This window comes from Coffea arabica, chromosome 10c, assembly GCF_036785885.1.
Source record: "Coffea arabica cultivar ET-39 chromosome 10c, Coffea Arabica ET-39 HiFi, whole genome shotgun sequence".
Classification (NCBI taxonomy): domain Eukaryota; kingdom Viridiplantae; phylum Streptophyta; class Magnoliopsida; order Gentianales; family Rubiaceae; genus Coffea; species Coffea arabica.
This window is the reverse complement of record NC_092329.1, coordinates 12,687,787-12,759,875: the sequence shown is the minus strand read 5'-3', so window position 1 is coordinate 12,759,875 and position 72,089 is coordinate 12,687,787. Positions and strand designations below refer to the sequence as shown.

The following is a 72,089-nucleotide window of genomic DNA, read 5'->3' as shown; positions in this document are numbered from 1 at the left end:
ACACATAATACTTATAAACTAAAATAATGACAAACTATAGAAAACTACTCCAAACCAAAGAAGGGATCCGGATTTGTTGACCTTCAATGGATCGGCCACTCTTTTATCTCGAATCATCTTTAGAATTTGACGTCATTGATCACATGTTCGTATCACAAAAACTACCCAGCAAGCAAGTAATTGGAGTACAAAACAAAACATGGTGGACAAAAGACAATGCTCAATAGTATTAGTAGTATATTCTCTTCTTTGAAATCCTCAAGGACTTAAAAAAAAACAAAAGAGTGCTCTACTTTGATCAAAGAAAATTCAAAAGGGAAATAGCATACCTCAATTAGTCAAACTTTCTGATGCAGATTAGTTTGAAAAAATCCAATAGCATACCTCTGTTCCTGAAGCTGCTTTCGACTTTGCTGAAGATGAGGTGTGAATGGCTGCTGTTGCTACTCCTGAAGCTAGCTAATAAATGGGGATGAAATGGTGATATTGGTGGTTGTGGGTTGGGAACCTAAGGAAGAGTCTTGGTAACAGTGGTGGAGGTGGCTGGTGGTTGCAGACCATGTGGCTGTGACGGCTAGGTTTAAAATGTTTTTTATTTGGGGAAAGAGTGATGGCTGATGATGAGAAATGAGAAATGGAAATTGAATTGTGTGGAAATGGAAGGTATTATCTAAATTCTACATTAATAATTAGTTATACAAATAGGGGTATATATGTAATTTTGCATGGCTCATCAAGTGGCTCGACGAGCTTGCTTGTGTCTAGCTAGCTTGGGTTCGACTCAAATTCGATGCTGATCCAACTTGAGTCGAACTTTGATTCAAATTACTCGAGTCTTGAGTAGCCCTACAAGGTGAAAAATGTGATGAGTATATTCATCTCCTAAATTGAGCAACCTTGTTAAATTGAGACTATGCCTCCCTAATGTGAAAAATGTGATGAGTATATTCATCTCATAAGGAAAATATTATAATGAGAGGAGTAGAATGGATATGTGGTACCATAAGAAATTTTAAATGGATGAAATACTATATTTATAATTTAAAGGTTTATTAAAACTCAAATAGGCATAACAAAATGAAAGAATTGTACATGCTCTTTCGTTCAAATTTAAAATTAATAATTTCTTTCTTAAAACCTTGTCCCTAACATTAACATAGATATAAATCTAAGCCAAATGTGAAATATTTAAGTTAACAGTTTTTTATATTTTACATGAAATTTACATATGGCATAGGAAAGTATTTAGTAATTTATTGTTGTTTCTTTTGCATGCATGCATGTATATTTACATACATACATGCATGCATACATACACATACACACGAGGCTGGCTCGTGGAGGAATTAGCCTAGATAGCATGGGAGCTCCTTCTGTTCGGAGGGTGCGAACCCCCTAATACAAGAAACATTGTAATTGGGCTTCTTTTGTACTTTGAGATTTATGAATAAAAGCGGAGGTGGCGTCCCTCCCCGTGGACGGGGTTAGCCAAAAAAAAAATACACACATACACACATATGTGTGTGTGTGTGTTGATGCGTGTGTGTATTGGTACATGTTTTCTCTAGTATTGGTACTTGTTTTCTCTATATATATTGGTATTCATTTTCAAAGTAACAAATGTTGCAACTAATAGAAATTTGTGTACTAAATTTTTGTAAATGATTTGAAATTGTCATGCATATATTATAGGATTGATATCCTTAATAAAAAAAATTGGTGGAGAGCAAATATTAATAGTAAAAAAGAGTTTCATTAATAAAATAAGTAATGAAAGGTTTCAATATGTATCATTAGTTTATCATCATCACATAAGAAAGAAAATTAAGAATATTGAAGGTAAAATTTGTAATTAGATGATAAAATCTATTGGTGGAATCTGAAAACTACAACCACTAATTGGAAGTCATTATATTTGCTTCTTAATATATTAAAAATTATCTTAAAGTTACTATTAAACTAATAAATTTTAAAATTATATATTCAATGTTCGAAATTAGATAATATAGGGCATGTTACTAAGTTTACTACCTAAGAGGAGTTTTCAAAGTAATACAAATTTCTCTTTTGAACAAAAATTTTCTATATACAAATGAATGTATAGTTAAATTTTATCATTTATGGATAGATTTACATATGTGCAATTAGAGAAAGTATTATGTTATGAAAATTCACAGCCATATATACATTTATAATTTATTGTTTAGAATAGTTGTTGTTGATAGTATTCCAAATAATTGGATGAAAACTTAGTCACTGTATTTTGACTTTTGATTGTCAGATTAAGTTTACCTCCATTAAATCTCTACTTTAAAACAAAGATAAAATTAAATACTTTGTAAATGCTAACTATCTAAGTTAAAAACTGTTTGATTAATTGTCACTAATTAGAATAGAAATACACACAAATATACATGAATGTATATAACATATATATAATACATAAATATGCAAGTATACGTATATGTGCGTCTATATATGTGCATATACAAATTTATCCATGTTTATGAGTGTGCACGTTAGATGTGTGCACATGCGCATATTTTGCAAAAAACATCTATACTAACATAGCTATATACATAAATAGAAATATTCTATTAGTATCTTAGTGAGTCTTTGAAAAACTAAATTTAGGTCTAGGCATGACATCAAGAAAGATAATATACACTAAATCTAAATAATAGAAAACAAAGAAAAAGTTTACTAAAGCATAACTATCAACATTTTAAATGTAGAAGCTCGAGGTGTTAACACTTGATCAGTATAAACTCTTCTCTTTTACATGTGTTTGGCCAATCTTTTAAATGTGAAATTACTTTTTCATTTGTACTATTACCTTTTAGATAGCTTCAAATTCAAATCAAGGATCAATTATCTCATGAAGCAAAATGAAGTAATGAACATTCAGATCCAACTGCCTTATCTTGTCTTCTTCTTGGATTTACTCTGATTTAGAATAGTTCTCACGACACTTCATACCCAACAAATCCACTATAATGACACGTTAGCTCTTACTCTCCTCATGTTATATTTGTTTCAAGAGATTTTTGGTTTGAAATTTGCACAGCAAGATGGGCAAGACAAGAAAGAGAATACAGAGACATTGACTGATGAGTATGATGAGTTTATGCATTTGAATGTGAGTATAGGTTCATTTTTTTCTATTAATTGTTATCATCGTGTTTGTCATGCTGTTTTACTACTCAATCATTTTTTTTTTGTTTTTATGTATAGGGTTTAGGTTTTAAGTATAGTATGAAATTCTTCTAGTTCAATTTCAGATGGAAGACAATTTTTTGACCATTTCGCATGAAACAAGTAAAATAAAAAAAAGCAATAAATAAAGAAAAAAGGCTATTATGCTATTATGCTAGTTTGCCTATTTCATTACTAAGTCAAATATATAAGAATTATTTATTAAAGTGTATTGTAGTTTAATAATGTTAGAAATCTTCCAAATGTGCAATTCCATTTTCTTCAGTTTATGTTATGTATAAAGAAAGGTCCTTTTATTTACTCATGTATCTATGTGTTTTGGTTGTTTAATTTTTCATTTTATAGGACCTATTCATTGGACCTATAAAGAAAGGACCTATTCATGAGGTTGGGTAGAATATGCAACGCCTTTTTGTAGGGCAAAGCGGATGGCTCGAAGGGCATTCATTGGACATGTTGGGACAGAGTTTGCTTCCCAACATCAGAGGGGGGGTCTGGGGTTAAGGTCATTTAGGGACATGAGTGCGGCCTTCGCTTACAAACTGTGGTGGCAGTTACGTCAAAATAGGTCGAAGTGGGCGGAGTTCATGCGTGTGAAATACATTAAGGGGGGGCACCCGGCTAAGGTGCAAGTGAGTAGGCCCACGGGGATCTGGCGTCGGCTAGTGCAAGTCCGGGATTTTATGGAGGAGAGGATTCGATGGTACTTGGGTAAAGGGTTTGTCGACTTTTGGCATGACAAGTGGTTGCTAGAGGTGCCCCTGGCCGAGATGCTAGGTAGGGTTGACCCGCCACACATACTTGTGGCGGAATTCTTTGGAGAGGGGGGATAGAACACTGGATTGCTGCAGGCGTGGCTACTACTGGGTTTGGTGCGCCAGGTTCAGGAGATTACCTTGTATCCGGATCAGGAAGATGAGTTGGTATGGTTGGGCTCTCAATTGGGACACTTCACAGTGAAAGATGGGTGGGAAGCTCTGCGACAAAGAAGTAACCTATCTTTGGTGGATAGGTTCGTATGGAATAGAATACTTTTGCTCAAAATCTCCGTCCTATTTTGGAAAGTGCTGCGTAAATTGGTCTCGGTGGATGTGAGTCTGCAAAGGCAGGGCATCACGCTGGCATCTCGGTGTAACTGTTGCTCTTTGCAGGAGGAGTCCTCGAAGCATATTTTTCTGGATGGGCCGGTAGCGGGGCAAGTGTGGGGCTTCTTTCGTGGACGGTTCGGTATCCTTCGTACTAGTTCGCAATCGGTCTCGGCGGAGTGTTTAGCTTCGTTCTTGTCTACATCATCGGTCTCGGTGAATCATATACGGGCGGTTACATCATATTTAGTGTTATGGTGCATATGGCAGGCCCGAAATAAGGCACGATTTGAGAGAGTTAGGATGGATCCACTGGAGATAATTTGGGCAGTGGAAAGTGTGGTGGAGCAATTAGGGAGGACGAAAGTCTTTTCCATAGCGCATTTCAAGGGTGACTCGGAGGACCCATGAGCTCGTCTAGCTATCTGGAAGCCGTAGTGGCGAGGCGCTTGGTGACCTCGTGGTTGGCACCACCAGAGGGTGCGGTCAAGCTAAATACGGATGCCAGTGTGACACGAGAGAAGGTATCAGGGGGAAGTTTGCTGCGGGATTATAAAGGTAGGTTGATCTTTGCGTTCTATAAAGAGTTCGGGGAGGTCGATGTACTGACTGCTGAGAGTAGGCATTGTTGCAGGGTTTACTCTTCTGTACCAGAGTTCGGGTTCCACGGTTATTGGTGGAGGTGGATTCGGCGGGACTCGTTCATTTGCTGGACTCAGGGGTCTTGGCAAAATGGCCATTATGTAACGTGTTACGGCAGATTCGAGCCTTGCTTCAGAACTTCAATGCCACAGTTAGGCACATATTCAGAGAGGCAAATGCCGCAGCGGATAAGTTGGCAACGATGGCTCTCCAGAATGATTTTTACAACACGTCGATCCAGTAACTCCCACGGGAGGTTAGAGCTGCTATGCTTTTGGATAGTAGGGGAACCCTTTCTATTCATTCCTAAGGTGGGAGGGTGTAGCCCTCTTGGAGATATATGTAGCTTGTAACTCTTTGTTCTCTGCCTTTTAGCAATGCAATAAAACAACGTTTAAAATAAAAAACTGGCAGAAAGGTCCATCTGCACAAGTTATGCAAAACCTTGTCTTGTTAGAATTTGGATGAATGTTGCACCTTGTATTATTTCTTTCAAAGAATTGAACTTCACAAAGTCGCTTTAGCCATCTTTGCTGATTCGAAGTAGAAGCTGCAGTAGAAGTAGACATTGTGATGAAGTATGAGAAAATAACAACCAATCGTGCACCCAAAATAAAAACAAAATTGATTTTGAAGGATAAAAAAAAAAGTATTGATGTTATAGCACCGCTATCTCTTCTCTCTCCACCATCCATCAAAAAAGAAAAAAAAATTAAACACAATGGATGCACATTTATTGCATCCACAAAACATAATCATGAGATCCAATAGTATCATTTGTGATATAATTCTAGCTTCCAATATTGATCTTTTTCCATTCATAGTTTAATATTAATTTCTACATACATGTTGGTTCAAACAGAATTCAAAACCCTCGATATGTTGACATCGTTGTTGTCATTGCCTCCGCATCCACAAAGATCCGGAAGGCCAGTTTACTATATTGATTTGCCTTCTAATCTCAAATGGTCAATTGGGTCAACTGGGGTACAAAATACCAACAATTAAACTCGTCAACATGAAGTACAAAAAGTTTCAAAATCTCGAATGCCTCTTCACTACTTTGACTTGCCTTCTAATCTTAAATGGTCAACTAGAAAGCAAAACACCATCAAGTTTACTCATGGGCATGGAGTACAAAAAGATTCAAGATCTCAAAGGCATCTCTACTAATTTGACTTGCCTTCTATTCTTAAATGGCCAATCAAGAGGCAAAGCACCAGCAATCGTACTCGCAGTCAAAGAGTGCAAAAAGCGATATCCTCTAATTTTGTTGTTGCTGCTTCAAGTCCATCAATTTTAAAGAAATCTTTTGTTCATGATTGGTGGGGTAAAAGTATCTCAAAATTCTCTTATTCGATTTTAGGAGGAACATCATCTCAAGAGCCTCATACTACCACCTTTCATGATCTTGGTTCTAATTTGTCTCTTGGATTGCCTCCTTTGCAGTGCAAAAATATCTCTGGTTCTTCTTTGCGAAGAAAACCATTTCTCGAGCCATTCAAAATCTTGGCATCTAGTTCTACCACTCAAATAAAATCTTATATGTATCCTTGGCTTGTACACAAGTCCAGTTTTTCTTTATAAGAATTGTCTTAGTTGTTTGGCTTGCATTTCGAAATGATGGAGTGAAATTGAATTCACTTATGGCTTTGAACACCGTCCTTTTCTAAGATTCATTTGTCAATTGAACATCCTCCTTTTCAGTCCATAGATATTTTTGGCCCAAAATTTCAAAATCTTAACATATGTATGGTCTTTTCTACAAAGGAGGGAATATATCTTGCATTTAACTTAAATTGGAATTTATATGACTACACAATTACTATCCTAATGTTTTTTCCTTTTTTTTCACAAAAACTAGGAATATTTGATTGTTGATATCCCTACTCCTCTTTCTTTAACTAATTAATGTTGTTATAAGGTTTGGATATCTTAGTTAACTTTTGACACTTAATTTTTAGATTTTAATTACTAATAATCATGGCTTTTACTATAAAACTAAACTGAGATCGTTTTTCTTTCCTTTCAATGCCTCCTACTTTTGAGTTGCAGAGCTTTATACTAAAATGATGCCTTGAACCATATCTATCACTTTTAAGTGTGGGCAGCAATTACAATTAAATACTACACTTCCAACACCTCCTATCATTCCAATCACACGAAGGTCACGATAATCATAAGCTTATGGGGTTTTACATAGTGACGATGTGTTTATTACCGTATATATTTTTTGCATTATTCATCCTATTCTCAAATTGATCTGGAAAATTTACATAAAAATTCTTTTTTTTAAAAAAAATTTGGTGTGGTTTCTTTTTATTTCATTTATTGTTCATGTATATCTATTGTGTACTTTCTAGCTGGCTCTTATAGATATTATTGGAAGAATTGATTGTCAAACATTTCAGTTTGAGATAATTGTTAAAGAATTTTTCTAATGGGTGCTCAATTGGCACAAGCTAACATAGCTAAATTATAGCTAACTTACCATTTGAATATACATAATCACAATTATTACATCTCCCTACATGCAGACATTTTTCGAATTAACTGTGGTTCTATACAGATTATGTATTTTTGGAAATATTTTTTAGAAACTTTGTTATAACAGTGCATGTGAAAAACTTTTACTCTAAATGGCCATTTGGATTAGGTGTTTTTTGACAGGTGCCGAACCTGTGCAATAATAATTACTAAAAAATCCTAATTACCATCTCAATTAAATAATTATAAAACGAATCCAAGTACTGGAGTAGGGACCCTAGGTGTGCAATGGGTTACTCGATTCACCCGGTTCCCGAAGAGTTTGCTTGATCCGATATACCGGATTTGTCTATAAAAATATTAATTTTGCATACAACGGCAAGTAGGGTCGATTCCACAGGGAGCAGGTAGGAAATTATTTCTTTCCAAATCAGTAGAACAAAATTTGGGGGATTTTCAATGGGAGAGAAATAAATAAAATAAAAGTAAAATAAAAATAAAGCGAACTCACTTCAAAACTAACTCACAAGGCACAATTCACTAAAAATAGCAATTAACAAAAGTTCTACCCAAAGGATTAACTGTTCAGGCACGGTCCAAATAAATGCTCATCGATGCAAAGATATTTCACCCATTCATCACTAGGTTGGTTATAGTTATCAATAAGCTCTGACAACCAGTTCTTCCTTACCTTTTCGACAGTCAAGGTACGACCATTGACTGCTTCCCTAACCAGATAATAACCCTAGGTACGACCATAGGAATTTAATTATCCAATTGCATTAAAGCTAGAAGAACCCAACACTAACCAATAAACACGCTAAGAGGGTTTATTTAAATTAGATATTGCATTCCCCCATCATAAAGCCAATTATGGTGGTTGCCACGGGGTGTCAACTAAATGAACAATTACGGATTCTATTTAATTAACGTGGCAGTAGGCTATTAAATTAAATCAAATACCCGGCCGTTGATATTCAATTAATAAAATACCCATGAACAATTAATTCAGGAAACACACGAATAGCAATAAATTGAAAGAAATAATAAAGATTCGATTAGATCTCACAGATATTATGGACCGCGCCCTTGCGTCACCCTTTGGGTAGAGGAGGAAATTAGCCGCTCCTCATCGTGTCAATCCCGCGTAAATTAATTGAATACATTCAATTGATTGCCGAAGAATTGGAAAAGCACAAGAGTAATCTCGTGAAATTTTGAAGAGTCAAAGGCAAAAAGTAAAAAGGGTCTCCGTTCTACGGAGCCCAGATGCAATCCGCCAGAATATTCAATGCCTGGCCGCTAGCCGCAGGCGAACAAAAGTAAAAGAAAAAGAACAGGAGAAAGCGTCTCGCACAAAAAAGCAGAAAGAGAGAATTCAAAGGCTAAGGCTAAAAAGTTGATTCCTTTCCAATCTTGCTTCGTCCTCTTTATATAGCCGCCGCAATTCAAGTCTAAAAGCAGAGACGTCTGGAGCAATTTCAGCTAATAGAAGCTATTTCCTTTGGAGTTTTAATCCAATGCTTCGGGTTCACGTGGACCACGGTCCGGCTTTCGGTTTCGTCCTCCTTCTAAGGCGTGGCCACGCTCTGAAATGAAAAGTCTTTTGGAAATTTTCCCCGCGATATCTTTTTAATGCTAACCACCTACAATTCACACAAATGTCAAATATGAGTGAAATCCCCTTTCTTAACACCATGAATAGCCAAAATTAGGACAAGATGACAGTGCAAAACGTGCCAAATAACGGCTCTATCAAATCCCCCCACACCTAGACAATGCTTGCCCTCAAGCATTTCGAAGCTCAGACGTGCAACCAAGAGAGCGGAGGTCATGCAGTAGTCTATACTAACACAAGCATCTAGTGTCCCTGACAATATCGCCAAAATTAGAACACACCGGACAGGCTGTAATTCAAAGAAGATATATGAATACTAGAAACGCTCAAATCAACATCATGAAATGTCATTACCATAGGCTTGCACATTCATCACATTTCCACCACTTGAAAGTGAACTAAACACATAAATCAAAGGGACTTTAATAGGGTTGTAATGGGGCTCAGGTGAAAGGCAGGTTAAGAAGGTATGGATAGGGGATAAAGTGTCAAGCGAATGTCCGAAACTCCCCAGTAACCACAGTGCTTTATCGAAGGAGTTTAACTAATAAGGCAGTTTCCATTTGCTGTACACCCTGTACAAGTGCCCAAAAATTTTTTTTTTTTTGAAAGGGAACTGCTTGCAAGGTGTGGGCACGCCTTGTAGCTCATAGTCCTCTGGTCACGAGGGCTTCTTCAGGTTTTTTTTTTTTGAAAGGGAGAGTCCTGTAAGGCGTGGGCACGCCCTGTAAGCCAGAGCCCTCTGGTCAGTGGCTTTTTCCAATTTCCCCTCCTTTATACAAGGATATCATCATATAACTCCTAATCTAACAGCACTTGCAACCCCAATTTTTGTTTGCTTTGCACACATGATGGAATTCAGGCATCCCTTGACAACACAGGGGTAAACAAGAAAGTTTAAAGAGGTCTTGGGTTAACGAACGCGGATAGCAACCAGAAACGAAGGACAAAAGCTCAAATTGGCTCACTATTGGGAGATAAGATGAGGGCTTGATTTTTTTAGATAGCTAAAGAGGGTTAAATCCTAAATGCCCTTATCATTTCAAATGCACCCAATTCAACAAAAATGTGGCCTCGACATGCATAAACTAGCAAGTTCTAGAATGCCAATACCATGTGTGATACCCACTCAATCAAACGAAATAGAGCAAACATGAATAATATGCTCAAGCAAGGCTCAAAAGCTCCTCAAAAGTTACAAGAATGGGTCAATTCCAGCATATTCATCATTCAACAACATTGCCAAGAGAAACAAAATGCATAGCTAGCATACTTTAACCACATAACCACTTACGTTGATTGTGTCATTCATCACAGCAACATGCCCCAACACTAACAAGCATATAAATAACCAAAAAGCCGACTAACTACAATGTTTTTCATTTTTTTTTTTGAAAAAGCAAAAAAGAACTGATGAGACAAAGCGAAAAGGACTAGTGAAAACCACTCCCCCCACACCTAAGACCGACATTGTCCCCAATGTAGAAAAGATAAATGAAGTAGTAGGAAAATCGAGAGGAACTTCCCTGATCACCGGGGAGTGAAAGCGAGACACTAAGGTGGAGGGGGATGAGGCGGGGTGAATCCAATGTGAGCGTAGAAGGCCGCCTGATTCTCTGCCTGAATGCGGGCGAAAACCTGGAGCGCCATAAGACGGCCATCTATCTGCGATAGCTGGGTGTTGAGCTCATGAACACCCTCTTGGAGGTCCGGGTAGCGGGGGTCTCTAGCAGGAGGAGGATGCGAGGAAGACGGTCCCGCCTGATCCGGATGGGGCGGCAAGTCAGTGGAGGGTGCAATGGTGGGCACCCGAGGCCGTGGGCCGTCTTCACCAGGAAGCATAAACTGGTAGACATCGCCCACCTTGCGAATAACACCCATTCGCTCTAAGCTGCGCAAATCCAGTGGCTCAATCTCTCGAGTTAGGGCGAAGTTGTGCTCCTTGTCGAGGTCTAGCAATCCCAATCGGATGGCCAAATAGGTAATGAGCGAGCCCAGGATAATCGATTTATTGGGCTTATGAATGACGGACTCCATTTGAGTGGCTATCCAACACCCAAAATTAACCTTGACATTGTTGCGCATGCACCAAAGGAAGTAGAATTCTGCTTTGGTAAGGGTGCCGGAGGAATCCTTCCGCCCCGAGAAATTGTAAGCCAAGAACCTGTGGATGACTTTTAAAACCGGATCCTTCAGTTCAGAGGCTTTGGACTGACTCGGATTATATACTAGCCGATCCGTGGACCACTCCCTCCAGATGTCAATATATTCAGTTCTGAACGGTCTGGTGTAGTCAATAGTACTATTAATATACTCTCCGGAGGCAATGGTGTCCTCACTTACAAACCCCAAAGTCAGATTAAACTCATTGATTGAAAAATCAAAATGTTTGCCTTTTAATCTGAACCGAATAATCTCCGGCTCATCCAAAGTGATGTACTGATTCCTGATAAACTCAAAAGAGCAGTAGAATTCACAACAAAGCTCCTCAAACGTGGGGTAGTTAATGCTCAGATACCTTTCCCAGCCTATCGCCGATAACAACTGCCCAACCTCCCGAGCAATTCGCAGATGGTCCAGGGTTGGGGCATGGAAGCACTTACAAGGGGCAACAGGTCGATTCACCAAAGTGTTAAACCGGTCCTGTTGGGCCTCCGTAAGATTAGTTATCGGTTCCCCCCACTCCCCAGGGGACATGGTACTCTTATTCAGGCCCAAACGGGACCGAATGGGGGGTTGGATCGGGGCTCGTCTCTTCCGAGGTTGGGACCCAGACGGCCCAGCAGTAGTTGCCTTCTTCGGAGGCATTTAGGGACCAAAGGAATAATAAATCAGCTCAGAGACAGCCAACCAACTACTAAAAGCAGATATGGGACCACAGTCAACACAAATTATCGAATATTCCAGCAGCTTCGCAACAAAAGGGACACAATTACCCCACCAAACAACAACCAGACAACACACACCAACCAACGCCCCACTATCGCCAATTAGCCGACAACAATAAAGAAAACCGAACTAACTCCCTTCAAATCAAGATATTGGTCAATGAAAGGCAACAATCAGAGGGCTACCAACCACGTGTTCCAAATAATAAACTCACTAGAGCCCACAGATATCTCAAGTATATAATCACAGGGAAGCAGATATAAGGTTTTTCCCTTCAGATAATCAAATAACTGGTCCCCCGACAATACCAACAATTATAGCAACCCAACCGGAGGCAAAAATTCAGCAATTAAAATTCCCAATCGAAATCACCAGTTCTATCAGAAAAGCAAATAGGGGTACCCCAGTTTCTCTTTGTCCACGCTGGAGAGGAAAATGGCGAAGAGGGAGAACTGGTGTCGCGCGGCTGCGAGGAGCGCCGCGCGCTGCAGGCGCGCAGATCTGGTTGTAGCAGGCTGAGGTCGCGCGCTGAGTGGGGCAACCGTCGCGCGCAGGCTGGCGTGCTGGGCGGCGATCTGGCGCGCGCGGGCTGCTGCTGCTGGGTAGGGGCTTGCGCGCTGGGCTAAGGGGTTCGCGCACGGTCTGGCCTGACGCGCGCGCTGGTGCAGATCTGGAAGGCCGCACGCTGGAGTCGTGGTGGGTCGCACGAGCGGCGGCGACGGATTGCAATGGAAGGCGGCGGCGATGGCGGTGGGCTGTGGCTCTGGTCGTCACGCGCGGCAGCGCGCAGGCTGGGCCTTGGCGCGGGACGGCCTAGTAGAGCGGTGCAGGCGTGAGCAGGCGGCGGCGTACGGCGGCGGGCAACTGCGGCCGACGGGAGGGCTGGAGCGGCGGCGGCGGCGGACGGCAGCGGCGAGCTTCACAAGCAAGGGAAGAAAGTGAAATCAAGATTTTTAGAGAAATTGGAAGACCAATTGCTCAAGTCACGAACAGGGACAAGACTAGAAAAAGTAAAGACAAGTGAAAAGTGAAAAGGTATGGTCTTGGTCAAAGTTTTTTTTTTTTTTTTTTTTAACTTTCGCTATCGTAGGGGTTGGAAGGCGTGGGCACGCCTTGAAGGACCCAGTTCTCTGCCCAGCGCATCCAAATGATACTCAAGCGATTTTTTTTTCGCTATAAGAAGGATTGGAAGGCGTGGGCACGCCTTGGAGGATATAGTTCTCTGACCAACGTATCCGAATGATACTCAAGGGAATTTTTGTCCAAGCGCGGGCACGCCTTGAGACTGCTAGTCCCCAATTCGCTCAGGGCACCTGGCGCACCCTTCCCAAGGCGTGGGCACGCCTTGAAACCTCTAGTCTTCTGTCCAACACCACAAAAACAGTCAAAACATTAAGATGAAACTGAAAAATAGCAGAGTAAGTAAAAATGATCACAACTAATATTGTAATCCTTGGGTTGCCTCCCAAGCAGCGCCTTGCTTTAACGTCTTTGGCTAGACATGGCCTTCAATTGTTTAGACCTCACCACTTGGATTATCAAGGAATAGAACATCCACTTGCTCACTATTAAACCCTTCATAAAAAGGTTTCAAACGATGACCATTTACCACGAACTTCTTCTCTGTCTTCAGACTTTGGATTTCTACTGCACCATAATGGGAAATATTAGTAACAACAAATGGACCAATCCAACGGGAACGCAACTTACCAGGAAAAAGCTTAAGTCTCAAGTGATAAAGTTGGACTTTTTGCCCTACAACAAACGACTTCCTCGAAACTTGTTGATCATGGAAAACTTTGCTTTTCTCCTTATAAATTGCGGAATTCTCATAGGCTTCATTCCTTAGGTCTTCCAACTCTTGTAACTGGAGCTTCTTGTGTCCTCCAGCCTCCATGAGATCCATGTTGCACCGCTTGAGCGCCCAGAATGCCTTGTGTTCAAATTCTACTGGTAAGTGGCACGGCTTCCCAAAGACTAACCTGTAAGGAGACATTCCAATTGGCGTCTTATACGTAGTGCGGTAAGCCCAGTGAGCGTCTTCCAATTTCACACTCCAATCCTTTCTATCAGGCCTCACCATCTTCTCCATGATCGACTTAACCTCTCTATTCGATACTTCGGCCTGACCATTCGTTTGGGGATGGTAGGGAGTGGACACTTTGTGGAGCACACCATACTTACGAAACAAAGCGGTGATCGTTTTATTGCAAAAGTGGGTGCCCCTGTCACTCACTATGGCTCGCGGCATTTCAAAACGGACGAAAATGTTAGATCTTATAAAATCTGCAATCACTCTAGAATCATTAGTTCGGGTGGCTTTTGCCTCCACCCATTTAGAAACATAGTCAACAGCAAGTATAATGTACAAGCAACCAAAAGACGAGGGGAAGGGACCCATGAAATCTATACCCCAGACATCAAAAATCTCAACAAATAATATGGGGGTTTGACTCATTTGATCTCTTCGAGAGATATTCCCCACCTTTTGACACTTATCACAAGATTTGCAAAACAGATATGCATCCTTAAACAGAGTAGGCCAATAAAAACCACTTTCTAACACTTTACGAGCTGTCCGCTTTTGACCAAAATGCCCTCCACATGCAAACGAATGACAGAAAGTCAAAATAGAGTGAAACTCACCTGCACTTACACACCTTCTTATCACCTGGTCCGAGCACTGCCTCCACAGGTACGGGTCATCCCAAAGGTAATGTTTGGCATCACTCTTTAGCTTATCCCTTTTAGCTTTTGGCCAACCTGCAGGTAATTGATTCGTGACCAAAAAATTGACAATGTCCGCGTACCAAGGTATCGACGAATCAATGGCCAAAAGTTGCTCCTCAGGGAACGACTCTCTCAACGGTAGATCTTCTTGATTTGTGAGCAACCGGCTCAAATGATCAGCCACCAAGTTCTCAGCTCCACTCTTATCCTTGATTTCTAGGTCGAACTCCTGCAGGAGTAAAATCCATGATCAGTCTTGGTTTAGCACCCTTCTTTGCCAGCAAGTACCTCAAGACTGCATGATCAGAGAAAACTATTACTTTTGCACCCAATAGATATGACCTAAATTTTTCTAGTGCAAAAACAACAGCTAGTAATTCTTTCTCCGTCGTGGAGTAATTAAGTTGGGCTCCACTTAAGGCTCTCGACGCATAATAGATCGCGTGTGGTGCTTTTCCCATTCTTTGGCCCAACACGGCCCCCACGGCATAGTCACTCGCGTCGCACATAATTTCAAACGGAAGGCTCCAATCTGGAGGTTGAATGACAGGCGGTGATGTCAGTGACTCCATCAATTTATCAAACGCCACCTTACATTCACTTGTGAAATCAAATGGCACGTCTTTCTGTAGTAGTTTGAACAGGGGTGCTCCGATCTTCGAAAAGTCTTTGATAAATCTCCTATAAAAACATGCATGACCCAAAAACGAACGCACTCCCCGTACACATACGGGGTAAGGTAGAGCAGAAATAAGGTCTATTTTAGCTTTATCTACCTCTATGCCCTTAGCCGACACAACGTGCCCTAAGACAATGCCATGATCTACCATAAAGTGACACTTTTTCCAATTAAACACCAAATTCGTCTCTATACATCTTTTCAGAATTAAAGCCAGATTCTCAAGGCATTCATCAAAACTGTCCCCATATACACTAAAATCATCCATGAATACCTCGATTATTTTTTCCACATACTCAGAGAAAATACTTACCATACACCGTTGAAAGGTCGCTGGAGCATTGCAGAGGCCGAAAGGCATCCGGCGATAGGCAAACCTGCCAAATGGGCATGTGAAGGTGGTCTTTTCCTGGTCTTCTGGTGCGATTGCGATCTGAAAGTAACCTGAAAATCCATCCAAGAAACAATAGTAAACACGACCTGCCAATCTTTCTACCATCTGATCAATAAAGGGGAGGGGGAAATGGTCCTTTTTAGTTACAGAATTAAGCTTCCGGTAGTCGATGCACTGGCGCCAGCCAGTTGCTTTCCTGACCGGGACCATATCACCCTGCTGGTTCTCCTCCACGGTCACTCCTGCCTTTTTCGGGACTACCTGGACAGGACTCACCCATGGGCTATCCGAGATGGCAAAAATGATCCCCACCTCTAGGAGTTTGAGTATCTCCTTTTTCACAACTTCCATCATCAGGGGGTTCAATCTTCTTTGAGCCTGTCTTACCGGTTTCGCATCTTCCTCGAGCCGAATTCGGTGCATACATAAGGATGGACTTATTCCCTTGATATCTGCTATACTTCACCCAATTGCCTCCTTATACTCCCTCAGGATCCGCACTAGTTTGTCTTCTTGACTTGGAGACAAATGTGCAGAGATGATTACCGGCAGTGTCTCCCGGTCTCCTAGGAATGCGTACTTAAGGTGCTTTGACAGAGGCTTTAATTCTAACTCTAGTGCCTGCACAATTGAAGGAAGCAGCTTTGCTTTAGCCTCTGGCACAAAAAAAGAAGTAAGCTCATACCTTGGGGATACGGGTGGAAGTGAGTGTAAGGCTTCAACAGCGTGGAGTACATCTTCCCTTAGGTCCATATCAAGAGTTACACCCAACTCCAGATGTTTGATTAGAGCCACTTCCAATGCATCTTTGCCCTCTAATTCGAAAGTTTCCTGCACAAAAGGCTCAATAACACTCAAAGCAAAGACCGAGTTAGATTCTTCTGGATACTTCATCGCCTCAAAAATATTGAAATTCACAGTTTCACCATCAAATTCCATTGACAAAGTACCCTCATTCACATCTATTTTAGTCCTGGCAGTGCTAAGAAATGGTCTACCTAATAAGATAGGTGACGGGTTTAATGATTTCTCATCTCCCATGTCCAAGATATAAAAATCTGCAGGAAAAATCAGTTCATTTACCTGAACCAAGACATCCTTAACTAGCCCCTCTGGATATGCATTTGTGCGATCAGCTAGTTGGATTATGATGGCGGTTTCCTTAAGTGGCCCAAGATTTAGGAAAGCAAAAATGGTCTTTGGCATCACATTGATTGACGCCCCTAAATCTAACATTGCTTTCCTGATCGGTGTATTCCCTATCTTACAGGGGATCGTGAACATACCTGGATCTCCACACTTGGGTGGGAGATTCCTTTGGAGCATTGCTGACACATTCTCTCCCACCGCTACTCTTTCGTCCCCTCTTAGTTTCCTCTTATGGGTGCACAGATCCTTGAGAAATTTAGCATATTTTGGTATCTGGTTTATTGAATCCAGTAAAGGGATGTTAATGTCCACTTTTTTGAACACGTCCAGGATCTCTTTCTCCTTCTCTGCCTTTTTCGTCTTCGCTAACCTGCAAGGAAAAGAGGGTAAATTAGCTTTAACAGGTATTGATGGTGCGAGATTTACCCCAGGACCCCCACGAATGTGTCATTCTTCCTCTATCTCCTGCTCGATCTCGTCTTCACTTTTACTCTTTGAGTTCGTGACCTTCGGCCCCTCCACTTCCTTTCCACTCCTTAATGTGATGACACTCACATTTTTGGGATTTGCCTCAAGTTGTGATGGCAATTTCCCATATGCGTGGGATTCCAGGCGATGTATAGCAGTTGCCATTTGACTCATGCGAGTCTCCATGTCTTTCATGCCTACTTTGGTGTCCTGTTGGAACTGAGTGGTGGTCGTGACAAGTTGAGTGGTAGTGTTGGCCAAACTCTTGACAATTTCTTCCAAAGAACTCCCTGAGCTTGAGGACGAGGGTTGAGACTTATGTTGCCACGGTTGCTGAAATCCTGGAGGCCGATTGGAGAATGCATTTTGTGGCCTACTACCATAGCTGAGATTGGGGTGATCTCTCCAACCTGGATTGTACGTGTTGGAATACGGATCGTATTGCCTACGGGGCGTGGGCACGCCTCCGGCCATGTTCACCTGTTCTGCCCCGTCCTCTTGCAAAATGGGGCACGAGTCTGTGCAATGGTCCATGCTAGTGCAGATTCCACATACTTTCGCTCGCGGCGCGTCCCTCATGGCTAATTGCCTAACAATCGATGTCAATTCTGACAGTTGCTGCTGTAAGGATGAAGTCTCTACCTCGTTGACTCTACGGGGAGGGTTGCTCTCACGGAAGCCAAATTGCTGGGAGTTCTCTGCCATGGCTTCGATGACCTCCCACGCTTCCCTCGGTGTCTTGTTTGCAAGTGCTCCCCCACTGGCAGCGTCAATGATACTCCTGTCTGTTGATTGGAGCCCCCTCATAGAAGTATTGGATTAACAGTTGCTCACTAATTTGATGCTGCGGGCATCTAGTGCACAACTTATTAAACCTTTCCCAGTATTCATACAAGGACTCACCGGGATATTGTTTAATGCCGCAGATCTCCTTCCTCAAACTCGCAGCTCGGGATGCAGGGAAGAATTTTTCCAAGAATTTCTTTTTTAACTGTGCCCATGTGGTAATACTACCCGCTGGTAGGTAGTATAGCCAATCTTTTGCTGCATCCTTGAGAGAGAAGGGGAAAGCTTTAAGTCTTATCTGCTCCTCAGTGACCCCAGGAGGTTTCATGCTGGAGCAAACTATCTCGAATTTCTTGACATGTTTGTGGGGTTCTTTGCCAGAGAGACCATGGAAAGAAGGTAGAAGGTGAATCAACCCCGACTTCAATTCAAAAGCCGTATTCTCAGCCAAAGTGGGGAATGTGATGCACAAGGGCTGGTGAGTCGGTTCCGGGGCAGCCAGCTCCCTTAATGTTTGGGTGTTGGCCATACTTACTTCGTCTTCTACTGACTCGTTTGCGATAAATAAATGCCCTTCTTTTCGTCTCTTAGTCTCTTGCCTCAGCTTACGCGCTGCCTTCTCAATCTCCGCGTTGTATATCAATTCACCTGTGCGAGAAGAACGGGGCATAAACTAACAAAAATACCAAGAAAAATAAAAATAAAACAAAAACTGAATTTGAAAAGAAACAAATAATCCAGGCAACGGCGCAAAAAGTTGACAGGTGCCGAACCTGTGCAATAATAAATACTAAAAAGTCCTAATTACCACCTCAATTAAATAATTATAAAACGAATCCAAGTACTGGAGCAGGGACTCTAGGTGTGCAATGGGTTACTCGATTCACCCTGTTCCCGAAAAGTTTGCTTGATCCGATATACCGGATTTGTCTATAAAAATATTAATTTTGCATACAATGGCAAGTAGGGTCGATTCCACAGGGAGCAGGTAGGAAATTATTTCTTTCCAACTCAGTAGAACAAAATTTGGGGGATTTTCAATGGGAGAGAAATAAATAAAATAAAAGTAAAATAAAAATAAAGCGAACTCACTTCAAAACTAACTCACAAGGCACAATTCACTAAAAATAGCAATTAACAAAAGTTCTACCCAAAAGATTAACTGTTCAGGCACGGTCCAAATAAATGCTCATCGATACAAAGATATTTCACCTATTCATCACTAGGTTGGTTATTGTTATCAATAAGCTCTGACAACCAGTTCTTCCTTACCTTTTCGACAGTCAAGGTACGACCATTGACTGCTTCCCTAACCAGATAACAACCCTAAGTACGACCATAGGAATTTAATTATCCAATTGCATTAAAGCTAGAAGAACCCAACCCTAACCAATAAACACGCTAAGAGGGTTTATTTAAATTAGATCTTGCATTCCCCCATCATAAAGCCAATTATGGTGGTTGCCACGAGGTGTCAACTAAATGAACAATTACGGATTCTATTTAATTAACGTGGCAGTAGGCTATTAAATTAAATCAAATACCCGGCCGTTGATATTCAATTAATAAAATACCCATGAACAATTAATTCAGGAAACACACGAATAGCAATAAATTGAAAGAAATAATAAAGATTCGATTAGATCTCACAGATATTATGGACCGCGCCCTTGCGTCACCCTTTGGGTAGAGGAGGAAATTAGCCGCTCCTCATCGTGTTAATCCCGCGTAAATTAATTGAATACATTCAATTGATTGCCGAAGAATTGGAAAAGCACAAGAGTAATCTCGTGAAATTTTGAAGAGTCAAAGGCAAAAAGTAAAAAGGGTCTCCGTTCTACGGAGCCCAGATGCAATCCGCCAGAATATTCAATGCCTGGCCGCTAGCCGCAGGCGAACAAAAGTAAAAGAAAAAGAACAGGAGAAAGCGTCTCTCACAAAAAAGCAGAAAGAGAGAATTCAAAGGCTAAGGCTAAAAAGTTGATTCCTTTCCAATCTTGCTTCGTCCTCTTTATATAGCCGCCGCAATTCAAGTCCAAAAGCAGAGACGTCTGGAGCAATTTCAGCTAATAGAAGCTATTCCCTTTGAAGTTTTAATCCAATGCTTCGGGTTCACGTGGACCACGGTCCGGCTTTCGGTTTCGTTCTCCTTCTAAGGCGTGGCCACGCTCTAAAATAAAAAGTCTTCTGGAAATTTTTCCCGTGATATCTTTTTAATGCTAACCACCTACAATTTACACAAATGTCAAATATAAGTGAAATCCCCTTTCTTAGCGCCATGAATAGCCAAAATTAGGACAAGATGACAGTGCAAAACGTGCCAAATAACGGCTCTATCATTTTTGGAGATGTATTTTGGGATGTTTATAAAACTTAAAATTTAATTGAGATATTTTTTTAAAAATTTGTAATTTCCTACCACAATTACCCACCACTACCCACCACCACCACCTCTTTTCCCTCTCTTTTCACCTCTCTCTTCCCTTTCCTTCCTCATTTTTTTCGCTTCCTCCCTTTCCTTCCTTCTCCCCCTTCTCCCCCTTTTTTCCTCCTTTCTCTTTTCTCCCTTTTTCTCATCTTTCCTCTTCCACAACCCCCTCGTCTCCTGGGTCTAGCTACGACGAGATTAGGGGAAGAAAAAGAACAGGTTGTGAGGGAGAGGAGGGAATGAGAGGAGAGAGGAAAAGGAAGAGGGAGAAGGGATGAGAAAGAGAGGAAGGAGAGGAAGAATGAGGGGAAGGAAAATAGAGAAGAGAGAATGGGGAGAGGGGAGGGGTGGCGTTGGTGGTAGCGGTGATGGTAGACATGGAAGGGAAAGGATGGGGGAGGTGGTGGCGGTGGCGGTGGTGGTGTGTCAAGATTCAGTTTGATTAGCCCAAATTTCAACTCAACTCAATTTGTTTGCAATCCTAAAACCTACACTTTTTTGAAAAAAATTAAGAATCTATTTGGATTAGTTGTTTTTCCTTTAAACTATTTTTGTTTGTGGAGTTCATTGTAACAAACTCAAAAAATAATTTCAAAAACATGCAATCTCAAATACAACTTACAAAAGTAAAAATAAAAACAAATCTTACCACCTATTTTTCTTCCTCCCACTGACGAGTGTGGGTATACATATAACAATTAAAATCATTTTACAATCAAGTTTTACATTTATAAATTCTAAATACCTCACAAGCGATTTTTCGTAAGTATACGAGTCGTTTATTGAGTATAAGGGTATTAGGTGTCGATTCCACAGGAAAGATTGTCAATTACCGATATTTTTCGAATTCTTTTATTATTTAGACTATCGAATTTACTAGATATTGAATCTAAACTATAAATAATGAGATAAAAATAATAAAAATAACAATAGAAAGCTCTTAGAGATATGAAATTTCTTATTACTCTTGCAAATGAAATTACCGGTTACTATATGCACATCGATTATCCCAACCATAAGCATAAGAATTACCCCAATTAGATCCATATTGATCAAAACAAGAATTGTATTGCCCCAATTCATCATAATTATCCATATTTTGTGCTTGTCTACATGTATTAGTAGCATAATAACCTCCACACAAGTCACAAATCATATGATAAGAATTGAAGCATTGACATTCATCCTTTGCTCAATTTCATGCATAATGGTGTCTATTTGAACTTGTAACATTATAACATCAAGTTTTGCCTTTAAGCACCTTAAACCATTTTCAAACGACATACCGTCGGTAATTTTTTGGTTACCTCTATTGAAGGAACTTTGTACATAGTAACCATCCATTGCCGATCTTCCACTTCTCAAGTATTGTCACCCTATATATTCTACTCTCCCTGAATACCCAAACATGCTTTCAAAATAACTTAAAAACAAGTTTAGTCAAAGAGAATAGATGACTCGACATCTACTAGACTATCGAATGTACTAGATATCGAATCTAAACTATAAACAATGAGATGAAAATAATAAAAATAACAATAGAGAGCTCCTAGAGGTATGAAATTCCTTACTATTGCAAATGAAATTATCGGTTAACTGAATGCTATTATCTTGGTTAGTTATGGCGTAATTTCCTAATATACGTGATATCTGCTTTCGCTGTTGTATCAACTATACCTATAGTTAATTTATACATACTTTTCTGATTATGAAACTAACAACAAGTTCATTTTTTTTTTATGAAATTACATGAAACAAGTCACTAAAACCACAAAGGTGCACCTCTACTTTCGCGAGTGTATTCCCTAGGTTTATCAATTCCTTGAATTAGTGTTAAATTTCAATATTCATACGAACTTAACACCTTAAATTTATCACAATTAATGGCTGATTAATCATGATTAGAAAAGCAAAAGTGATAAATAACTTATTCAAAATAATATTATCAAATAACCAAGTAGACATTACTAACGAAATATAGAAAGTTTATCCATAACTTTACGCATAAACTTTAACAAAACATATAAAAACACAAATCCAAATCTTGCATACTAATCATATTTAAGAATCCAATACAAAAAATAAAGAGTTGGAGAAAAGATAACCTTTGTCACATGAGTTTCAACTCCTCATTCTTCATTTCCATCTTCATCCTAATCTAGCCAATATACAAGAGTGGATAACATACATAACTATCTAAACTATTCTACTCTAACTAATGAACTAAGAAAATTCTAGTAAAGGCTACATTTTTTGTTAGTTTCTCTAGCCTTCCAAAGTTATCAAAATGGTCTCCAAAGACTTCTATTTATAGAGGAATTCAAGGTCAAATGAGTTGTTTCTCCAACTTTCCACCCTTTTCTTGGTAAGATACAGTCAGAATTGCTAGTTCAAATTGAGTTAGAAAAGTTGTGTGAAAATAAGGCAAATTGATGAGCAAGTTGCAGAAATCATGTGAGAATACGCGACTTCTTCTCGTGTATTGAATAGTCGTGTATTGAGTTCTACGCACGTAAACTACTATTTTCTCAATGATGGAGGTTGAACTAGCTCTTGTACAAAACATGAAAGTTGTAGCACTTTGAGTTAGCTTTCCAATGCCTCAAGAATCATCCAATTTGGAGTTCTGTGAATCGAGATATGATCAAAATACTATCAACTATCCAGAGCTCTATTTCGGCTTACGACAGCAGAGTTGCATTTCTGTATTTCGATATTTTGACAATGAAAACGACTGAACTGGATTTCGATATTTTCATGCCAAATGTAGATCTATCTCTTATTTTCAAAATGGTTTAAGAATCATCTTAATCCAATACTTGTAACTTAAGATATAGCCGGAATACCATAATGTGTCAAAGTTGTGAAACTTGCTACCTTTGTTCTTGATTGCATTTCCTCTTTTGCACTTCATATACTCTTTTTATCATTTTAAATCATCATCAATCATCCAATTATCTTTTCAAGTTACTCCATTTGATGATTAAATCGTTAGACCTATAAAAACATTAAGTTTTCACCATCAAAATCCATAAAAATGCAATTTTTATCACTTAAATCACAAAATGCATATTTTCACTAAAATCTTAGTTAATTAGTTATAAAAGTAGTTAAAATATACCAAAATTAATTAATAAAACACATTAAAAACACGTAAAATATATACTTATCAAATACCCCCACACTTGAACCATTGCTTGTCCTCGAGTAATAAGAGATACAAACCAACAATGATCCAAAATTTTGAAAATAAATATATGTGCACCGTTCAATTTAATTTCCTAAAAAACAAGGTAAATAATCACTATGTAATCACTCATTTAAGCTCAAGTATTTATAATATCAAGTAAATGAGAGCCAATTATACCGTAATTATAACAAGTTCAATTCACTTTCTTATCTCTTACCCAATTTCACAAGCAAGTGACTTATATGGTCAATAAAAAGGCTATCTAATCTCATGATCATCTTCTTATTTAACTTGGAGAAGGATTTATTCATATAGCTAAATATTACTCAAGTTGTGAAAATGTCTTTTGACCGAAATTGATATTTTTAGATGAAAATCGCCGGTTACTCAACACTTCATATTCTCAAGCTGCCTTGCCTACTTTTAATTCAAGTACCGTTTTATGCGAAAGTCAACATTTGTAGACGAAGACTCCCCGTTACTAAGTACAAGAACCATTGGGGTAAAACAACTCTTATACTTTTTTTTTCTTTTTTCTTTTTTTTTTCAAAGCAAAGATAATAACATTTTCTCAAAAGAATCATCATGAGAAGAGTATTGCAATTATTGACCATATGAATCACTTAACTTATAAAATCAAATAAAGAGAAGAAATTTTATCAAATATGCAAAATGTAGGCATAATTTTCTCCACTTTACACGATACACTTTCCTATAAATACACAAATTGTAATCACACAATAATTATTTCAAGTTAAATGAGAAATGAAGTTTTCAAATCACATATATTTAGTTTAAAAGTAGAAGGAATTTGAATTACTAATGATGTGGAACTTGTTACCCCTTAAATAAAATTGCAAAAATTTGAAACTTTTTGGGACATTTTTGCAATTTTGCAACCAACAAGTCAATCACATACAATGTATATAAAATCTCAATTCTCCCCCCCCCCGGCACTTAACATGCACATTGTTCTCAATGTGTAACAGGGAAACCAAGATAAAAAAAGTAATATTCCCCTATTGTTGTGATTGAAGTATTTGAATATGAAACTTCAACATCCGTTGTCAGCTTATCTCCAACGTTTCATGAATTTCATTTGATAACTATTAGTAATAGAAACTTAAGAATGGAAAATGACAAACAAAGGTGGCATTAATAAATATAAAGGTGATTCGTAACTCGACGCCTTTGTGATGGTGAAATACCTATAGAAAGTACATAACAAATTGCTCAAGGTGCAAGAAAATACATGAGGCAAAGAAGAAGAATGAACAAAGAGCCTGCATTTTTTTTTCTCTGAAAATGCGAGGTTGAAGTCACGTTTTTGCAACTCACGTTTTCAATTGAAAAGTTGCCGGATCAAATACGCGGCTTCTAAAAATGCAATTGGAAGTCGTGTTTTCTTCTTTATTGTTGTAGAATGGAATACGCGGCTCATGAATATGCGACTTGAAGTCACGTATTTCTGAGCTTGTGTTTTCAATTTTTGCAGTTTTTCTGCAGAAATTTTGCAACTTTCTAAAAATTTGACTTTTACTCCAATTACTCAAAATGCATTTTAGATCATTCTTTTGCCAAAATAATCAATGCACGCACATGTAAAATGATCAAAACATGCATTTTATCCCTTTCTAATGAATAAAAAATAATAATTACTCAAATTGAGGGGTCAAGTTCCTTGATCAAATTTCGCCTTTTTCACGTCAAATGGTCACCTTTACTTCTATTTCCCAAACCTACAAAAGAAAAACAATAAAATAATTTAAACACATAATTTAAACATAAAATCACTCTAAAATAACATAGATAGCCAAAACATTGGGTTGCCTCCCAACAAGCGCTTTTGTTTATAGTCGTTGGCTCGACTATTGAACCTCATTTTTTAAGGAGGTTTTGTTAATGAATAATCCACCTTTATAGGTTGAGGTGGATTATTAAAAGGTGACTTTATAGCAAACGCCATGTTTTCTAATGTTATGAGAGATGGAAGTGACTTACCTATTTCAAGTGTTTCATAGATAGTAACTTGAATATGCATCACTTGAGAACTTACCAAAGGAGATGCCATGAGGGTTTCTTGGGCAACAATACCTTTGGAACCTATATTTTCAATATACTCCTTAAGAGGGGTGAAAAATGAGTCATTAACGCTCACCTTTTGAGGTTCAACGTCAGTTCTAAAAATACTATTATGTGAAATAGATATTTGCTCATTGAAACTCAAATTAGATTCATTATTTTGATCAAAATGCAATCCATTTTCACAAACAACACTGCCACCATTCATGCTAAGATCATTTTGCATATCATTAGAAGAAATAACATCACATAATGCATGCAATTGCTCTTGTATTCCATCAAGGTGAGAAGTTAATTCATCAAACCTTTCCTCGACCTTATCAAAACGGTCGGAAGTCACATTAGCTAGTTTTTTTAGAACTAACTCCCAAGATGGCTTAGAATTATTAGTTACCCTTTCTATTGCCAACTTTCAAGATGGTTTTGATTCATATTGGACATATTCGAGTAGGTAATCATAAAAATATGAAGAATCACTATATGCACATCGATTATCCCAACCATAAGTATAAGAATTACCCCAATTAGCTCCATATTGATCAAAACAAGGATTGTAATGCCCTAATTCATCATAATTATCCACATTTTGTGCTTATCTATATGTATTAGTAGCATGATAACCTCCACACAAGTCACAAATCATATGATAAGAATTGAACCATTGGCATTCCTCCTTTGCTCAATTTTATGCATAATGGTGTCTATTTGAACTTGTAACATTATAACATCAAGTTTTGCCTTTACCTTAAATCATTTTCAAACGACATACCATCTGTAATTTCTTGGTTACCTCTATTGAAGGAACTTTGTACATAGTAACCATCCATTGCCAATCTCCACTTCTCAAGCATTGCCACCCCATATATTCTACTTTCCTTGAATCTCTAAACATGTTTTCAAAATAACTTAAAAACAAGTTTAATCAAAGAGAATAGATGACTCGATATATACAAAAACAAGACACTAAACACAAAATAAAGAGTCAACAAGACTCTAAACATAACAAACAAGACACTTGCTATAACAACAACAACAAAAATAAGTAAAATTGTCTAAATTAATAAAGTAGCTCTTAGTACCGATATTGAACAAATCTTCCTCGGCAACAACGCCAAAAACTTGACGAGCGTGGGATATACATATAACAATTAATCTCATTTCACAGTCAAGTTTTACATTTACAAATCCTAAATACCCCACATACGATTTTTTGCAAGTATACGAGTCGTTTATTGAGTATAGGGGTATTAGGTGTCGATTCCACAGGGAAGATTGTCAATTACCGATATTTTTCGAACTCTTTTATTATTTAGACTATCAAATGTACTAGATATCGAATCTAAACTATAAACAATGAGATAAAAATAATAAAAATAACAATAGAAAACTTCTAGAGATATGGAATTCCTTACTACTCTTGCAAATGAAATTACCGGTTAAATGAATGTTATTATCTTGATTAGTTATAGCGTAATTTCGTAATATACGGGATATCCACTTTCGCTGGTGTATCAACTATACCTATAGTTAATTCATACCTACTTTTGTGGTTATGAAACTAACTACAAGTTCATTTCTTCTATGAAATTACATGAAACAAGTCACTAAAGTTACAAATGTGCACTTTTACTTTCGTGAGTGTACTCCCTAACTTTATCAATTTTTTGAATTAGTGTTAAATTTCAATTTTCATAGCAAACTTAACACCTTAAAATTATCACAATTAATGGTCGGTTAATTATTATTAGAAAAGCAAAAGTGATAAATAACTTGCTCAAAATAATATCATCAAATAACCAAGTAAACATCATTAACAAAATATAGAAAGTTTATCTATAACTTTAGGCAGAAACTTTAGCAAAATATATAAAAACACAAATCCAAAACTTGCATATTAACCATACTTAAGAGTCCAATACAAAAGATAAAGAGTTGGAGAAGAGATAATCCTTGTTACATGAACTTCAACCCCTCCTTCTTCATCTCCATTTTCATCCTAACCTAGCCAATACACAAGAGTGGATAACACACATAACTACCTAAACTATTCTACTTTAACTAATGAACTAAGGAAATTCTAGTAAAGACTACATCTTTTGTGAGTTTTTCTAACTTTCCAAAGTTATCAAAATAGTTTCCAAAGGCTTTTATTTATAGAAGAATTCAAGGTCAAATGAGTTATTTCTAGTTGTCATTTTTGACTCTTGAAATTCTCATGAGTTGTTTCTCCAACTTTCCACCCTTTTCTTAGTCAGCTATAACTGAAATTGCTAGCTAGAATTGAGCTAGAAAAGTTGTGTGAAAGTAAGGCAAGTTGATGAGCAAGTTGCAGGAATTAGGTGAGAATACGCGACTTCTTCTCGCGTATTGAATAGTCGTGTATTGAGTTCTATGCACTTCGACTGCTATTTTCTCAATGATGGAGGCCGAACTAACTCTTGTGCAAAACATAAAAGTTGTAACCCTTTGAGTTAGCTTTCCAATGCCTTAAGAATCATCCAATTTAGAGCTCTGTGGACCAGGATATGATCAAAATACCATCAACTATCCAAAGCTCTGTTTCAGCTTACAACAACAGAGTTGCACTTCTGTATTTGGACATTTTGACAATGAAAATGACTGAACTGGATTTTGATGTTTTCATACCAAATGTAGATCTATCTCTTAGTTTCAAAATGGTTTAAGAATTACTTCAATCCAATGCTTGTAGCTCAAGATGTAGCTGTAATACCATAATGTGTCAAAACTGTGTAACTTGCTTCCTTTGTTCTTGATTGCATTTCCTCTTTTGCACTTCATATACTCTTTTTATCACTTTAAATTATCATCAATCATCCAATTATCTTATCAAATTACTCCATTTGATGATTGAATCATTAGACCTACAAAAACATGAAGTTTTCACCATCAAAATTTATAGAAATGTAATTTTTATCACTTAAACCACAAAATGCATATTTTCACTAGAATCTTAGTTAATTAGTTATAAAAATAGTTAAAACACACCAAAACTAATTAATAAAACACACTGAAAATACGTAAAATATACACTTATCACCCACTACCACCACCCATCATCACCACCACCCCACCCCTTCTTCATCTTGCGCCACTATCACTACCATTGCCTCTCTCACCTCCTTCTCTCCCTTTTCTTCCCTCTCTATTCTTCTACTCCCTTTTCCTCTTCCTCCCATCCATTCCTCTTTCCCGCTATCCCCTCTTTTTCTTTCTTCCTTTTTTCGTGGCCAGAAAGAGGGATAGGGATTAGCTAGAGGTATGTGAAGGAAAAAAAGGGAGTGATGGGAGAAAGATGGGGAATGGAGAAGGGAGGAGGGAGGAGGAATGAGAGAAAGGAGGGAGAAGGAGAGGGTTGTGAGTTATTTTTAATAAATGTATTTAAAAATGCTAAAAAGTACCTCAAAATACATTCTAAAAAATATTGAATCTGAACGAACTGTTCGTAGTAAAATTTTTTCAGATACATTATTAAAATAGAGTTTTTGAAAAATGCTCTAAAAACACCTATTCATATAGAGCCTTAACTCTTGAGGCTCCTCTTAATGCTAGCCAAATCTTTTGTTAAACTTCGTAATATCCATATAACTTAAATTCATAAATTATTAAACCGAATGACAATTGACTCATCTAGGAAACACCAGCTATTTGGTGGTTCTTTAACTTAAGCCCTAGTGTAATCAGCCAATCAACCAGTGAACAAAAGGAAGTTCTAACAAGACTAGAACAAGTTTGACTTAGGACTAGAAATCTAAGAATTTTCGACTTTTCCTGGCTTTTCCCGGCTTTTCCCTCCTCAAGGGCTCACATCACAGTTGTTAGTAGAATAGGGCTAACAAATTACTTTTGCTTCATTATTATCATTTAACTTGTCATTACATAATGACTTTAAGTTAAACAACATGCCGTAAGAATCTATGACCAAAATATTCATAATTATCTGTTTAACATGCAAAATATATTTCATGTGGCAAAAGGACCTTAATGATCAAGCTAATATTGACGTGCTTAATTTCATGCAACTTCTAAAGGCTAAAATCTAAAGAATGTAGACATCATTGGTTGATATGAATAAATGTACACAAGGGTAAGAAAGAATATGTGGATGAACAATCTATCGCAAGGCTGATTGACTGATTGAGTTGCTACTTTTTTTTCCTTTTTTCTTTTTAAATTTGAGCAGAATAAGACCGCAATCTACTATTATAATTTTTCTATTGATTATCGTCTGATTTACCTTCCTTTATGTTCAGGATCGCCTTTCACAAGCCAAGGGCCTGCTCTCAATTGCTTCTGATTTTGTAAAAATTGATTTTGTAGAATTGATTCTTAAAATTTAGATTTTTCAAAATAACTCATGTGTTCTAATTTATTGTTAAAAAAAGTCATTTTAATAAATGCATTGGTGTTCTCAAAAAGTTAAAAAGCTAATTTTGAAAAAAAGAGACCATATTATCCTTATATGCTACACAATTGAATTTTTGTGCTAATTAAATAATTTTGATGTAATTAATAATTTTCTTATAAAGATTAAATGATGGATGAGAAAAACAAGCGATACATAGATCAATTTGGAAGTAAAATGAGAAAAGGAAAAAGATAGAAAGACCATTAAAATTTATCTAATCTTTAGGTAATTTAGTAATTATGCTGAAAATTAAAGGGTAATTTTGTTCACATGAAAAAGCAGGCCAAAATCAAAATCAAAAAGCACCTCAAGACCAGCTTCTAATTTTCAACTTTTTTTAGACCCAAAAAATATCTAAAATCAGTTTAAAACACCAAAAAATAGTTTTTCATAAATCTAAAGCTAAAGTTAGACTTCTAAAATCAATTGAGAACAAACCCTAAATCAATTATCGTCACTATTCATTTTAGCTAAATGCGGTCTCAAACTGTTTTTTTTTTTTTTGCTAGTTTGGGGTTGTGAATTAAAAGTACATGGATAGTTTTGTGGAGAAAAAGGGGAAAAAAAAGAAAATGATTTAGTGGTATCCTAATGTTAGAGTGTAATTAATACATTTATATGCATAAATTGCTAGTAAACTATATTATTTGAACTTTATTTTGAATGGAAGCTACTTAATTTGCTCTTATATTATTCTAATAGGTCAAGGGCTCAATTGAAGAGAAAGCGGACTAAAAACGTGGCGCAAAGAAGCAATGAAAAAGAAAAAGTCAAGTGCAAGGGGTTTGTCAAGATTCACATGTTTCAATATTTTGGCAATAATTTGAGTTACCGAGATTGAATTGAGATGATTCTTAACTCATTTTGAAACTAAGAGAATGATCTACAATTCTTATATGACATTAAAGTTTAGTCCTCGTGTTTTCATAGTCAAGTATAGTTTTGTTGCGATACTCTTTTGACTAGTTCTTAGTATTTTTGGCATATTTCAACGTCCAAACCTCCAAATGATATGGTTCTTATGGTATTGGAAATCTAATTTAATGACAGGTTATCGAGCCCGTGCAATAATAAATACCTGCTCAAATAAAATATAATTTCTGTAGATAATGATAAGCAGGATCGAATCCACAGGGACTGGGAGTAATTTATTTTTACTAAAGTTCAAGTTATGGTGGGATTTTATGGATATTGAGAATAAGCTATGCTAATCGAATATTACAATTAAATAAAAATTAAATGATAAACTGTAAAAACTCAAATAGTATTAGACGGGCTCTAGTCAAGAAGCAACTTCAGAAATGGTGCTTCTAATTGATCATCGATGCAAAAAAAATTCCACATATAAACTGATAAACAAGTTATAATTGTCAAACGAGCAATGATAATCAATTTCTCTGTAATTATCGATAGCTAAGGTATGACAATTAGCTATTGCCCTAATTGCAAAATAATCTTAGGTACGACCATAGAATTAAAGTTCACAATTGCTTTAAGATTTAGAGAAACACTGTTCTAACCAAACAACATGCTACAAGGGTTATTTACAAATTAACCAGTATATTTCCTTGACATAACCCCAATTATGCCAATTGTCACTAATTTAGAACAATCAAATAATTATGGATTTAATTATTCTAATTGGCTCTAGATTATTGAATTAATCTAACATCTGGGCCTGGGACAATTGCATAATACAACAACCATAAGAAAATAAAGCAGAAAATATACGAATACCAGAAAATAATAGGAAAAATAAAATCAGTTAGATCTCGTAATTGATCATCAATGCAAAAATAATTCCACATATAAACTGATAAACAAGTTGTCAAATGAGTGATGACAATCAATTTCTCTGTAATTATTGATAGTTAAGTTATGACCGTTAGCTATTGCCCTAATTGCAAAATAATCCTAGGTACGACCATAGAATTAAATTCACAATTGCTTTAAGATTTAGAGAAATCATATTCTAACCAAACAACAAGCTATGAGGGTTGTTTACAAATTAACCCGTATATTTTCCTGACATAACCCCGATTATGCTAGTTGCCACTAATTTAGAACAGTCAAACAATTACGGATTTAATTATTCTAATTGGCTCTAGGTTATTGAATTAATCTAACATCTGGGCCTGAGACAATTGCATAATACAACAACCATAAGAAAATAAAGCAGGAAATATACGAATACCAGAAAATAATAGGAAAAATAAAATCAGTTAGATCTCACAATTTAAGTCGAACCAAATCCTCCGTTGCTCCTTGACTAGAAGTATAGACTTATTTCATCTCCGTCGAGAAAAACCCACGCAAAATTGTAGAAATACTTGTCGCGGACATTGTCTTCAATTGAGATGATTCAATTCGATGGAATAAGAACAAAGCAAAACTACAAAGAATGACTAATTGTTTCTTCTTGGGTTCTCACATACGATGGAATCAATAGCCACAAAAGGACAAAAAGGTCAAAATCCCCATGTAGTCAAGATTGTCTACTATTTTCCTATCTAAATCCCTCCTTCCTATCTGCCTACCAAGAGGAGTAAAATGAAGACTCCTAGTCTTTCATGACCTTCCCCTCTTTGGAAACTACCAAAAAAAGAAAAAAGGAAGTGCCCCCAAATTTTTCCTTGTCTGCCGTGATTGACCATTGGATAAAGAAACAATCTCTGTTTGGACTCTTGTTTCCTATTACTACTTAAACTCTTTTGCCAACTACCGTCAAAATTAATTTGACTAATCCGAAGGTGCACCACTTTGCAATTTTGGCCCACTTTGCAATTTTGGCATGGTTTGTAGCCCACTTTGCAACGCTAGACGTCTCGAAGCCAATGTAGTGAGGAATTTGCACTTTTTTATTACTTTTTTGTTTCAACTCCCTGCAGAAAGCACAAATGCCAAAAATGAGTAGAATCTGATAATTAATTCACATTTGTAAGGTAATAGGGGAAATTAATTATAAAATAAATAACAAAATGGCAATCTATCATTTAAAGAGTTACAACTTTCATGTTTTGAGCAAGAACTGATTTAGTCTCGTTGATAGAGTTTTTTGGTTTCAAAATAGATCCATGCGTGGATCCCGAGCGATCCATCAACGAGTCTGTTATAACTAGTGCTAGTGTCGATTAGAGTCTTCTAGCCAATGTTTCTCTAGTCCCAACTCCGGTACCGGAGTTTAGGCCGGAGTTGGCGCTGGAGTTTATCGGAAAAATGCGCAAAAACATCTTTTTTCAGCCATAATAAACCCAATTCTACCCCGTTTAGGATACTACTTTAAAAAACTATAAATAGGGGCTATCTAGGACCTTTTTAGGGGTAGCAAACATTAGCCTAACTTAGTTTTAACATCTATTCATAATTTTCCTCTAGAGATCAAGATCCAACGGAGGCAAATCAAGGAGTACGCGGGGAGAAGGTTGAAGCAAGCAACTAAGAAGTTTTCTTACTTGTTTACTTATCTTTGTAGCAACTCTCTGAATTAGTGATTTTAATTTCCTAATTATGTTGAACTAAACTGTTTCTAGGATTAGGATTTTTATGAAAGAATTTGAATAATTTTTCTAATTTAATTTCTTGCCTTTTGTTATGATTTATCTATCTTGATTTTAATTCATGCTTTTCATTATGATTTATCTATCCTGATTTTAATTACGTGTTTATGCCTAATCACCATAGACATAATTTCTGGATTTGTTCAAACTGAGAGGCAAGATAAAGCCGTGCACTAGATAGATAAACATATTTAACCTAATCACAAGAGTAGGTTAGAATTTATATGACGCACTTATATCACTAAAGTTCTTAAAGGGTTTAATTGAATACTTGCGATCTCGAGAGAGATGTAGGATTTAATTAGGCACACTTTAAACGTATCAAAAGATAATCTAAAATACAATTATGTGATGCATTCATGGTTTGTTAAAAAAATTAACTAGATAATTAACTCAAAATTTGGATTAAAGCCTAAAACCTTAGACTTGCGTTTATTGTATTCTCACCACTACTTTATTTGAATTGATTATTATTTTATTGCTTAGTTAGAAAATACAATGCCTTGAATTTAAATTTTGTTATTTTGGTAGAATAATTAAAGTAGAAAATTAACTCGTCCTTGTGGGTTCATCCTTGGAATACTCCAAGTAATTTATTACTATGATCGACCCTGTGCACTTATAGGAATTCATCGATCATCTAAATATAGGATCCTATAGTGAATAGATTCCTATTTCTTAAGCAACAACATAAGCAAAATGCTTTTAGAACTTCTGTGGAACTTTTCTTAACAAAGACTTCAATAAGTTTCTTAATATAATCAAATAGCTAAATAAGACTCTTTCTAAATGCTTTGAAATAATGAAAGATCAAAATGACCTTGAAGACCTAAAATTTAAGAAATTATTAAAATATAAAGAAGAAAACTGCAATGAACTTAAATAATGACACTAATTAATTCAGTATTTTTTTCCCAGTTAGGTTGGTAATCTTCATACTATGCCTAGTTGAAGTTTGATAAAAATCATGAAATACTATTTGGTAATGCTTATGTTTGGTGTTTTATATTTTTATTTATAGAATTTGACAAACAAAAACAAAAAACAACGTTTAATAAACTGCTCGTATTTTGATATAAAAGAGAAACATTTATGAACATGAGACTTGTTTTTAAAACACCAATATGTTGTTTTTACTTGTTTAAAGGACATCTAAAATGAAAAATCAATAAATTAACGTTGTAAATTGTTTATTATATCTTCACTCAACCACCATTGATTATCCCACAAGACACCTTATCCTATTTGACACGTTACAACCTAATATGATCTGGACCAACTTGACCCGTCCTCGGTTAACGCTTATGGTTTGCTTTTAATTGGGCTTCAACGAGTCCAAACCCAAAATAAGGAAAAAATAAATCTCACTTTTAGGCCTGAAATCAACCCATTAAAAGCACACACATGTAAAGCTTGTCTCCGCCCGTATTTCTAAAATGGGTTTTGGGTTGAAATTGGTTAGCTTCAAAATTTTTTTTTTTTTTTGAAAAAATCATATGTTTTAAGATTTAAAAATTGTTTTACTCATATGATATAAGTAAAAAGTACTAAACCCATATATTTATGACATATATGTATCAATTTATTAATTATATACTACTTAATTAAATGAATTCTTAATTTATTAATTATATGTTACTTAATTAAATGAAAAATGCTTTAAGATTAACACACAATTATTTTATATAATCTTATTTATTTTGAATGTGTATAAGTATTGAACATATGAAATATTTAATTGATACTATTATGTGGGTTAGACCCAGTTTAAATTGAAATTAACTTGGCCCAAACCCAGTCCATAATTACCGGCTAACTTTAATATTATATTAATTTGTTACATTATATTAATATTTTAACCTCATTAATCATTTTGTAACATCGAATCAAACATAGTTGTAATTATTTGTTTCTCAAATGGTGTTATGAACCAAATATGTTTATGTTCTATTTTTGCTGATTAACAAAACAAGCATTCTATTTCGTTCATGGCAAAGAACATAAACCAAAAATAAAATAAAATTACCCAAAGGCCCCTAGTTTAGATTTCTTTGAATTATTTGGTGACTATGTCAATTGGCCTATCTATCTTTAAGATCACCAGCATGTTGTGCTTCTTGTTTTAAATTTTTTCAATGCGTCAAAGGTTGTAGGTTTTAAGTAGGTTTATCTATCAGAATGTGCTTTTTCCAACATCTTTTCCGTAAAAGCTATAAAACGCTCCTCCTGGGCCAAGAAATGGAGAGGCAAAACATACTGGACCGACTAGGCTAAAATAGAAAATTACAAAGCTGTAATTGTTGCAAAAAACAATAAGATCGAATCAGAAAAAAGATCCACTTGTAGAGATAATAGATTGAAATGACTATTAGAGCAGGCAACAGAGATCTCCAAAAAGGTCAAAATATCACTATTGACCAGCTCCGTTGAATGTCCTCTTGCAAGTTATTGCTTTGCATTTGCCCTTTGTACAATTGCACACTCCATCAGCATCACCGCCTGCATATTTGCTTCATGATCAACATTAATTTGCTTTATTGCTTAAGCATTGTGAATAAGGATTTTCAGCAATTGCATACTTTTTCCTTCTACAAAAGAAAACTCCTATTTTATTTTCATCCCACACAATCAACATCTTTCGTTTGTTTTTACTGTTTATCTCAAAGGAACGTGAAACACAGACAACAAGAGAGGAAAGTTTGATGGCAACAAAGCCTATCCAAATGAATGCTTTCTCAGTCAAAATTGCTCTAAAACCCGTGCTTAATCCGAATTGAGGTTAGCTAAGTTTCTATGGGAAGCAAGAATCAAACTGTGCTACTTAGATATGACATTGCAGGACATATGAGCTGTAACTTTTATTGGATTATTTTTGTTGGATTATATTACTAAGAGTCTATTTAACGAGTATCCAATGGACATTCATTATATATGTAGTTCAATTGTTAATATTTTGAAAATCTAAAGCTAAATAAGGAGCCTATATAAATGCAAGGTAGATTAATAATTATTAGTGTGTGTTTTTAAATGGAAGGCTAGGTGAGATTTAGGTGTACTTAAGTGCCTCATGAAAGAAATCCTTTTAAAAAGATAATTAAATGCATAAGTAGAGAACTACAATAACTGTTTTTTGAGAGTTATAGTATTTGACTGATTTTGATTAATTCACCTTTATAATAAAAAAATTAAAGGTTTTCACTTACAGAAACAATGTAACCTATGATTCCAAGTTTAATACTAATTGAATAACCAGCTAATAACGCCTATATTTATTTTCTTTTTTTTTTAGTGTAAGCGAGAGGATTCGAACCCGAGACCTCTTGCTTACACCCCCTCCCCCATACCACCCAATCCAACCCTCCCCCAACGCCTACATTTATCTGGCATGCTATTATTAATGCAACTTATGTTTTTTCTAGCTTTTCATCACTTATGTATATGTCTGTAGCTTGAGACAGAAAACTCAAAGAATACTAGTACTACGACTATTAGTGCTGTATTTCAGAGTTCGAAGAAATCTTTACTTTTCTATCTCATGTATAGTAAAGTAAGAAAAAACATGCTATTGGAGTTATACTCTTTTAGTTGTATAAATTAATGACATTGCTATTGTATTTTAGGAGTAATAAGTTAGAAATCCTATTGCACCAGAGTTGATTCTTCGATAAATTCTTGAATCACTTTAAATAAAGCGAACTATTCGAACCTCAACCCTCCACACTTGTGTGTATTATATTATTTTCATTTTATTTTTCTGTTTAATATTCATTTTCTGTTCCGGTGGAACGACACTTTCGAACTAGAAACTTTCTATTCGGGATTCAATATAAGAACATCAAAAGCAATATGAGGTTAGACGATGATGACCATGAACATACCTTCATGGATCAATTTTTCACAGTTGTGATGTACTTGATGAGCATTGCAACAACATCTGCCGATACTTTTGAGGCAGAGTCCTTCAGGTCCCGAATTTTGGTCTCAGTTTCTGTCTCAAGACGTTTCAATGTGAAGTCGGAGTTCCCACTTTTCTGTAAGTCAGATAGGGAACATCTAGGGATTTACAGCCATTCAAATATTCAACTGACAAACAAGGAATTCCATAGGATCAATCTTGAAATTCCAGTGGCTGATCAAAGTATTAAACTAATGAAAACAAACCTCAGATATGTTCCTTTGGTACTCTGCTTCCAAATTCGCACGATATTGTCCTATTTCGCCTTCAGCTTCTTCTTTGGCCAGTCTCAACTTGGCCATTTTGCCTGTGGGGAAAAAAATTATTAATTAGTCATCTATTTTGTAATATTCCCAGAGAGACAAAAGGGCAAGACAGGATTTGCAAGAAAAGTTCATTTGAAGTAGCAAAAAGGACAAAAAGAACAAACATGTTGCTATATTTTTCGTAGAATTTCAGGAAGTTATGGAATTTTTTGGAATTATGACTATATATGCTAGAAAACAAAATAGGAATTATGTTTTACTATTTTTAGCAGCTGAAACAATTTGTTGAGCCTCTTGTTCTGCAGTTAGCAGCATCTGAATGCCTCCTTGTCCTCTCATTGCATCCATCACAGCTCTTCAACCTGAAGAAGAAACAGAAAATGAAAATAAATTATGTAAATCGCAGATTGCACCAAAATCAATGGGTAAGTTTAGAAATCCATTTAGCTCAACATGGTAGCAATTAAAAAAAATAAAAGAAAAGAAATAAACAAAAATAACTTTTTTCTGACAAAATCATACAGATCAATATTCTATGACTAGTTACCAACTAATCTTCTGTGATCAACTCTGAGGTGATTAAAAATAAGAATTTCAAAATCTAGTAGACATGCAATGCAAATTTTAAGGGAATTGTTAGGCAAACAAGGAATTGGGAACCCTGATAATAGAAGGTTTATTGAGTATAAGGGGCCGTGGAAACATGTTGTTTTTAAAGTGCAATGAGGAGCATTGATCAGTTATGATTGGAACCAAAGAGCTAATTAGAAATAACAATGGTAGATCACCTGGACAAGAAAATATTGATGAAATATCTTTTCGGACAATTTGAAAAATTGCAGAAAGGAGAAGGGTGAGGGGACAGAAAAGGAGAGAGATGGAGTTGTTACTCTCCTTGTGAATAGGGTGTTGATTAGTTAAGGTTAGTCCTAGTCATTAGCGTTCATTTTTTGCTACTGGCTATTATAAGCTTGCGGATGGAAATTTCTAATAGACATCTAAATGCTATTCCTAGGGCAACATGTGCAATCTTCTACAAGTAGCAAAATGCAAGGAAATTCGGAATAAAAAAAAAAGTATGAGTAGCTAGCTTCATATTTTTCCAGCATTTTAGGGGAGAGTTAGATGGCAGCATGGACCAAATATTGAGGAAATAAGCCGGTTGTCTTCCATTGTAACCTCAAAAAATTGAAGACCAAAAACCATTACAACTTTTGAGAAGGGTAATTTTTCAAGTGAGTACCCAAACAAATTTAAATGATAAAACGTAGTTAAGACATGTATGACAAATATTTATGTAGTTTGAAGTCATTAATCCCATATTTATGATAGAAAGTTAGCAATTGAACACGTGTAGGGTAATTGTAATTTTTAGCAGATGTTAGGTATTTAACTGATATTACTCGATTCTTCTTAATAACGGAGACAATAATAGATAGGCTAGGAGGACAGCTATGAGCAGCCAAATGGATCCAAGATGCAACAGCATCCAAGTACGCAGCCTGTCCCAGAAAGGCAGGAATGGGAATCATCGCAAAAGACCAATCAGGAACTGTATTGGCATGCTGGGCAATGAAGGAAAGGAGCTCAGAGGATCAGCCGCAAGACATGGCAGAGACTGTTAAACTAACAATCAGTAAGGCTGCTCAAATAGGATGGAGACATATCCAAATTGCAATGACAAGGAAGCAATTAGTGGATCAAATCCAGAGGCAAAATTCCAGGGAACATAGAATGGCAACGCTCTTATATTAGAGGACATTGATGCTCGTAGTTTGCTGTTTGAAATGTGCTACTTTTGATGTATCCCTAGAAATGGAAATGATGTCATATTAAACATTAGCAGATATGCTTTCAGCATTTGTTTATACTCTTTGGACCTTTGTCCTTTGACCATTGGACCCTTGTCCTTTTATTTGCAATTTTCCTCTTCTTGGACTTTGAATGAATGTCCTAACTATAATAGATACTTTTCTTAATTAGGTGTGAATTTGAATTTCCTGTAATTCCAGATACTTTTCTTTTCCTCGCTACAGTTTTAAGCACCTCAATTAGTCAATTGAGTTTATCAAAATCTTCATTGTTCACTGTTGAATTTAACTCTAAAGGAGGAATTCATTATACATATGTTTTTACTAGTTTGGTCCAATCCTTGCTATAAATAGACTACAGCCATAGGTACCGCTGCTTTGAAGCAAAACTCCTCATAAAAATATGGATGCTAATAGAGTTATGTGAAGTTGTTTTTACATCAAAATTTCTCATTAATCTTGGTTTACAATAAATAAAACATTAGTTTTACTGTTCTTGCTCACTTTGCTTAATAAATTACCATTCCACAAGCCCAAAAATAAGACACTTTACACTTAATGTTAACGTTTGCTTTTTTTTTTTTTTTTTTTTTTTTTATACAACAGCAATAATTCTTCTGGGAAGCAAGGTGGCTAACGCAAGTGCAAAACTTTGCCCACAGATTTGTTTTAAAATAGAGGGTTATACGACTTGCCCATCCTCAGGGTCTGAGCAGCTTACCCCAGTCTGCAACTGTTGTGTCCTCCAGCGAGGCTGCAAGCTTTATTATGCCAATGGAACATTGATTTGTATTGGCACCTAATGAGCTTTCGACAAAGAAGCATTGTTACGATTTCATAACGGTGATTGTGTACGGTAGAACTTTTGATTGTGTATCAGACTTGCGTGTTGTAAATTTTTCCACCTGCCAATGAATAAATTGTGTTTAATTTGAATATTTGCAAATTATGATTAACATTTGTTCTTAAAATACAACCACTAAAATTCATGTTTTGAGTTTCTTCTTAAGATTATCATGAAATAAATATATACTTTAAATGAGCTTGGAAGTCACATGATCTGATTTTTTTTTGTGGTGGGTTTGAGGGGCGGGGCAGAAAAACTAGTTTTCATTGTAGAAATATTTGCATAGAGAGGCTCATTTGAGTTAGCTGGCTTCTTTCACAGGTGAGTTCTCGATTAAATCTGCAATGAAGAAATTTTTCCTTCTAGTTTCAGAGCGGGATGGGATGGCACAAGCTAGTATGGATCAGAAATAATACTCAAAAATTGCGTTTATTCTATGGTTGGCTATCCAATAAAGATAGACTTTGTAGATGGCGTGTTCAGAATGTATCCCCAATCTGTGTTCTGTGTGGACAGATTACTGAATCTATTGATCATTTTTCACAATGTGTTTGGGACAAAGTTCAAAGAATGCGTCTGTTTTATAGAAAGATTAAGAACTGGCAATTGGAAGTTGATTGGTAGAGTAAACATGTTGATTCTTTTGCTGATAAGCTCAGAAGATTGGTATTTTCAGCCACAGTTTTTGGCATATATGGATGGCAAGAGAGGAATAAGAACATTTTTTTGAAGTATGCAGGTTCTACTGTGCAATTTGTTGCACCAGTAGTGAGTGCAGCATAATTAACATGTATTTCTTGGCCTAAAGCTCCATAAGCAAAGGAAAATCTGGAGTTATTATTGGAGTGGGGGCTTAGATCAGGGATGCCTGATGGATTTATGAGCTATCTTAATTTTATAAACAGTTTCTCAAGAATTTAATTTGCCAAGTTAGATTAGCGGATTTGTGGAAAAGATTAGCAATGATGAGCATAATTGAGCAACAGGCCTCCTCAATTTTTAGGTAAAGACAATCAAAATGAAATTAAGAAAAATCCCAATATGACTATTGAGAAAAGAATAGTTAACGACTCGAAACAATGAACTCAAATCTATAAGATCTGAAATGGTTAATAACTAAAGTTGATTGTTTTTAAAAATCTACTGTATCAAGAAATTCATGAGTTATCATGAGCAGAAGATTTTTTTTTTTTTTTTTTTAAATCTGAAGCTCATTATTAGAAATTAGGACTTTGACAAAAGTTACTACTCAAACTTAATCTTGGCCCTTAGAATTTCGAAAGTATGCATCTAACTTCAAGACCTTATGGACTTAAACCAAGTGCTTAATTGGTAGAGTGCTTGGAAGATAAATCCTACTTACTAGGGCAAATTCCACTTTACCCCCCTGTGATTTAGCGTTTTTCACATAACCCCCCTATGGTTTCAAAAGCTATACATAACCCCCTCATGGTTTGAATTAAAGTGTCAAAGTAACGGAAATAGTCACTCGTAACGGAACTTCTTAAAATGTCGAAATTACCCTTATAAATACATGACACATTAACCCCCTATGATTTTTATATTTTACCATATAACCCCCTTATGATTTAATAATTTACCATATAACCCCCTTATGATTTTCAAAATATACACATAACCCCCCTTGGTTAATACATAAATTTCAACCTTACATAAGGGTATTTTTGACATTTTAGGTGTCGCCGTTACGAGTGACTATTTCCGTTACTTTGACACTTTAATCCAAACCATAAAGGGGTTATGTATAGCTTTTGAAACCATAAGGGGGTTATGTGAAAAATGCTAAACCACAGGGGGGTAAAGTGGAATTTGCCCTACTTACTACATGACGTAACCTCATAAACTTGGTCGTTCTTGAGGGCGAATTTTCAAGAGCTATACAGAGCTACTACATGGTCCGAAAGATTACATTGAATACATTGCTATTGTGTCTTCAAAATTCTTATATCAGTCGGGACAAGGACTCAATGCACTGTACTTTGTACGGTTTTGTTCGGTCGTTTTACATGTTTAAATTTTTGTTATACAAATACATTATCATGTTATACTGGATGTATGTCAAATATTTTATTCATATATGTCGCTTTTATCTCGAATATAATAATATAATATAATTGTACATCAAATAATGTAAAAAAATCAGATCGAACCGTACTAGACCCTAATCGCATCGGCCCCTCCCTGGCGGTCACGTGCTGATGTTAGTCCATTGGTTTAACTAATATTCATTTCGATGCTAGCAAGATGCAATTAAGTCAAATACTTCTGCAAGGATAATCTTACAGATTAGCATCTCATTGCACTTAGCCTTGTGGAGGACTTTTGAATGTTGTGTCCACATTTGAAGACATAATTTACAACTCAGGGCAGCTAGGTGGACGAATTCAAATACAGATTTCCGGTTATATATATATATATATGATACAGAAATGTACATCAAATCTTCAAACAAATTCAACAACAGCACTCAATTGCAGTGCCCAATTTCAACTGTACTGCCCAACCCTCATAATAACCTTTGTGTTATTACGTGTGAAAATTGAATTCCCTGCAGCTGCTGACTTTTGATAAACAATGGCCTTGTTTGGCAAGCAAGTTTTTGGTCAAGTTTGTCTGTTATAAGTTTTTTAACAACTTTATTTACAGTAATCTCAAAAAACTTTTCAAAAATTTTAAACTATACACTTTAAAATATTCAAAAATTTACACATTTCAAAATTTTTTTCTACAATTTTTACAATAAATTACAGTAAAGTTTTAAACAAATACCCAAAAAACTTACTTGCCAAACGAGCCAATAATAGTCCCACAAGATAAGAAAACGTTTCAATTAGCATGAATTCCCATTTCCAGCTATATCTCAAATTCCAGCTATGACTGAGAGTGGTTCCGTTCCGTGTACGTCTCTGGGGAATTTTTTTTTTTTTTTTTTTTATGTGTTCATAAAATTTTTCTTTCTTTTTTTGGTGATGATCCTTTGTGCTATAAATCACACTGCTGAACCCATCGGGCTTTGCTGCATAATCACCTGAACATGGCTGGTAACAAAGTTGGTCTAATCACTCTCCTGCTTTGCGGTTAGCACAGTTTCTTTTAAGTTTTTTCATTCCAACTCAGAGTTTTCTAATTATATTTTCCACTACATGAATACGTATCATCTTAGATATGATATTGACCAATATCGTGAGATCAATACTTTTGGTAATTTTAATGTCATCCAAATCTATTATTGATCAAGGTAGTGCGTTGATTAAAGTACTATATATATATATATATATATCTTCATCAATATGCACTATGATGAACGTTAACAGCTTAAGGGATTTAAAATCATTTAGTCCCCTAATACCATTTCTATCAGGGACATTCCTAAATATTTGGGCGTAATAAGGTGGCTGCATACAGCCAATATAGCGAACTACTGCCTCTAGTATGTAATTTCAATTCTTTATTGGCTAAGCATATCCATGACAATTTAAATTGACGCTTTTAAATTCATTTTGTTCAGGTCGAAGAAAACCAAATTGAGAATCATTGAGTAAGAAAGAATATGAAGCAGTAGAGATGCAATGGAAAATAATGTCAACAAATTTTGGATGGAAACCTATGTCTAACATCTTTTTTTGCTAAAAAAAACCACTCAATCCTATCGAATGCTTTGCCCATGTCTAATTTAATAGATATAGATCCCTCCTTGCCTGAAGTTTTTGGATTACAGTGATAGATCCCTCCTTGCCTGAAGTTTTTGGATTACAGTCTTTCTCATCCTGATTATCGGTGTCTTGATGTTCAAAATAATCGGAAGTATATAGCAAGACATGTTCGTTTCGAGGAATTTTTCCATTTCTTGGTCCTTCTATACTTGGTCCACCCCCACCAGTATCAGGTCAAAGACAAACCAATTCCATTCTACGTTGGCTTATTTCACCAATTTATGTTTCCAATGGCTCCTATACACATCTCCTATCACAAACCAATGATAACTCTTGGCCCTTCTTGTCAAAATCATTCTAATATTGACAATCCTGGTCTGATCCCCAATATGTAGGAGTCTAACCACTCCCCAACCTAATCCAATGTCCACTAATCACCACTCCTCAATCTAATCCACTATCCACCAATCCCTTGACCTCTCCTGACTTATCTCCTATTTCTTCTTTGCCTTTTTAACTCTTGGACAAACTCCTGGTCATAATCTCGTAGGCATTAATCCAGTAGTAGAATTAAATCAACCCGCAGCTAGCCTTTGTTCTACCCAAACGAACTCACCATATGTTACCTTGTCACACGACCAACCAAAACACAAACACTAGTCGTTCAATAAATCATATCTCTAAACCTGTTGTGGAGTCATCTGGACCATCCTTTTTTTCCAATGCTAATAAAATATCAAGAGTGTAACCAAGCTATGTCAGAAGAAATCAGTGCTCTACAAGTTGAAATATGAAGTTGGCCAATAATGAATTACTTTCACTCAATTATCACTTTAATAAATGAGTATTGGATATATATGTTAGAATTTAGGCGCAGAACAAACAACTATTGAGATATCAAGTGCATAACAATTTAATGAGAAACAAGCCACAAGTATGAAAGATAGACGACACACAATATTTAATGTGGTTTGACTCCACCATTGAGCTTACATCCACGGAGAGAAACCTGTTCTTTATTATGAGAGGAAAACCCTATACAAGAATACAAGTTGAACCCAATCCCAACTCTTGTATACCATCTCTCATCTCCCAAGAACCCTCTCTCACACCCCATGTATAAGGCTACATGATGCCCCTTGTGTCTTCTTGTGTGTGTCTTGTGTAGTATGTCAACCCACCTATTTATAGAGAACATTACTGCAAAAAAAATCAAATAACAATTGGAAACCAATATTATTTCCTAAACTCATATAGAGTAGGAAATAGCATCTAATTCCTGCTAAATAAGGCTTTACTTGACTACTACTTCAAGTAACTAAATCCAATTAGGAAGCTAGTTACTTCCCACACCAAATAAGAAATCTACCTAAAAGAATTTAAGCTAATTTCCTAACAAATCTCCACCTTGCCGAAAATTTCTTTTAGCAACCATTTGCTTTCAACTACCAAATAATATGGTACCAAACTACACATCCGAATCAATATAGTCCTGACACCAAATTAATTCAATTGGCAAATGAATATGTATAGTTACCCCGAGTCCAACCTCCAGTTGACTCATGAGAAGGTGTCTCAATTCACCATCTCCCTTTGTAGGATTTTTTCTCACCACCACTTGCAATCCGGGATCCCCTTTTCTGAGCTCTAACCCTAACCATTGAGGTAACCAAGTGATAAAATTACCATACTTCTTCCCATCCTTAGGACTGTCTCGCCACGTGTGGTTTCCAAGACTCCACCTAAAACGAAAAACTCGTATCTGTCAGAATCTTCTGGCGCATGAAAATTAGATTTCTTTGTTTCTTTGGGACACGTGCCACACCACCCAAAGAACATAACTGAGATCTAAAAGCCATCGGGATGAAGTATCAATCGTTGGAGGTGTGAGAAAGTCTCCACCGATTCAGGTCCAAAATCAACACTGGACTCCACCTTTTTCTTGACCCTTGAATCACCTGCCTAGATTCACTATCAAGCATCTCCATACTTTTCGACTTTTCATCCTTCACCATCAATGCTTTTTGACAAGTCATTGAAACAAGGATACCACCCATTAAATTGTTCAATTAGTAACAACTACCAATCCACTTGATCTCAATAGTTAACTAGGATCCAACTACGAACCTTGAGTAGGCCAGTCTCGCAACCAAGCTCTGATACCACTTGTTAGAATCCAGGTGCGGAACAAACGACTATTGAGATATCAAGTGCATAACAATTTAATGAGAAACAAGTCACAAGCATGAAAGATAGACGACACACAATATTTAATGTGATTCGGCTCCACCATTGAGCCTACATCCACGGAGAAAAACCTGTTCTTTATTATGAGAGGAAAACACTATACAAAAATAGAACTTGAATCCAATCCCAACCCTTGTATACCATCTCTCATCTCCCAAGAACCCTCTTTCACACCCCATGTATAAGGCTACATGATGCCCCTTGTGTCTCCTTGTGTGTGTCTTGTGTGTCTCTTGTGTAGTATGTCAACCCACCTATTTATAGAGAACATTACTGCAAAAAAAAACCAAATAACAATTGGAAACCAATATTATTTCCTAAACTCATATAGAGTAGGAAATAGCATCTAATTCCTGCTAAATAAGGTTTTACTTGACTACTATTTCAAGTAACTAAATCCAATTAGGAAACTAGTTACTTCCCACGCTAAATAAGAAATCTAACAATATATACACACACAAAAAAAGATAATCAAATATATCCACAGACACAAAAAACGATAATCAAGCACATGCACGCTATTAGATAAAAACTATCATGACTATCAATAGGAGATATAGCATCATCTGATAGTCTAGTACTTCTCATAGCCACCATATATACATGTTAATATTACATCAACTGGAGAAAAAATAAAATAAAATTCATGGGCTTGAGCTTATCAAGTGCTGGTGGGGGATTTGGATGCCCCAAGAAATTGAGTTAGGAAGTAAAGGGAAAGGTTTGGGGTTTCTTTGGTGTTGAAAATTAAAGAAAAACAGTCTTTACTTAAATTTTCAACTTCATTTGTTGCACGTACATCATCGAGTGTGCTTTAGGCGCTCATACATGGTAAAACAGTATATAACAGAACAAGGATATGAAATAATTAATCCCCAAGGGGCCAATTTATTGCAATACAAGCTTGTAGCTTGTAGCCACTTCTACAAGTTCTTGTGTCCATTAATTATCGAAGTCTTCATGATCTGCAGTACAAATCACAGTCCCATCAAACTGATATAGCTTGCAGCCTGATCTAGCGAAGCAACAGTTGCACGCTGGCGCAAAAATTTTCTGGTCAGGTGCTGTTGGGCAAGTCATATAAGCAGCTGGAATGCAGAGGGGTATGTATGGTCTAATGAAGTCGGGTGGGAATAATGCACTTGCTGTTCCGGCTTGCATCCGAGTAGAATTGTTGCTGTTTCAATTCAAATCAAAAGCATCAATTTAAATTATCAATCACCGTTACTGAGAGACTTATTGTCAATCAAAAAACATTTCACAGTCTGAAAAAATAAGTCCAAATTCAGACTCTCATGGATCTAGATATTCAATGGGTATTCGTTGTATTTTTTCAAACACACTAAAGTAAAAATATATTAAAAATATAAAGATTTCAAAAAAAATGTAAATACAATCCAATTTTTATTTTTAAATAATAAAATTAATATTGGAGAATTTGAATGCAATATTATAAATTCAAAAAAATAACTATTATTGACTACTTCTATTTATTTTTAAAACTTCAACTGTATTTATTTGCCTTTACTTTTACTCCTTTTTTTCTGAAAAAAATTGTACTAATCACAATGACAACTAGGATTAGTTTGAAAAAGAAAACAATCATGAAATCTTACTGTATTGGATCCAATGACTATAAAATATTAGAATATTTAATAAATTGACTAATATATGTAATTTAATTATATATACATAGATCTGGATAGGATCTGGTATGGGTTTGGATTTGGATATAGATCATAAAAAATCAAACCCTACCCAAACCTATAATTCTTTTATAGGGTTTGGATCTGAGTAAGGTCTGAGTATGAGAAATTAAATTCAAATCCTACTCAAATGCATTGAATCTGAGTTGGATCTAGATAAGATTCAATTCATTGACATGCCTAATATGGATTATTTTCAGTAGAAAGTTTTTCAAATATAATATTACATTTTTATAAAAACTCTTCTAAAAATACCTAATCCATGCGAACCCAAGAACTTTACATGTTCTTATTTGGTTAAATAAAGACAAGAAAGTCAATCGTGTAGAAGTAATGGATTGGAAGAAAAATTTGACACAAAATGGAAGAAAAAAAAGACGAAAGTTTAAACTTGAAACCGGAATACGAAACTCATGAAAAATAGGGTCTGTTTGAATGATGACGTTTTCGGGTATTCTTATAAAAATTTACTATAATTCACTGTAGAAATTATAAAAAAAAAATTATGTATTTGAGGATTTGGAGAAAAAAATTTCTTTTTTTTCATTTTCATTTTCTTTTCCTTCTCTCTCTCTCTCTCTCTCTCTCTTCCTCCTCACACAACTGTTGGTCTTCTTCCTCCCTCCCATCTCACCATTGGCCACTAGCCGCCACCATCATTGACTACCTCCACTACCTCTCTCTCTCTTCTCCTCTTTCCTCCTTCCTCCTTTCTCCCTCCCTTCTCCTCCTCTCCTGTCTTCTCTCCCTCCTCCTCCTCTCTCCCTCCTTGCCCCTTTCTCCTTTCCCCTCCCTCTCATTGTTGGTCGCACAACCAAAGGGAGAGAGGGAAGGGAAGGAAATGGAAGAGGATATAGGAGAGAGAGTGGAAGAGAAAGGAGAGAATGAGGATGAGAGAGGAAAAAAGGGGAAGGTGTTGGTGTCGGCTGGTAGTGGTGGGTGAGGTGAGGAAGAAGGAAAAGAAAGAAAAAACTTGTGTGTTTTTTGGTATTTGGGGTATGTATATTAAAAATTTTGGAATGTTTTTAAAGGGTTACTGTAAACAAAGGCCTTGTTTGGTAAGTGAGTTTTTTGGATGTTTATTTAAAATTTTACTGTAACTTATCGTAGAAATTTTTTAAAAATTTTTTGAAATGTATTTTTTTAATATTTTGAAGTGTATAATTTAAAAACTTTGAAAAATTTTTTGAGCTTACTATAGTTAAAATTTTTAAAAACCTTATAGCAGACAAACTTAACAAAGAACTTGTCTGCCAAACAAGGCTGAAGTTTTAAAAAAAACTTGTCTATTAAAAAATAGGACCAAAAATAGGGTATCCAAATAGAGCCTAACAACCAAGATATAAAGGCCATAAAAGAAGAAATTAGAGTTAAACACCCTAAGGTTTCATTATTACATTTCTCCCCCTATATTTGGATAACTATAAAAGTTTCTAATATATTTTCTAATTTTCTTTTGCAACATTAATTTGATACCTATTTTCAAACAACTCTTACATATATGGCTATAGACTCATTAGTTTGCATTTAAAATTTAAGAACATCTAATTAGAGCTAGATTTTAATGCTTCTAAATTATAAGAAGTCATGGAAACAAAAATAAAGAGACAAAAGGATTATTTTTTCATATGATACTATTTTTTTTTTTGTTCAGACGGCAACATCTAGTCTATCATATTTCTACTCCTATTTCTACTCTAACTTACACTTGGGGGGTGGCCTAACGGAGTCTAGAAAAGCCAATGGGACTGAATGCCATCGGACTAGACGAATGTAATATACATTCGTATGGATTGAGAAGAAGTCACATATAATGATACATTGATGGAAGACAAGGTTTGAATTCTTAACCTCCTACCCACCAAAACTTAAAGTCTTTGGGAGGCAAAATATGATACTATTATATCTATAAGTTTTTTTTTTCATATTATTAGGCTAATATATAATTAATATATTTACGATTTTATGTTGATGTCATCTAATTTTTTAAGACCAGAGACCAACCAGTTGAACCCTTTTAAACCTTGGCCCTATGGTATTGACGGTTCACCTCCAGGCCGAGTTTTAAAACAATTGGGGCAGCCTTGCCTCAAGTGACTGCCGGTCTGGGGAGGGGGGATTTCGGGAGGCAAAGCAGAAAGAAATAAGCGAGTCCGTAGACAAAATTGGAAAGTATGGAGAAGCACGAGAAAAAAGAAGGGTGGGCCGGGGCTGGGAATACGAGAAGTCATGTAAATGGGAATATGAAGAGTTTAAAATTGGGATTATAAAGGTGAAATTTTAGTTGAGCCCAAGGGCAGTTGAGGTATTTGAAAAAATGTTGTTCTTTATTCCTTGAACTTGAACAAAGAATTCTGAGTCCCGAGTCCCGACTTCAGCACAAATAAAAAAACTATTATTTAAGATTAAAATCATGCATACTGGTTAAACTCATTGAAGGATTTTAATGTTTGAGGTAAAATACACTTTATCCCTAGGCAGTTTAGCGATTTTTCATTTAAATCCTCTGTGGTTTCAAAAATTATACATAACCTCTTAATCATTGGGGTTAAAATATCAAAATGACGGAAATAATTTTCTACAATGAAACTGATTGAAATGTTGAGATTACTCTTGTTTAAAAACTAAAATAGTTGAAATGACCAAAATATATAAGTATAATATGCATGAAATTTTAACCTCTTATGATTTTGTATTTTACCACATAATTCCCTTATAATTAAGTACTTTACCACATAACTCCTTTATGATTTTCAAAATATATACATAATCCCTTTGCAATTAATAAATAATTTTTAACTTTATATAGGGGGACTTTTGACATTTTAGTTGATTTCGTTATGAATGTAAATTTTTGGAAGCTACAAGAGAGGTGTGGAAAAACGCGCTAAACTATAGGGGGTTAAAGTATATTTAACCCTAATAATTGTGATCGAACATGTCTATTCCAGTTGTTTGACTAGGAGATTAGATTTAGTGCAAAAAATTGGAAGAAGTTACTTCGAAATAATTCAAAAGTTAGCCGCCATAAAATGTTTTGAAATGACTAATTTTAACTTCAAGATTTTGGGATTTCATACATTAACCGCTTAACTATTGGGGAGATTAATGAAGAAATTGGTCCTCCTATAAATGCATATTCCACTACCACTTGCACATATATGTTCCATCCATCTATCTGGTTCTCGTTATGAATACATTTTTAGTGGAATTACCTCAAAAGTGCTTGGGATAGTTGATCAGTAAAGTTTATAACCAAATGATCCAAAATTACTAGAGAAGTTCAAGTACATTTCTCAAGAGAAATTAACTAATCGTTCCTTACTGCACTCAATTAAATACAATGACATGCATGAAGTCAATAGTGCATATGTAAGCTAAAAATTCAAATTCTCTTTTAATTTGGTGGACTTTGAATACGATGTCCCTTTGAAAGAGAGCTGCAATTGCATACTCATCACGAAACAACAATCCGTCAAGCTAAGAAAATCCATAACCTAGTGTGTAATCATGCTTTTAGAGTGTCACTATTTCTTAAAGTCATCATGGTTTTGTTGAATTTGACTGGCAATTAAATTAAGTGGGTTTAGGTGAAATGATAACTATTGCAATTTCTACGTACTTTCCTCTAGGAATTAAATCAATTGTCTATATTTGTTCTCTCTCTCTCTCTCACACACACACAAAAGATAAGTTCTCCTTGCTAAATGCCACAATCCAAAAAATGTGGCTTCAAAGAGAATTTGTATCGCGACGCTCCTTCTGTTCGGTACGTTCCATTCCCCAAGCAAAGTGACCAATATTTTATTAGGTTTCAAGCTACATCTCCAACATAATATATTAATCTACAATAAGAAGAGTCTTTTTTTTTTTTTTTGGTAATTATAGATTTACTTCATCAACACAAGTTGGATCAACTGATAAGAACGGATCATTTTCTTATAAAAACGTCATGTATTTGAATCTTACTGTTGATGTGAGGATTATATTGGTAAACAATCTGCAAGAATTCCAATAAACGATCCATGCTTTTGGGGGCATGATGGGAGCTGAACTTATCCAAAATTTTTAATTACCAAAATAAAAAAAAATAGATTCACTTCATGAGCTTAATTGTCACATTCGCAGATTTTATGGTCATCCAATTTCATTGTCAATGGATCTATCGTCGTAATTAATGTACAAGTGGTCATTGTAACTTTATCACCACTTCATCTCATGTTGCCAATTGACTTCTTCTTTGCCTTGTTGGCTCTAGTCAAAAGGGAAAAATGCATGCTTTTAATTAGAAGAGAAAATGTGTTTTATTTTTTCTTTTTAATTTGGCGATAGCATAAAAATCCCTAACTCACATGCTTCTGGTCGCAACTACTGCTTTCACAAAATATACATTTGATAATGTGTCGCTCAATTGTAAATAACTACTACTAATTATTTGTGTTTGTGCACAATTGTGGGTTTCAGTTGTGATCTTGCACTCATGTATTCTTATTAAAAATATTCAGTCATAAATAAAGTGGTATGATTGTTTGAACTCTTGCCCCATGCGGTTCATATTTGCTAAGGTTGAAATTCATTAATATGAGTTTATTAAGTTACTATGGTTTTGTATTTTGGCGACAACCTTTCTGTGACTGTGTTGTGTTTTGTAACAACTTCTGCAGTTTAATTCATTTTGATGAATTTTGTTGCGTAAAATAGACTAGTAACACTTGATCTTTCTAGTGTTCTTCTCAATATTAAATTTTGAGGCTTTATGACTAATTAATGTTCTCTCTATTTTCTCAACTTATGGACTAGATATTAATGGTAAACCTGAAAGTAGACGGTAGTCTTCTACTCTCTGATAGTGGTGCAATTAATTAGAATTATTTAATTACCATTCTGTGTGCCTATTTTTTAGTTTCTTGAGTTATTGGACAAGGGATGAAAATTACAATGAAGACAATATGCTATTACAAAATCAAGGAAGAAAAGATATTATTGCAAAGCTTCGGAAATCTTTCAATTTTCCGTTTATTGGGCTCTGGATGGATCTCCCTAGTCCGTAATAAAGAGATTGTTCTCTTTCAGGGGTTTTTCAGTTGCACCTAATTTACAGAAAATTTTGCATGCGGGTAAATACATCATCAATTGTCGTTTCTCCTCCAATATACACGCTTTTTCATTTGATTTTAATTTTTTTTTTAAAAAAAACAATACCTGAAACCTCTATCAACAAGTGGCATCGCACTATTAAATAGACCTTTCTTCTGATAAGAATGGAGAATAAGAAAACAGATAAGTATGACAATACAATTTTATTATATACGCTAGTCATGATGACCCCATGCATTCCACGAGATTGCCTTGTGTTTGTGATTTTTTTTGACTGAGCAATCAACTTCCACGGAAGTAACAAAAACAAATGAAACAAACCAATGAAAAACAAATCAACGTTTATACACAAATATATATAGGATTAATTTTATATACACTGTCGGTGTATACACTATCACGATTGGATGAATGATACATGAGCAAATTTTGAATTTCAATTTTCAATTCAAATTTTGCATATGTATCATATATCATTCATCTAATCGTGATAGTGTATACACTGACAGTGTATATAAAAATTACTTATATATATATATATATTTGCGTATAGTAGAAACAATGTAAAAAGAATCCCTTAAGTTTCAAGGTCTCATGCATCATTCATCTAATCGTGATAGTGTATATAAAAATTACTTATATATATATATATATATTTGGGTATAGTAGAGACAATGTAAAAAGAATCCCTTAAGTTTCAAGGTCCCATGCATGCTTAGATATTGCGAACATAACAAGTACTTGTAAAGACTCAACCCTATCAAGGAATTCAAGCATGATCATGATAACAAAAATTTTTTTTCTAAGGGTCAAAATTGAATACGCAAGGCTTTGACAAAAGCTATCTCAAACTTAACCTTAGAATTTTTAATAGGATACCTCCAACGTCAAGGTCTTATGGAGTTAAACTAAGTGCTTATATTTATTGGTCTACAATATGAGTCCTATTATATATATATATATATATATACTCACATGTATAAGTCTTATTACATGATTTGTCCTCATAAATTTGGTCCTTGCGAACGAATCTTCCGGGGCTACGCACAGCTATAAGGCCTAAGAATGCATGGAATACATTGCACTTGTTTGTATCCACAGGGTCTTGACTTCTTTCATTGGTGGTAACGTGCCTTGAGAACATTGATCAGCTACTGTTGTGCCCTAATATGTCGAGAGTTACAAAGACGAACTTCAAAAATTCCCAAAAGAAATTCTCTAAGACTCTAACCACTTCCCAAATAAATGAGTAATTTTTCTGATGTTAATCCGTCGGTGTTGGCATATTCATTTCGATCCTAACAAGATAAAAGAAGTTGAATGTTTCTGCATGGATAAGGATGAGCTAGTAGATTAGGCGTCTTGCACTCAGTCTTGCTGTGGACTTTGCATGTAAAGTCCAATCTCAACTCTCAAGATATAATTTACAACTCCGGCAGGTATCGTTGCAATTTTGATGACGTGCACCTTTATATAATTTCTTTTTTTTTTTTTTAGATATAATAGAATTTATTCTACACCTATTCCTAATCTATACGAGGGGAGGGGGATCTAAGCACTGACGAAATTTTCAGAAAAGTCTGGATTTTTTAGAATACAGTCCAAGAGATTTAATTTCTTGACTTACATTTAAGTAGAGATTTGAAACTCTCTTAATGGCCAGCTATTCTAAAAGTAGTTGTACACCTTTATATAATTTCATTACGCACATAGATTTTCTTTGTGTAAACCAATTTAATGTATACGAACATACATATATATATATAGAGAGAGAGAGAGAGAGAGAGATGTACACAAATAATATAATGGGTATTTGCACTCAATTGCGCCGAACCTCAACTGTACAGCCCAGCCGCCAAAATAAGTTACCTTTATATATATTAGGTGTGAATTTGAACTGGCGATTATTGCTGATCTTTCATAAAAGATAAATATACTCCCACTAGCAAAGAAAACCTATTAATTAACTAGCATGAAAACCTTCTTCCAGCTGCTTGTCATTTTGCTGAATTTGACTAGGCAGCACTTGACCAATTCATATTTTTTTGTGTAAAAGGACTTAATTAATTTTCTTTTTATTTTTTCTATGTTTTTGGTGACTGCCCTCTGTGCTATAAATACCACGGCAGAACCCTTTGGAGCATAACCCACCAAGACATGGCTGGTGCAAAAGTTGGTATTATCACTCTCCTCTTTTGCGGTACGCTCAATTCTGCAAATGATTCACAATATGTAGTTGGTTTTCATTCCAAGCTAGAGTATTCTAAATATATTTTCCGCACTAAAACCTTTCATCTTTTCTGTGTTGACAAATTTCATGTGATTAATACTCTGGATGTCCACAGATAATTTATGGTCAGCCAAATTTAGTATTGATTGATAATATATTGTTTCCATTTCAATTTGCGATATGAATTCCTCGTTCATCTACTAGATTGATGTACATGATTTCATTTGACGTACACGCACATGTACTTGTTTCATTTGACTGTTGTATGCGTAGTTAGACGAGTGGCCATTTTAGTGGAAATTAAATGGGGATTTACAATAAAGTCAGTGCTTGTGATTTGAATTGAAACAGCAACAATCCTACTGGGATGGAAGCCGGAACATGCAAGTGCAAAAGTATGCCCACTCGTCTGCTTCAAAGCAGCTTACATGATTTGCCCACATCCACCTCACAAGAAACTTCGGCCCGTCTGCAACTGTTGCTTGGCTAAACCACACTGCAAGCTTTATCGTCATGATGGGACTGTGATTTGTACTGCAACCGGATGAGCCTTCGACAGTCAATGGACACAAGAACCTCTTCAAATTGGCTGCAAGCTTGTGACAATTAGTAGTGTTTCAATAAATTGGGGCCGTTTGGGAGTTAATTATTTCATGTACTGTTCTGTTAAATATAAATAAAAAAATGTTAAATTTCTTCAATCCATTTTTAAGATTATGTTACTAAAGATAACTTGCTGGGTAAAATATCGAATATGAAATGCATGTTGATCGACGAGCCGCTAAAGATGAGTGTTAATGTATACAAAAGGAAGACTTTATCGTAAGACGTAAGACGGACGGATCTTCAATGGAGGCACCAGCCCGTCTGGATTGTTATTATTAAATGTTTTTGTAGAAAAATATATTATAACGATTTGATGTATGTGAAGTAAAAAAAAAAGATTGCAAAATATATTTACGAAAAACATAAAAATTTTTCTGCAGAAAATCGCAATCCCGACTACATTATGTACAAATGAATAAATATATAAATAACTAGTTTTGCATTGAACAATTAAAAAACCTCAGGCATTTAACATCATTGAAACTTCTAATAGATTATCATTCACTAGTTATATGAATAGTGTGGGTATATTTCAATGGGAAAAAAAAAAACACGGGTTACTTAATAACTATAGCATACATGTAAATTTAATGCATTATTATTCATTATCCATTTGTACTTGCATAAATTAGCCATTTTACTAGAAAAATAACTTTCCTAGTTATGGGAGATATACAATCAAGTTAATGCTTGTGATTTCAATTGAAACAACGATCAAAATTAAACAGTGCTTAATATATTAAATTGAACATATTAATTATTAAACATGTTGAATTCAAAAAGTTTTGAATGAGTTAATTTTTTGCATTAAGCTGAATTATCAAACAGACACTCGAGGTAGAACTTGGAACAATGAAAAGTCGCTGCTAGACACCTCTTCACCTTCCCTTCCCCAACAACAGTATTCTGAGTAACAGCCCACTACATTCACCCTTAAGAACGACCATTTATCAATATTTTTGTATTTGACCGAGGAAATATATACAGAAATATAAGGTTTACTGTTTATCCAGATTATAAATCTCATCAAAAGTTATAAACATTGGCAGAAAATAAGGCAAGAAATATTCGAGGAAAGGACTCTAGAAATCAAAATTGACAAGGCAGCGAAGTCAGGACATATATGCAACGAAAAGGCATATACGGCCACGCTTTTCCTTTCTTTCGACGATTACCTCTGTGACATTCTCTTGGAAAATCAACCCTTTTAAGCCAAAATGTCATCAATGACTCTACTTATGAGCAAAACCAAGTAGAATGTTAATATATCATCTCCTCTCTATTGTGTCAGCTGCATATAGATATAATATGAAGCATTCACCAAGAGCTTCTTGCCGAACCATCTCAAGGGAAGAAAAATCACCCAATCCAAAGGCTGCAAGTCAAGAACTTTGTATCATTGCTCATCCATCTTGCATCTAGTTAAGCTGCGGCAAAGAAACAAACCTTTTTAGCACTTTGTAGAAAGCACGAGGTCAAAACCAACAATACACCAGAACTAGTCAGTTGGAAAATGAGAATCATACCACCTGTTACAGAGTACCTTTAATGAAATTCTGATGCTTTCTTCACTCCCATAGACCTATATGGAACTATAATATGCTCGGGAGGCAATAATTCCTCGATGCAATCATACCTGCAAATAGTCATATGTATCCTCAGATTTTGCCAAAAAAAAAAAAAATGAATTTAAATAAAGTCCTAGCCCTTTCACTTAATTATTATAAATAAAACTAGTCCAGTTTCTCAATTTCAGATGTTCCTTGGTTCAGGTTCAAGTCCAGTTAGTAAAGCTCACAAATTCTTGCAGAGGTTATTGATAACAGTGGAGAGAGTAATAATCTGCCGTCTTGTATCGAGGACGTCCCTTTCTTCCCAATCATCAAAAAGCTGTTCCGAAAGGTTTTCAATCTTAGCCTGAAGCTGTTCCTGATGGTTCTCAAAAAGATTCTGCTTTGGTTCCCTGACATTCTGTTCCATTGCGTACTTGAATTGGTCATCATAAAACATGTAATATCCAAAAGGATAAGAATAGGAGAGAATCCTCCTTGATCTGAAAAGTCTATTGAATCCAACAGTCACCCAGCTAAAATCTCTTAATTCATGGTTCTTTTCCTCCAAGATCTCAATTTTTGAATTTAACCTGCTCTGCAACCTTGCTTCAAGCTCCAAAGAGTCTGTGTGGGCTTTGAACTGAATACAACTGTGAGAATAGCCCCAAGGTTGCCTTTTTGCAAGCCCATCTTTCTCCAATCTATCGTCTTTATATTGGCCACAAGGATGATGATCTGCAATACTTGTGCTAGTTTTTCCGCCACAAAGCCAACTGTGAAAATAAGGACAAAAAGGTAAATCGCATCATTTAATTTTCCCAAAACATATCCAAGACAAAATATTAACAACATGCAGTAAAGAAACAAAAAGAAGTTGTCCTTCATGTACTGAAATATCAGGCAAGCAGTAAGATAGCAGAAAAGACATGCAGTACTAGAAAGCAGGCAAAATCCATTCTCTTATCTACAAATGAAAATCAAAGACATGGTTTTGCTGATAAATTTTGGTAATGGATGACTAAAGTTGTATAAACATGGATCAATTAAGAAAGCAGATGACAAAGAAGTAGCAAGGAGCATGCAGACAAAGTTAACAAGTAAACAAAACGTAATGCAGGAAATTTGAAACTGCCAATGAACTTGTGGATAGCAGCTGCATGCCCTTACTGTGCATAGGGTGCTAGTTATGATTAGATTGCAAAAGTACAAGTGTACTAAATCGTGCATGTTGTGCAGAATGAATAATTCCGTGACTGGACAAATCAAACTGTATAAGCTGAGTCAGAATCTTAAACCAACAAAGAATAGGAAGACTCACCAAAATTGTTGTCCACACAAACAACGCACTCGGTTGCATCCTCCATTCTTCTCCACTGGTTTATGACATTTAGGGCAATACTTGGTATTCGTAGAATTAACCATCCCTGATTCATCCTGGCGCTTTTCCTTCCAAAGCTTCCACATCAAACATGGACAAGGCGAGTGAGCTTCAGATGAGCAGCTGAAACAGAACTGTACACCACAAGCACATTCAACCTCACAATATTCATCGCGCTCAACACGAATTGCATTTCCACAATGAGGAACGCTAGGACACCATTTTACTTTCTTATTATCCTCAACATATGATTCTAAAAGAATCTTATAAAACATTGTTGCAAGATGAGGATCTGCTGTACTAACTAGATTTCTAACATTTTCTTGGTCACAAATTGCTTCGCACTTGTTGGCCATGCATGTAATCCGTCTACTCTGACCCTCTTGTATCTTCATGATAAAATGCTTTGTCCAACCTTAACAAAAGAAAAGAACAGAAAATGCTTGACATTCTGCAACTACAGCATAGAAGAACCTCCTAATAGGCACATCTACTAAACAATTCACTGGAGCATCTAACTCAAGCTATTCAGCTATTGAAATAAACTTCAATCTACTTAACCCTTTAAATTTGCTGCTTTTATGAGGTCTGGTTACAAAATTAAGCACTTGATGAAAGAGATTTAAAAAGAAAAAAGAAAGTTAAAAGCAGATGCGTGATTTGCATTAACATGCACCTTGACTCTATTCTTATAGTGCCTAAGAAGTGCAACATGACAAACATCATCAGCAAACTAGTTATTTAACAAATAACCGTATTATCCAATAGTTTCTAATCAACAAGCTTAAAAATTAATTTAAAACTCAAGTTTGTTTGACCTCATTTTTAATTTCACAGAATAAACAGCTCTGAGGATGTGTGACCAAAACTCCTACTTATAGTTTCTCATATTTGTTAATTCATCAATGTATCTCAAATAAATTGAAGTTCTAACATCCGTTATGATTTAGAATATCAGAACATGAGCACAGTTTCAGAGGTTCAATTTTCAGCTACCATTCCAAACATTAACTAAAAAACACAGAATTTGTATTTCATATTAACACATTCTTCCAAGGACCAAGAAATTGATTACAAGTTTTTAATCTTCATTTAGATAACACGCATATGCAGGATCTGGCATCATGAGAAAAGTCAAATGAAAAGATAGAATGCCATCAAGCAAGAGACTCACAGATGTTGCAAAAACAATGGCCACAATCCATCATCGAGGACTCATAAGCATTGACATGCTTAAAGCAGATTTGACAGGTAACTTCGTCTGAAGACAGAGAGGAGTTAAGGTCCTTGCTGCTCCTGACTGATAGACCTGCTTCTGAATATAACCGTTCTTTACCTCTCTCTACGAACACCTTTGAAACTGTTTCAACATCCCAACAGTGATAAATCAGCAAGGTCCGCGCATGGTGCTCCTTTAAGGACAGCAAATCCATTGCTTTTTGCAAGACTTCTTTCTGTATAAATCAACATAAGCAACAACTCAAAACTTTATTCTTTTTTAGAGTTACTCAAATCAACAAAAGCAGACATCTAATGAGTGTGTCTAACCTGTGCAGCTAGAAGAGACTCTTGTCTGATCACCTGCATGAGCAAAAGGCAAGTAACATAATCATGCCAATGTTCCTCTTCTCTTTATAAAAAGTACAATAAAGACCTAGATAACAGACACAAATCGGTGAATGCTAGATGAATGTAGAAAAGCCAGCAACTGTAAACTCCTGTTTGTTTAGCAGTTTAAGTTCAGGAATCAGGAGTACGAATATTAGTATCAAAGGTCAAATTCAATAAAGCCAACAAGCATAACCCCTCTTCTATTCCAGAATACATAACTAACCAGAAAGAGTAGAAATTCACATTCTCAGATGCTATATATTTCATTTTCATCTTCAGTTGAGGTGCAAGCCATAGGCAGTTCAGTAACTGACAGTACCTCTTCCACACGCTGATTTACTAAAACTTCTGTTCAACGGAGACATAAAAAACTCGAGATGATCATAAGCGACAACAAATTATCTTAAATAAAATTGTTAGTGTCTAAATCTCCAAAACTAAAGCCTTCACTCCCAGCCCTGTTTTCACTCCAACAAAACAGATAATGGCCGATGAAGAAAATACATAATAGGATAAAATAGAGGACTCGTAGGACCCCAAGACTCAATTCTTGCTCATCAACCAGGGAATAATAAGAGAAAATATAAATTATACCGTGCAGGAGGGATCTTTGCTGCAAAGTTCTTGGTCTTGGAGCCCATCAACAGAGTCTTCTTCATCATCGTCGTCAACTCGATCAGAGTACTGATCAGAGTTCTCATCGTCAATGCTTCCATAGTAATAATCCTCCATTGCACTCAATTTTATTTTGGGCTTACAGTCTAATACGCGAATGATCAAAATTTTATCCAGCGATTGAATTCCACCCCACAATGTACAGTGGGGAAATTAACAAATACTAGTTCAGCAGAGGCCTCATGTGTTGCGAGAGAGAGGGTGTTATTTAGGCAGACAAAATGAAGAAGCAGCAGAATCTTTACTGCTTATTTTCCACTGAATTAGGTCAGGACCATCGCACAGCTACAATGCTTACAAAGATCAGAAAGACGAAACAGCCGCCTCTCCTAACCAGCAGAAACAGACGAGGACGAATATTCCCTCTGTCCCAGAAAGTGTGTCGCGTTTCGGGAATTGGAATTATTATCAACAGTGCAAGACTTGTAAATGATTTGCATTTAAGTTCCGGCAATAATGCCCTGCTTGACTTCCAACATAGTCATACGTGGGTGAATGATAAAAGAGGCACAGGTTGTGATAAGACATGTGGGATCCAAAAAATTTAAATGTCTCCACACTACTTTAGAGGGAAGTGTCATGCATGTTTGCTATATGCATTTAACGTAAGAGTCACGAACTATTGAATGCAGTGTTGGTACTTGGTAAGTGACCGAAAATATGTTACATTGGACCCACTAAAAGATAAGAAAAGGCGGTTACATTGAAGGATATGGAGCGAAAATGTGTAAAAATTTTCATTTCCAAATTTTAGTAAGTGACAATTATTTTGGGACAGATAAAAAATGAAAGTAAGACACTGTCAATGAGACAAAGGGAGTAATAAACTGCATGGTTAGGCCACAAACAGAAACCAACAAATCTACCGACAGTTCATCACATGTGCACCAAATTATTGCCATTACAATTTACAGCCAACACCAACCGTGAAATACTAAAAACACCGTCACTTCAATCAACGGAAATTACACAGCTTCGTTTGGATTGAGAAATTTGATGAAAGATTTGAAATTCATCAAATCGCTACAATTATTTAGATTATTTAAGAAGTATTTAAATTTATAATTCATCAATTATCGAAGCACCTTTTAAACACTATAATAATTTGTAATTCACGAATAATTTGAATCCACCAACAATCAATTGCAAACTCCTTCCTTTATATGCCCTTTCTCAAATTCAAAGTCTCATACTTTTTAGGGATAATTACAGAAACCTTAGGAGGTTTCTGACAATTTCATTGAACTCTCTTGAGATTTAAAAAATTACACGTACCTTCCTTGATTTGATAATTTTAGTAACAAAACATTAAAATAATATTGACTTGGTTAAATTTTTAAATGAATACCCAAAAATGCCATTGTGTAATGAGTTTTAATTTATTTCCCTATAGAATTATAAGATTATCTAATATAATTATAAGGAAAAGGTGCCAAATTTTTCATGTCCATACCTACTATTTGATAAACAACTATAATAATAATTTTATCACTATGATAGGATACTTTTGATGGTATTTTATTATGTATTTAGATTTATAAGATAGAAAATAAAATGTTGAAATAATTGATTCAAAGTTTATGAATTTTTTGAATAGTGGGATTATCATAATTTAGTAGTAATTTTGGGCAATTTTTTTATTTATTGTTAATTTTAATACCAAAAAATAGAAAACAAAATTAGCAAAAAACATTGGATTACGTATAAAGTTAACTCATAAAAAAATCATTAGTTCGACATTTGGTTACAATAGAAATTAGAAATAATAGTGGTAATTTTACAATTTTATTGGCAAAAAATTAAAATAAAAAGGGATGAGAAGGAAAAAGAATGAAAAAATAATTTTAAAGTCATTCTAAGTATAAGCATATCAAACAAGGGAATTTCATTAAAATATTTAAGGGTAGTATTGTCATTTTAAATGACAATGGAGGTATGTGTAATTTTTCAAATCTCAAGGAAGCTCAGTGAAATTGTTAGAAATCTCAGGGGAGGTTTCTGAAATTATCCCTACTTTTTATCCCAAAATGTTTAGGGATAATTTCAGAAACTTCCCCTGAGGTTTCTAACAATTGCAGGGACCTCCCCTCAAGTTTATTAAATTACACCTACCTCTCTTCCTTTTACTGTTTATATAACAATATAGGCCCAAAAGACTATATTTTTTCTCAAAAATCCTAAACTACCCTTTTTTTACAAAAATAATACAAAAATTATTTTGCCAATTACTTCCCTCCATATTTCAACCAAACCCACTATACTAACAAACTAACCTAACAAATAGTCTAATTCCAAATTCTAAATCCAAACAATTCCATCATCATAGTCATCAAATTGCTTCTCCCAAAGCATGCATTCAATTTTGAAAATTTGTTCGATTCTTCAGAAATATTCTCATCATATGGTTCTATGAAATGGTCAAATTCACAATCAACTGCCCTTATGTTTACATAATTTTCAACATAGGATGCCATGGTTTTGGTTCCATATAAGTGGCTTAACTCCTATTACATGAGCCACATTATGATCTTGAAGAAAATTCTTAAGGGAGATTTAGACATAAATGGGATTAATCAAGTTTAAGAAAAGGAAAGGCATCATTAGACTATAAAGATTTTCAAGAAATTCATTTTGCCAAAAACCAAAATTTCATTTACAACTAACCACATCCCAAACTTCAAACCCAATGCCCACAGCTTCTCAAAACAAATAACCTAGTCTACCATAAAATCTCCAAACATGTTAACGTGTTAAATATAGAGAAGAAACTCTATCTCCATAGCGAAATCACATCCAATAATTGTCAAGCATAAAAAGAAATATAAATGTACTTATTAACATCTTAAAAAGTTTTTTGTTTGGATGATAGACAAATTAGCAAATTTACCAATTTCAGTCCCTCTTCCTCTTTTGGCCAATGATTGTATGATTTGTTCCATTATTATTGTGTGCCTCTTCATCTCCTTTTAGTTTGACCATGAAATCGAATTTTACTTCAACCATCAAATCTAATCCCTTAACTAAACTTGTAATTTGGCAATTCCAAAGAGAAGAAAGGAGGAATAGAAATATATAGTGGAGTTTGGGGGATCACTTGTGGTGTGATTAGCTATAATTACAGGCAATGGTTAGTGATAATTTGAGAGCGAATTACAGGAGAAAGTTAATGGATGAGAATGGAGTGATAGTAAGTGATAAAAAATCGTCGTTGTCTGTAATTTATAAATAGGATAGCCGAAGAGGTCAGGTTTTTTCCTTTTTTTTAATGTCATTTCATTATACTATGAATTTTTTATGAAATGAAGGTCATTATAGTCGTTTTATTGTGACAAGGGAGGTCAGTGTAATTTGTAAAACCTAAGGGGAGCCAAGTGAAATTGTCACAAACCTCAGGAGAGGTTTGTGACATTATCCCAAATTTCTATCACTTTCAGAAATGGTAAAGTAATCTTTTTTTGTTTTGGGAAAATTGCAAAAACCTCCCTTGAGGTTTCTGACACTTGCACTCCCCTCTCCCGTGGTTTGAAAAATTGCACTGACCTCCCTTGAACTTACTGATTCTTTACATATTCAGTCTAGCCGATTAAAATATTATTTTAGAGAGTGAAATGAGAAATTTGTGCTAGATTTGCCCTTTGTATTACATGCTAAGTAGTATTAGCAAAGGAATGACAAAGTGCTACAAATCAATTAACAATTAATAAACTTTAAGGGAAGTAGTTTATGGGCAAATAAGCATTACCTATTCAAAGTACCAGTTCTTTACGGGCATTTTACTTTCAAACATTTAATTTATGATAAATACATTAATATTTGTAAGTAAAATTCAAAAAGTGTTGCAATAATATTCTTACAAAAAGAAAACCGATAGGTTATCTATTTAATATAAATTAAATATTTTTAAAAAAAGAAATGGCCCATAAAGTATTAATTCTTTATGGCTTTTCTCCATTACAAAAACAAAGTATTGGCTCTTTATGGGTATTTTATTCTGAATCATTTAATTTATATTAAATGCATAAATGTTTATAACTAAAATTAAAAAAGTGTTACACTAATATTTTTACGAAAGGAAAACTAGTAGATCCTGTATTTAACAAAAATTAAATATGCGAAAGGCCAACAAAATTTTAATTTGATATTTCCATTAGGCAATTTAAATTTGAAAACAGATTTGTATTTTACCTCTATTCACGTGTTATGGCCTCAAAATCTCTATTAGGCAATTTACATTTAAAAAAAGATTTGTATTTTACCTCTATTCACATGATATGGCCTCAAAATTTGAAACCTCTATTTAAATTTGTATTTACTTTCACATATTTAATTTTTGTTAAATACAAAACCTACCGGTTTCTCTTTTGTAAAAATATTAGTGTAACACTTTTTCAATTTTAATTACAAACATTTATGTATTTACATAAATTAAATGATTCAGAATAAAATGTTCATAAAAAGCAAAAACTTTATTCATGTAATGGAAGAAAATCATAAAGAATTAATACTTTATGAGCCATTTCTTTTTTTAAAAATATTTAATTTATATTAAATATATAACCTACCAGTTTTCTTTTTGTAAGAATATTACTGTAACACTTTTTGAATTTTATTTACAAACATTGATGTATTTATCATAAATTAAATGTTTGAGAGTAAAATGCCCATAAAGAGCTAGTATTTTGAATAGATAATACCTATTTGCCCATAAACTACATCTCTTAAAGTTTATTAATTGTTAATTGATTTGTAGTACTATGTCATTCATTTGCTAATATTACTTGACATATAACACAAAGGGTAAATCTGACACAAATTTCTCATTTCATTTTCTAAAATAATATTTTAATCACCTGGACTGAATATGGAAAGAATCAGTAAGTTTAAGGGAGGTCTATGCAATTTCTCAAACCACGGGGAGGTGAGTGCAAGTGAAAAAAATCTTAGGGGAGGTTTCTGCAATTTTCCCTTTTGTTTTCCTAGTCTTAGCCTTCAAGAGGCACGCTTGAAAATGAATACTTAAAAGTCAAGTTGTGAGGTCCAGAAAATGTACACTTTTGAGTTTGGGACGGAATGATTAGATTCCAATTCGTGCAGTACATGTTCAATTTTCTTGGTTTGGGTTCACAACCGTCCCATGTGCAAATACTATTGATAATCACAAATCCTGAGATGCAACCAAACTTTTCGGGAATGAAAGTTTAGAATTAGAGAACCCAACCAGGAAAATAGTAAAAAGGTGAAACGGAGATGATTTTACGAAGCGCGTACTTTGATTAGACCTGGACTTAAATTCGGGCTTCCGTCCCATATCGCTTGTATGTGGGTTCTTTAACCTGGACTTAAGTTTCACGGGGCCTTGTTCTATCACCAATTAGTTGAATGTAGGTTCTCTGTGAGATCCACTTAGATTTAACGAGTGTAACTTTCAAGTGTTTCTAATCTAATTGTGTGTGTGTGAGTTTATTCCGTTTCGGACAAGTGTACTTTGATAATGGTCAAATAGATCATCAAATCTTTTTTTAAATTGCACCAATTGTTTACTAAACTTTTTTTTTGTCCAAATAATCACTCATATATAGAAACATGCCACTCGAGTGCTTAAAGACAAAACTTCAAAAATCCCAAAAGAAATTCTCCAAGACTCTAACCACTTCCCAAATAAATAATTTTTCTCATGTTAATCCATCGGTGTTAGTATATTCATTTCGATCCTAACAAGACACAAGAAGTTGAATGTTTCAGCATGGACAAGGATAAGCTAGTAGATTAGCATCTTGGAAATTACTCCCACGGTTTCGCAACAAGTTGTATATTTGTTTTCCACTTGCACCAAGTTGACTCAACGCAGCATATGTTAGAGGTTTCATCGGGTGACACATATTTTTTCCTTCTTTTTGTTTTATTTATTTTGACGTCTAATCAAATTGGTAGCATTCTTACAAAGCTTAAGGAAATAAGGAATTTGTTTATATTCCTTAACAAATAAGTCAATAAAAAGAATATCTATTTTGGGTAATGAGCAAAAAAAAAAAAAAAAAAAGCACATTGCTAGACAACACCTTTTAACTTCGGGAAATCTACAATACACATTTAGGTACTATTTAATAAATTGAAATTTGAAATCTAAATTTTGAACTATGAAATTTAAATATTGAAAGTATTATTTATTAAGTTGCTAAATTGATAAAGATATATGTTTGATAACTAACTGAATTACAATACAGAATTAAAATATCACATAAATATTATACTTTCATCTTTGAAAAAAAAATTGTCTTTATTTATATATTTGGAGAGAAAGTAAAGCGTTTTGTATGCGAGGAAATAATTAAACAATTGAGAGATAGTACTTAAATATGTCTATTTGTGTGCGTATCTCCATGTGTATATGTGTATGTACGTGTCAAATGTATACTCTGTGCGAGAGCGTGCACGAGAGTGTATTATATGTATGAAAATTGTAACATATTTGATCAATTAAAAAAATTCAATAAAAAATTTTTGCTTGCTAAAATTTCATACACAAATTAAACAATGCTTAATATATTAAGTTAAGCATTTTAATTATTAAACATGCTGAATTCAAAAAATTTTGAATGAGTTAACTTTTAGTATTCAGTTGAATTATCAAACAGACCCTCGAGGTAGAACTTGGAACAATGAAAAGTTACTGCTAAATACCTCTTCACCTTCCCCTCCCCAGCTTAAACCCTCTTAAGAACGACCATTTATCAAAATTTTTGTATTTGACCGAGGAAAAATATACAGAAATATAAGGTTTACTGTTTATCCAGATTATAAACCTCATGAAAAGTAATAAACATCGGCAGAAAATAAGGCCAGAAATATTCGAGGAAAGGACTCTAGAAATCAAGATTGACAAGGCGGCGAAGTCAGGACATATATGCAACGAAAAGGCATACACGGCCATGCTTTTCCTTCCTTTCAATGAGTACCTTTGTGACTTTACTTACGAGCAAAAACCAAGTAGAATGTTCATATATCGTCTCCTCTCTATTGTGTCGGCAGCATATAGAAATACTACGAAGCATTCACCAAGAACTTCTCGCCGAACCATCTCAATGGACGAAAAATCACCCAATCCAAAGGCTGCAAGTCAAGAACTTTGTATCTTGCATCTAGTTAAGCTGTGGCAAAGAAACAAACCTTTTTAGCACTTAGTTGAAAGCACGAGGTCAAAAGCAACAATACAGCAGAACTAGTCAGTCAGAAAATGAGAATCATACCAGCTGTTACAGAGTTCCTTTAATGAAATTCTGATGCTTTCTCCACTCCCATAGACCTATATGGAACTATAATATGGTCGGGAGGCAATAATTCCTCGATGAAATCATACCTGCAAATAGCCATAAGTACCCTCAGATAAAAAAAAAGAATTTAAATAAAGTCCCAGCCCTTTCACCCCATTATTATAAATAAAACTAGCCCAGTTTCTCATTTTCAGATGTTCCTTGGCTCACGTTCAATTCCAGTTAGTAAAGCTCACAATTTCTCGCAGCGGCTATCAATATTAGCGGAGAGATAAAAAATCTGCTGTCTTGTATAGAGGACTTCCCCTTCTTTCCAATCAGCAAAAAGCTGTTCCGAAAGTTCTTCAACCTTAGACTGAAGCTGCTGCTGTTGGTCCTTGAAAAGATTCTGCTTTATTTCTCTGTCATTCTGTTCCATTGCGTTCTTGAATTGGTTATCACAAAACATGTAATATGCAAAAGGATAAGAATAGGAGGGAATCCTCCTTGATCTGAAAAGTCTATTATATCCAACTGTCACCCAGCTAAAATCTCTTAATTCATGGTTATTTTCCTCCAAGATCTCAATTTTTGGATTTAACCTGCTCTGCAACTTTGCTTCAAGCTTCAAAGAGTCTGTGTTGGCTTTGAACTGATTATAATTGTGACAATAGCCCAAAGATTGCCTTTGCGCAAGCCCATCTTTCTCCAATCTATCATCTTTATATTGGCCACAAGGATGATGATCTGCAATACTTGTGCTAGTTTTTCCGCCACAAAGCCAACTGTGAAAATAAGGACAAAAAGGTAAATCGCGTCATTTAAGTTTTGCCTAAACATATCCAAGACAAAATATTAACAACATGCAGTAAAGAAACAAAAAGAAGTTGTCCTTCATGTACTGAAATATCAGGCAAGATAGCAGAAAAGACATGCAGTACTAGGAAGCAGGCAAAATCCGTTCTCTTATCTACAAATGAAAATCAAAGACATGCTTTAGAGTTCCTTGCTGATAAATTTTGGTAATGGATGACTAAAGTTGTATAAACATGGATCAATTAAGAAAGCAGATGAGAAAGAAGCAGCAAGGAGCATGCAAAGTTAACTAGTTAACAAAACGTAATGCAGGAAATTTGAAACTGCCAATGAACTTGTGGATAGCAGCTGCATGCCCTTACTGTGCTAGTTATGATTAGATTGCAAAAGTACAAGTGTACTAAAACGTGCAGAATGAATAATGCCGTGACTGGACAAATCAAACTGTATAAGACAAGTCAGAATCTTAAACCAACAAAGAATAGGAAGACTCACCAAAATTGTTGTCCACACAAACAGCGCACTCGGTTGCATCCTCCATTCTTCTCCACTGGTTTATGACATTTAGGGCAATACTTAGTATTCGTAGAATTAACCGTCCCTGATTCATCCTGGCGCTTTTTCTTCCAAAGGTTCCACATCAAACATGAACAAGGCGAGTGAGCCTCAGATGAGCAGCTGAAAAAGAACTGTACACCACAAGCACATTCAACCTCACAATATTCATCACACTCAACACGAATTGCATTTCCACAATGAGGAACGCTAGGACACCATTTTACTTTGTCATTATCCTCAACATATGATTCTAAAAGAATCTTAGAAAACTTTTTTGCAATATGAGGATCTCTTCTATTAACTAGATTTCTAACATTTTCTTCGTCACATATTGCCTTGCACCCGTTAGCCCCGCATGTAATCCGTCTACTCTCACCCTCGTGTATCTTCATAATAAAATGCTTTGTCCAACCTTAACAAAAGAAAAGAACAGAAAATGCTTAACATTCTGCAACTTCAGCATAGAAGAACCACCTAATAGGCACATCTACTAAACAATTCACTGGAGCATCTAACTCAAGCTATTCAGCTATTGAAATAAACTTCAATCTACTTAACCCTTTAAATTTGCTGCTTTTATGGTCTGGTTACAAAATTAAGCATTTGATGAAAGAGATTTAAAAAAAAAAAGAAAGTTAAAATCAGATGCGTGATTTGCATTAACATGCACCTTGACTCTATTCTTATAGTGCCTAAGAAGTGCAACATGACGAACATCATCAGCAAACTAGTCATTTAACAAATAACCGTATTGTCCAATAGTTTCTAATCACCAAGCTTAAAAATTAATTTAAAACTCAAGTTTGTTTGACCTCATTTTTAATTTCACAGAATAAACGGCTCTGAGGATGTGTGACTGGAACTCCTTCTTGTAGTTTCTCATATTTGTTAATTCATCAATGTATCTCAAATAAATTGAAGTTCTAACATCCGTTATGATTTGGAATATCAGAACACGAGTACAGTTTCGGAGGTTCAATTTTCAGCCACCAGTCCAAACATTAACTGAAAAACACAAAATTTGTATTTCATATTAACACATTGTTCCAAGGACCAAGAAATTGATTAGAAGTTTTTAATCTTCATTTAGATAACACGCATATGCAGGATCTGGCATCATGAGAAAAGTCAAATGAAAAGATAGAATGCTATCAAGCGAGAGACTCACAGATGTTGCAAAAACAATGGGCACAATCCATCATCGAGGACTCATAAGCATTGACATGCTTAAAGCAGATTTGACAGGTAACTTCGTCTGAAGACTGAGAGGAGTTAAGATCCTTGCTGCTCCTGACCGATAGACCTGCTTCTGAATATAATCGTTCTTTACCTCTCTCTACGACAGTGGCGGATTTAAGGTGGGGGCACTAATGGCACGCCCCCACTGCGTCCTCTTAAATTCCTATAATACATATACAATTTCGGAGACATGGTAGAGAATATAGTGTTAATTGGAAAGTGCGCCATTCCCCAATTTCATCTTTTTTAATTTCTTTAGCTATAAATAAATAACTTTAACTTGTGAAATAGTTCTTGGATAGATTTTATTGTCTATTTAATATTTTAATTTGATTAGTAACTTATATATTGATTTTAATTTCTTTAGCTATGGAGAGATATTTCAAGAGGAAGCCAATGGAAAAAGAAGTCATCTAATAATAAAAAGAAGCCAAGGATAATGAAACTGCAAAAAATGACAATAAAAACAGTTGCTTGGGGATTAACTTAGATGAATTACCTGCGGATCCAGCCTAGAGAAAAAAAATTGGGGATTATCATCCAAACCTTCAAGATGAAATTCGGAGATATTACTTACAAAAGGGACCATGTCAACCTCGTGAGCATGTTTTTCCACAAAGAAAGATAGGAAAAAAGATGCGTCGATTTGTTCAGGACTGGTTTGATGATTACAAAAATTGGTTAGAATATAGTTTTGAAAAAGATGTCGCTTATTGCTTATGTTGTTATCTATATATACCAGAT

The 72,089-nt window shown here is 35.4% G+C and overlaps 4 protein-coding genes, 1 long non-coding RNA gene and 1 other non-coding gene across 8 annotated transcripts in view; 2 read left to right on the top strand and 4 right to left on the bottom strand.

Annotated features, from left to right (window-relative positions):
- Positions 1-16,202: 16,202 nt before the first annotated feature.
- On the bottom strand, positions 16,203-18,672 carry LOC113713915 (uncharacterized). Its single transcript, XM_027237722.2, has 3 exons — positions 18,261-18,672; positions 17,359-18,142; positions 16,203-17,259 (listed from the first exon to the last, which is right to left on the bottom strand). The coding sequence occupies exons 1-3, from the start codon at positions 18,670-18,672 to the stop codon at positions 16,203-16,205; spliced, it is 2,253 nt and encodes a 750-aa protein (XP_027093523.2).
- On the top strand, positions 18,194-18,300 carry LOC113715300 (small nucleolar RNA R71). The gene has a single exon (XR_003453934.1). It is a non-coding gene; the product is annotated as a small nucleolar RNA R71 (small nucleolar RNA).
- Positions 18,673-36,169: 17,497 nt separating the features above from the next.
- LOC113714341 (V-type proton ATPase subunit G-like) lies at positions 36,170-38,395 on the bottom strand. The gene is made up of 4 exons (XM_027238143.2): positions 38,308-38,395; positions 37,988-38,088; positions 37,705-37,857; positions 36,170-36,325 (listed from the first exon to the last, which is right to left on the bottom strand). Exons 1-3 carry the CDS (start codon positions 38,393-38,395, stop codon positions 37,714-37,716), a joined length of 333 nt encoding a protein of 110 aa, XP_027093944.1. The 3' UTR covers positions 36,170-36,325; positions 37,705-37,713.
- A 17,131-nt stretch (positions 38,396-55,526) lies between these two features.
- LOC113714857 (uncharacterized) lies at positions 55,527-56,360 on the top strand. The gene is made up of 2 exons (XR_003453791.2): positions 55,527-55,629; positions 56,011-56,360. It is a non-coding gene; the product is annotated as an uncharacterized lncRNA (long non-coding RNA).
- An 851-nt stretch (positions 56,361-57,211) lies between these two features.
- LOC113714855 (probable E3 ubiquitin-protein ligase ARI2) lies at positions 57,212-61,890 on the bottom strand. 3 transcript variants are annotated; one of them, XM_027238976.2, is made up of 7 exons: positions 61,402-61,890; positions 60,745-60,777; positions 60,371-60,650; positions 59,137-59,611; positions 58,064-58,591; positions 57,792-57,901; positions 57,212-57,692 (listed from the first exon to the last, which is right to left on the bottom strand). In XM_027238976.2, the coding sequence occupies exons 1-6, from the start codon at positions 61,537-61,539 to the stop codon at positions 57,811-57,813; spliced, it is 1,545 nt and encodes a 514-aa protein (XP_027094777.1). In that variant the 5' UTR covers positions 61,540-61,890; the 3' UTR covers positions 57,212-57,692; positions 57,792-57,810. The 3 variants fall into 3 exon arrangements, with proteins under 3 accessions (XP_027094777.1, XP_027094776.1, XP_071925948.1); XM_027238975.2 differs by having other exon boundaries at positions 57,809-57,901; XM_072069847.1 differs by lacking the exon at positions 61,402-61,890 and adding an exon at positions 61,031-61,366 and having other exon boundaries at positions 57,809-57,901.
- Positions 61,891-68,748: 6,858 nt separating this feature from the next.
- LOC113713914 (probable E3 ubiquitin-protein ligase ARI2) overlaps positions 68,749-72,089 on the bottom strand; it is an 8,340-nt gene continuing 4,999 nt past the window's right edge. The window contains exons 5-9 of the mRNA XM_072068610.1: positions 71,845-71,891; positions 71,275-71,473; positions 70,044-70,518; positions 68,990-69,517; positions 68,749-68,839 (exon numbers count right to left, since the gene is read on the bottom strand). Coding sequence (XP_071924711.1) covers positions 68,749-68,839; positions 68,990-69,517; positions 70,044-70,518; positions 71,275-71,473; positions 71,845-71,891 — 1,340 coding nt within the window. The remainder of the gene's footprint in view (positions 68,840-68,989; positions 69,518-70,043; positions 70,519-71,274; positions 71,474-71,844; positions 71,892-72,089) is intronic.

Coding starts and splice junctions, on each gene's coding strand:
- LOC113713915 (XM_027237722.2), bottom strand. CDS start 18,672: ATGGCCAACACCCAAACATTAAGGGAGCTGGCTGCCCCGGAACCGACT. Junction 18,143..18,260: donor CGGCATTAAACAATATCCCG/GTGAGTCCTTGT, acceptor TCCAATCAACAG/ACAGGAGTATCATTGACGCT. Junction 17,260..17,358: donor AAAAGTGAAGACGAGATCGA/GCAGGAGATAGA, acceptor TTTTCCTTGCAG/GTTAGCGAAGACGAAAAAGG.
- LOC113714341 (XM_027238143.2), bottom strand. CDS start 38,395: ATGGATGCAATGAGAGGACAAGGAGGCATTCAGATGCTGCTAACTGCA. Junction 38,089..38,307: donor TGTTTCAGCTGCTAAAAATA/GTAAAACATAAT, acceptor TTTTCCCCACAG/GCAAAATGGCCAAGTTGAGA. Junction 37,858..37,987: donor ACCAAAGGAACATATCTGAG/GTTTGTTTTCAT, acceptor TCTGACTTACAG/AAAAGTGGGAACTCCGACTT.
- LOC113714855 (XM_027238976.2), bottom strand. CDS start 61,539: ATGGAGGATTATTACTATGGAAGCATTGACGATGAGAACTCTGATCAG. Junction 59,612..60,370: donor CCATTGTTTTTGCAACATCT/GTGAGTCTCTTG, acceptor TCTTTTGTTAAG/GTTGGACAAAGCATTTTATC. Junction 58,592..59,136: donor TTGTGTGGACAACAATTTTG/GTGAGTCTTCCT, acceptor TTATTTTCACAG/TTGGCTTTGTGGCGGAAAAA.